This window comes from Hetaerina americana, unplaced genomic scaffold (assembly GCF_022747635.1).
Source record: "Hetaerina americana unplaced genomic scaffold, ioHetAmer1.1.p SCAF_11, whole genome shotgun sequence".
Lineage (NCBI taxonomy): Eukaryota > Metazoa > Arthropoda > Insecta > Odonata > Calopterygidae > Hetaerina > Hetaerina americana.
This window is the reverse complement of record NW_027286181.1, coordinates 10054126-10126214: the sequence shown is the minus strand read 5'-3', so window position 1 is coordinate 10126214 and position 72089 is coordinate 10054126. Positions and strand designations below refer to the sequence as shown.

The 72089-nt window shown below is 40.1% G+C and overlaps 1 protein-coding gene and 1 long non-coding RNA gene across 4 annotated transcripts; one reads left to right on the top strand and one right to left on the bottom strand.

Moving 5' to 3' along the window:
* Positions 1 to 13373: 13373 nt before the first annotated feature.
* On the bottom strand, positions 13374 to 40117 carry Sms (spermine synthase). Of its 3 annotated transcripts, none has more exons than XM_071599393.1 (9): positions 39873 to 40117; positions 39588 to 39654; positions 39277 to 39497; positions 31946 to 32057; positions 23104 to 23226; positions 20591 to 20745; positions 18989 to 19078; positions 16873 to 17064; positions 13374 to 14439 (listed from the first exon to the last, which is right to left on the bottom strand). In XM_071599393.1, exons 2-9 carry the CDS (start codon positions 39646 to 39648, stop codon positions 14269 to 14271), a joined length of 1125 nt encoding a protein of 374 aa, XP_071455494.1. In that variant the 5' UTR covers positions 39649 to 39654; positions 39873 to 40117; the 3' UTR covers positions 13374 to 14268. The 3 variants fall into 3 exon arrangements, with proteins under 3 accessions (XP_071455494.1, XP_071455496.1, XP_071455495.1); XM_071599395.1 differs by lacking the exon at positions 31946 to 32057 and adding an exon at positions 30630 to 30741; XM_071599394.1 differs by lacking the exon at positions 39873 to 40117 and having other exon boundaries at positions 39588 to 39854.
* A 1172-nt stretch (positions 40118 to 41289) lies between these two features.
* LOC139700796 (uncharacterized) lies at positions 41290 to 52853 on the top strand. Its single transcript, XR_011703890.1, has 4 exons — positions 41290 to 41482; positions 42379 to 42449; positions 49943 to 50075; positions 51863 to 52853. It is a non-coding gene; the product is annotated as an uncharacterized lncRNA (long non-coding RNA).
* Positions 52854 to 72089: the final 19236 nt, after the last annotated feature.

Below are 72089 nucleotides of genomic sequence, written 5' to 3'. Positions count from 1 at the left end.
CTAAGCCACGAGGCATTAGGGTTAATGGTCAATACGGCGTAGGCTATAATTTTCTTCTTAGGAAATTCAAATTATTGTCGATGTGGTCACGAATTGTACGAGGGGAAAAAGGAATCATTTTATCGATCTCTTCAGTAGCAAATTTTCATTGATTTCTTGGGCTTAATACGGATAGGTAATTTGTTTGGCATATTAACGAACATAGTAATCCATAGGCAACGAAATGTTTGCAACGGGAGCTGACAGAGCAATCGCGAGAGACGTTCCATCGGACGCCAACGTAAAAACGGCGAATTAACATCACACAAGGACTATTAAATAAAGATTCTCGTGATATTTTAACAATATATTCATCCTCCGGATTTAGATGGTCATTCTCACTTAAGTTCCCATTGGATTAAATGCATGTCCCACCTTTTTTTCAGTCTTCGAATACATGGTTAAAGCCATATTTTGAAGAATCCTTCAAAATCGTCTGCGTATTCTTCTCCTCCGCTGCCTCGGGTAAGCGGGTTTCGTTGGCTTGTTTCGAGGGAGGGGAGTCTCAGGAAAGACAGGAGTCTCAGTGCGGATCGTTCGTTTGCCAACCTCTTTAACGTGACTTCTTTACGCTCCGTCATGAACTGGTTATTTGAACAGAGCCACGCCATCAAGTTTTGCGTGAAAATGGACTACCCCGCGAAAGAGACTCATGACATGTTCAAGGCAGCTTATGGTGATAACGTCACGAGTAGATTGGATAATTTTTAGTAGTACAAGTTGTTTCGGGAGGGTAGAGAAGATGTTGAAGACGCCGAATATTTAGGACGCACTTCGGCCTAAAAGAGTGACGGAAATCTTGTAAGAGGAAAGGCTTTGTTGGACAGGGATCGCAGATCAAGTGGTCGCATGGTTTCTGATGAACTTGGCATCCTTAAAAGTGATGCGCATCAACTTGAGACCGAAAACTGACGAGAAGATGTGTGCGAAGTCGGTAACGCGAGTGCTCTCGGACGAACAAAAGTAAACTCACACGCGGATTCGCCGAGAGTTTCTCGACCATGTGAGTGAGGATCCAAATGTTTTAGACAATACCCCACCAGACTTCTTCCTCTTCCCCCGATGAGGGAGCTTAAGCAGCATTCCGGGCGCCACCTTCCAGACGGCGTACGTGGCGTGAAAAACCCACTGGCAGTGGTGTGTGGACGCACAAGGGTGCTACTTCGAAGACTTTTGAGTGAATGTACCAATTATGGCAATAGTTGCTTTTTAATCGACTCATTCCTACTACTTTTGGGACAGATTTTGTTCTCATAAATTTTTGGAGGATTTAAATCAACAAGATGTTATGACGAAATACCGTACATACTTGCTCAATGGCACAGGTAATCGTAGTCGGGCGCGTTGCGCTACAGTCCACGAGGTAGAGTCAAATCCAGGTTCGAATTCCGGGCAAAACGAATGATCTTTACACTTTGAAATAATTGCATTGTAATGAGAATTAGTAGAATACTTCGTTAAAAGTGACTGTCCCACAGTTTTATTGAAATTCTCTTTACACTGATAACGGTATCTAAAGTTATGCATCCCATGAATTCTAGCAAGCATTATCGATTATAAAATAAAAAAATACTTGATCAATTAATTTAAAACCCACTCCGGAAATTAAGCTTGCAATAATCAGGGCTAGATAAAGGGCCTACGATTAAATGTATAGATCACTGTGTGTCGAATTCAATTGTCGCCAAAAATGTACTTTTTCAAAGGCTCTAGGATAACTTAGGATCTTGGTGTCCTGAAGGAGTTGGGGAGGAACACGAATTTATCAACCAACCATGGTATGATAGGTGATGGTTGAGGTAACCTTGTACTAAGCCTACGAGCGTGTAAAATCCACACAGGGAGTGGTGAGGAAGAGCGTAATTTTCTTATGGCGCATGCGGTTTCCTTCTGCGTCCCCGCCTGGAACCATACCGAGTGGGTTTAGCTCAACCCACTAGGATTATGCCGCCGCGCCATCCATTCCGAATGGTAATCCCTGAGAAGATTAGTGCCCGTCGGCCCGGTAATCCCGTCTGGCACCCCCCTGAGGATATTGACCTGCGCAAGGCAGTAGGAAAGGGAGGATGGGGGAGCAATGCCGCCTTTTTATTTGCAGAAGCACCTCGGCTGTCTGTGAATAGGATTTCTACGAAAATTGGGATAAATTAAGAGATTAACTCACCGGTAAAGCTCTTATTTCTAGATAAAAATCTATTCAAGGTCAATTGCCATATATGCTAGATTTTTAAGTCAACATTTTTTTTCAAGTCCTCGAGGATGACATATGCAAATATCATCGATTTTTTGAAATCTTAATTTGGACTCGGGGCCCTGCAAACACTCACTTCAAGAACGAGAACAATTTTATTTACCCTTATCGCTTTGTCGGTACAACAAACTAGTCCGGGTAATGTATACTTGGTAGTCTGAAATGTATACTTGATAGTCTGAAATCGTATGGGAACTGTGTACAAAACAAAATCTAAAAGTAAAAATGCAAATTGGAATAGTAGGCTTCTCTTACATTTCACTGCCACTTCCAATCCCGGAAATGAAAATAAATCTATCAAAGCGCCTAAAGCACATTACATATCTTCAAATAAATGAAACTTGTCGGTACTTGTTCAATTATATCAAACTAACAAATATCCTACAAAAAAGATTATCCAAGGGAGCACTGTATTGACGGAAACTTTCGAGTTTGAACGTACTTTTGGCGGAGTAATTCAGTAAGTGTAACTTAAGATAGATATTACAATTTTACAAGACGAGGGTGGTCCCAGAAGTATCCGGCCTGACCTAGAGATGGCGATAGTTGTTTTAAAAAATCACTGTTATAGAAAGCATGCAATCTATAAAGCATACGTTTCAATTTTCAAGAAGCCACGTTGTTTAATATTTGTTTGGCAGCCATTAATAGTGCACGTTTTTAGTGAATTTGTAAAAATGGAGAAAATTGGTCATCGGTACGTGATACAATTTTTTATTTGAAAGGCCTCAGCCCAACCAATGTAAGAGCTGAACTGGATTCTACTCTGGGTGAATCTGCTCTTTCGTTTACAACAGTAAAATATTGGGTAGCAGAGTTTAAAATAGGCAATACTAGCTGTCAACACGAGTATCGCATTGGCCGACCAAAGGAGGTGACGACTCCAGAAACGGTGAACAAAATCCACAAAGTGATACCGGATGATCGTCCACTGAAAGTGCGCGAGCTATTAGACATAGTAGGCATTTCAAAAAGTGCGGTGCATCGCATATTAACTGAAAATTTGGGCATGAGAACGCTGTATGCAAAATGGGCACCGCGTTTGCTCACACTCGAGCAAAACAAGTGCCGTGAGGATGTTTCAATTGAGTGTTTAGTTTAACAGCAACAAAGCAGAATTGTTGGGCCATTTCATAACCATGGATGAAATATGGGTTAATTACTTCACACTCGAGAGAAAAGAACAATCAAAACAATCGATTCAAAGGGGAGAACCGCCTCCAAATAAGGCGAAGACCGTTCCACATGCAGGCAAGGTCATGGCGTCGGTTTTTGGGGATACGCGTGAGATGATTTTCATTGATTATCTTGAAAAAGGAAAAACTATCAACGGAGAGTATTATGCGAACTTATTGCAACGTTTGAGCGAAGAAATCAAGCAAAAGCGGGCGCATTTGGCTAAGATGAAAGTTTTGTTTCATGAAGACAAGGCACCAGCTCACAAATCCGTTATTGCAATGGCCTAAATTCATGAATTAAAGTTTGAATTGCTACCTCATGTACCCTTTTCGCCAGATTTAGCCCCCTCGAATTATTTTCCGTTCGCAAACTAGAAAAAAAGTCCCGGTGGAAAAGATTTTCCAACCGTGAAGAAGTGATGTCGGCAGTCGATGGCTATTTTGTGTAGCAAGACAATTCTTATTATAAAAAGGGTATCGAACTTATTGAACATCGCTGGGAAAAGTGTATAGAGCTGAAAGGAGATAATGTTGAAAAATAAATACATTTTTTTTAATTTTGTTGTCTTTGCTGGGTCGGGTACTTCTGGGATTACCCTATACGTACTTTTATGTTCAAACTATAACAAAAATAATTAAATTACTGCTCATCTAAGTACTCGGAAATATATATAATGGGTTAATGTTCCTAATCACATCGAATTCGCTCAGGATATTTAGCATACAGATCAACTGATATTGAAATTCTGCCTTGTGAAATTGTCAATTTCAATTCAATATTATTTTATTAACACTACTTAATTACGTGAGAATAAATTTCTCCTTCTGAATAAACCAAAGTATTTTCAACGCAATTTTTCAGTTTAAATCATTCGCTAATTGCCATTTACATTCACACTTCTCCCAAGGGTAATATAGTAGGTGGGGGTTTCATTATTACGCGAATTACATCTAGGAAGATACTTTGTAGACATCCATGAAACTCTGATTCGCACCACTCATTCAGGAGTCCTAAAAACCTAAAAAATAATATTACAATGGAAACTCAATTTTGACGCATATTTTGGACATTTACTCCTATGAGTTTAAATCAAATTCAAACATGAATTAATAAGCATCATGAATGGAACGCATTAGTAAGTACGAGGGGAGGGCAAATTAATGATTGGCTATCATTTTAATACAATTAATTTCTAAAAAGTTTGAGTCTTTACCCACCATGTTGCATGGTCTACAAACTGACTACCACCCATTTGCTATTTCCAGTTGAATTTTGTTAGCATCCAGATAAAGGCAATTTCATGAAATTAAATTTTCAAATAGGTGAAAACGTTTTTTCCAGTGGGGATAGCACTCACATGCATTCATGTGTGTGAATGATAATCATTCAAAAATTGCAAATTAAAAAAGATGTGTGAAAAAGTCATTTTAGTCCCACATCACATCGTTGCTTGTATCCTGTTTGAAGTGGCTAAGGATTTTTTTTCACTTTTTATTGATTGAGAGAATTGACATATTATCAAACAGACTAACGCCTCGCTGGTGAAACTCACCGCCGATACGACGAGAAATCCAAAATAAGACAATTCCGGTTGATTAAGGCTTGTAAGGAGGAATGGCCTTTGTCAGAAGTTTACTTGATTCTAAGAATGAGCTAGAGAAAGATAGAACGAGGACAACTTTCGCCAAAAGGCGACAGTACGCTTTGAAAGACGCGATGGGTGCAACGTAGGAGGCTGCAGGCCCGATGGGATTTCTATGGGGAAGGTCCATTTATATTCGCCGCTGGGGACCAAGCAGGCTGCCTCGTTAACACAGTCGCGGCGATACTAACGAGCCATATTGCTTGGGGTAACCTACCTTCCTGGTCACCTCTTTTCCATGAACTGGTGAGACTGGGAGATTTCTATAGTGAAAGATCAGGTTTCGCCAGGAAGCCCACAAGCATTGTCTGGCCAGCGGGATGTTCAAAACCACTAGCTTGGTAGCAAACGGAGTACACGACGCTGAGCCGTCTAATGTGTCTGGAAATACCCTGACGCAATCGCATGCTGGAGAGGTATATTTTCAAAAGAAATCTATTTTCGAGGATACGAAAATCTTGGTTTGAGTACGTGGGTGTTTAAATAATTTTTTAAATGTGCAATATTGCCAAAAAGCTCCTGAGAATTAATTTAATTAATATATTAACCACATACCTCGTTTACATTTCATGAAACATTTCACATTGCTTTCCTGAATATATCTTCTGTAACGATTTCTTCCAAGTGGTAGATAATTCAGTATTTCAAAGTAAATCCCAGGATAGATATCAGAGATAGCGAATATTGTCTTCCTTTTTAAATATTAGCGCATTTGGTAGCAGAAATCTTGATAGTCGTCCTTTCATGGGCCTTTCCAGTTTCGGGAACAAGAAAAAGTCAATGGGGGCCAGATCTGGGGAATACGGTGGTGCCTTGCCCGGGAATCAGACCCGGGATGACCAAGCTTTTAGTTTGTCAGTCAGCCAAGGGGTTGCAAGCATTGCTAAGTGAATTGGAAATTCAGTGCGACAGGTATGGGATGAGAATCAATATTAATAAAGCAAAGGTTATGCGATTTTCTTGAAAGAAAAAGGCCAAGCTAAACATTAAAATAGGAGGGCAAAAACTAGATCAGGTAGATCAGTTTATGTATCTCGGTAGTGTTTTGGACCAACACGGTCAAAGTAGTAGGTATGTAAGGAGAAGAATTGCGCTAGGCAAAGAGGCTTTCACAAGGAGGAGGGAGTTGATGACAGGGACGTTGAGTAAGGAAGTTAAGAAAAGACTCGTAAAAACTTTGATATGGAGCGTAGCTATGTACGGCGCGGAAACGTGGTCATTGAAGCAGGAGGATAGACGTAGACTGGAGGCTTTTGAAATGTGGGTGTGGGGAAGAAAGGAGAAGGTGAAATGGACAGAGAAGAGAACAAATGAGGAAGTACTTGGTATGGTGGGCGAAGAGAGGGGTTTGTTGGGAGCAATCATATGGAGGCAGGAAAAGTGTCTGAAGGGGGTAATGACCGACAGCGGGATGTTGAAGACTGTAATTGAGGGGAGGATGTTAGGCAAACGAGGCAAGGGAAGGAACAGGATAGGGATGTAGGACGGGATGAAGGGAGGAAGAAAGTACTCAGAGCTGAAGAGGGACCTGATATAGAGTAGGATGTTGTGTTTTGCTAGGGGCCACAAATTATTTAATTAGTAATTACGTCCATCCAAAAACCTACCGTAACCGGTAGATTACCTAATTATAATAATAATATATATATAATTATAAATATATATTTAATATATATAAATTATATATATATATATATATATATTTATATATAATTTTGCACTAGTGGACACAGACAGAAACACAAAAAAGAGACTCACTAAGTTTTGAATTTTTGGTGGCTGCAGCCACCTTCCTCAAGGCAGAGAGGGATAGAACTGCAGGGAATACCAGGGCTGGAACAATGGATGGAAGGGGAAGGAGAGGAGAGGTTTCCGAAGGGAAGGGTTTGGAGGGGAAGCGTTGGAAGGTGGATTTTTAGTATGGTGGGGAAAATGTGGAAGGTGATAGGGGTGGAGGGGGGATGAAAATATCTTTAGATCAGGGTAATTGATGCTTATTATTAATACCTGGGCAATTCCAGGACTCAAAGAGCCAGATGAAGGATTGCTCTAATGTTTTGAGTTTCAGTGGACCATCAGAGGGTGGGAGGGATGCTTAGATGGATACACTATAGCATTTATCAAAGGGAGTGTTGTGCTCAGAGGTGTGTTTGGGGATAGGGAGCATTTCAATCGGGGAAGAATTCTTGCATGAGGCCTAGTGGTTATTCATTCTAATATTAAGGGGTGTGGTACAACGTCCAATATAAAAGGCAGGGCAAAGTTGGCACTTCAGCAGTTAAACTACATTGCTAGATGTGCGAGTAGAGAATTGGTGGGAGAGAGTTAAAAAGCAGATGGGAGAGGGATGGGGTTTTGGTTTTGAAAATAGGACATGTTTTGCATCTAGGTTTTTTGCATAACGTGGGAGTGGTTTTGGGATGGGGTGGGGATATATGGAGTGGATTGGTTGATTTGAGAAGATCTGATAAGTTGGCGAGGCATTTGAAAGTAACAGAGGGACATCTGGGAAAGAGGTTGGCGGTGGCATTATGATTTTTAAGGATAGGGTAGAGATCTTTTAGTATTAATCGCAGAGATTCTAAGCCCGGGAAGTATGTGGTGCAAATTGAAAGGGGGGGGGGGGGGGTTCCGCGGCAGAGGAAGGTTTTGGAGTGCAAGCATGTTTTCAGATCCTTTGATTCAGGAGGGATTCGGGATAACCTCATTTGAGGAGGGAACAGTGTAGATTTGAAAGTCAATTATAAAGGGAGTCAGGGTCATCGCAAAGTCTGTGTCCTCTTATGGACAGGGAATAAGGAGTGGGGCATTAGGTGTGATATGGGTGACCATTGAGGTCAGAAATTAAAGTTTTCAGAGAATCGGGAAAAATATATATATATACGTGGGTCGCGGTAGTTCATGGGGTAGAGCGTTGGACTGCTGAACGGAGGGGCTTGGGTTCAATTCCCGGGCAAGGCACTCTGGGCACCTGCAGCTCCACCCAAGCTATGTGATTTTTCGGGTACCAGGTCTTACTGGGAAACCATAACCGGCATAGGGAAAGAAACTGGCCCCCTACTCTGATGTGTGAATTTCACATGCAGTCGGGCTTTGTACTGGGTGAACTCTACCATCACCTACCAAACCGACCTTCGGGTTAATTACTGTGTTCATGGTCTTTATATATATATAAATATATATATATATAAATATATATATATAAATATATATATATATATATATAAATATATATATATATAAATATATATATAAATATATATATAAATATATATATAAATATATATATATATATATATAAATGATCAGTTCACAGAATCTGATAATTTTAAAAAGCTACTTCACAGTAGTTTCTAGTATCCAAGTGGTTATGCTCCTCGATACTACCTCTTCAGAATGCACGTTCCGTGACTAGTCGCTGAAATGTGCGCACCTATTAAATGTTAACTTATGCTCGATTGTTGACATTAGTTTGTACATATCTACTATCATTTTGTAGACACAACTAGCCATTCTATACTTTAAAATATTCTCTTTCACATTAAATGTAAAAAAAATGCTTTGACCTCTTCGATTACAAAATAATTTAACTATCTTTAGCACCTCTTCAGTTATGTAGGCACCAATTACATTAATGAGTTCTCTTCTAAAACTTAATCAAACATTATTCCATGTCCATTTACAGGTACACTGCCTCAATTACTTTTGATAAGATCATATTTCATAAAATGCCTATTTTTCTCTTAAATGACATTGTTAAGTATATTTTATACTTGAATACAGACTGATACAAGTATGGCATTCCATGGCATCGAATTAAATATTAAATCGGCTAACTGAGTTTAGGCAGACTTTGTTGGCCAGTGGATAGTGCTGGGTTGACTAAATGGCCTGGGTTTGATTCCCGGTCATGCTGTTGTGCACCCTCAGCTCCCAAGCTGATTTTTCAGGTTTCAGACCTTACTTGGTAACCACAGAGAGCACAGGGAAAGGAACTGGCCACCATACTCCGATGCCTGAATTTAAGTGTGGTCTTACTCGAGTTTAAAGCTGAAGCCAATGCACCAAAAGTAGCATATAGCTACTTAAAATAATGACAAAAACAAAATCTCCAACTACATGAAAGGTTTTTTAACAACTTAGGCTTATTATCGAAATCATATCTTTTCAACCAAATTTTACTAATTGAGGAAAGAATTTTTCTAAAAATTAATTCCCATATCAATCACCAACCAATTAAAAAACAGAAACCTAGAATTTAAAACAAATCTACACAATAACATCATTCTAGTGTTTTGTTAAAACATCAATTAATGAATCCTGATTACAAAAAGGACTGCATCTCTCAAAGTAAATACACCTTACCACTTTGTTATGCGTGGTGTTTACCTCCGCATGAAACTTTGTATAAAGCTACCTACAATTCATGATTGTAGAAAAATAGTTAAATGAAAACAAGAGAAGATCACAAGAGGTGCATATTACAGCAAAAATTTGAAATAATATTGAAATGAATACGGGAATGGCCTTCCAGAACATTAGCATGCGATACAAACACTAACCCATCCAATTCACTCCCAGTTTTTCAACAATATCATAATTAATTCTTAATTTAAATGGCCTCAGAAAATTTGGAGAAATAAGACTTACATAATAGAGTCCATTGCCAACTACAGCAGCTCTTCTAATAGATCAAACTTGAATTTAAGTACAATCAGGCAGTTTCTTGGGTATAGAAGAAAGCATTTTTCAGAAGCACACCACACAGAGGACAGCAGAGGTAACAACATTGGTTAAGGTTGACGGAAAGGGATGAGGAATCCAAGGAAGCATCTTTTCGGAGAACAAAGTAGAAGGGCAAGGAGTCCTGTCAATGGAGGGAAGGATCAGGTGAATGTAAAGAGGAATAAGGAACATATGGCATTCAATTCAATTCAAGAGGGAATATTCAATTCACTCATGAATCAGAAATGAATCATTTGATAACAATGACAATATTGATCAAGTGTTAATGAATTAATTTCAGTCTTTTTCATAATTTTATACCTATCATTACTTAAGTAGGCACTGATTATGCACCAATTTTTTGCCCTAACAAAAATGTTAGTAATTTGATGCAATCCTCTTAACGTATATATCAATGATAAGTTAACATAAAATTTGAATGAAATGGCATATCCTCCATAGATTCATGCCCTTGGTGATTCACTTCTCTACACGCATCTTAAATGCACCATAAATCATTATTTACACAAAAAGAAAAATTCAAATAAGCAAAAAAGCAAATTCAATTTTTCTTGGCTTTTTTGATGGTGTAAAAAATAAAATGGACCTTAGGTGTCCGCGTTTTTGATGTTATACATCCTCAACTTTAAATATCTTTGTGAAGTTTTGTGTGCTTTCATCACGGTCCAAGCTTCTTTGCTTTTCGGAGACAATGGGTACTCATGGTGGAGGGGCTTCACAAGTAAGAGGTTGTCAAATTTACTGCTTAGAGAGAGAGGGAGTGGAAGGAATAAACTCCCTTGCATAGCTAAGGTGAGAAAGGCAGTGTCTCGGAAGAAGCATGGCAGCAAATAGCAGTGAAAAATGTAGGCAAAACAGAAAACAGGAGCATAAATTGCGAACAACCAAGACTTGAAGGCAACTGATATTTTCCAAGACTGCACCCTCCTCCCACTGACACCTCATTGACAAATTTCTATAGCCACATAGCATAAGAGATTCCTCTACCCTTTTCCTGAAAGTCCCAAAGATATTTGAATTCTAGTACATATATAGCACTGTTCCCAAATCGTAGGCAGCTAAACATCAAGGTGCTTCAAACATTGACTTAAAAAAGCAAACAGATGCTTACAACATCACTTTATTTCACCATCACCATAACGCAGCCTCCATCTTACCACAAGTCAAGCATAGTCCAAACACAACGAAATTCTCACTTATCTTTCCTCCCTCCATGTTGAAGCCTATGCTCGAGCATTCAAGCAGTGCCATGTCATTTATTAACAATCACAACTTAAGCTCTCACAACCAGTATTAGATGCTTAAGAAAAAAATTCACATGAAGAGGTGGGCATCATACATAGATGATACTATAAATTGGGAGAAAGCACACAAAAGGCAGGCAGCCTTACACTTTTTGGAAGCAACTTGTTTCAAATAAAACAGTTTGAGGCGTAACATTGAGGAAATCCTTCATGATGAAAGAACACACTTGGCTTTTTCACATGGAATATTTATTAGGACCTAGTTTTGTTACCATGCACCATTCTTCAACAACCTAGGTCATAATTAAAATAATCTACAATGAAAAGCCAAGTGTTTTCTTTCATCAGCATCTTGTCTTCTCCTATGGATAAACCCACACACCCAAGTGAGCAGAAAGAGTGCGCAATACATGGAAAAAAGCTTAATCCAGGACCTTCCCTACAGCCACAAATAAAGGATGATACTAATGACTTGTATTCCAACAATTGAAAGCCATTTATGGCCACCTACTGGGAACCTATATTAATGCTTTCACTGCTCTTAATATGCATACATGATATCAATTCAAAAACTTATTCCACAGACAGTAATGTCCCAAGAAAAATAGCCTACACAGATTGAAAAGTATTTATACAGCATTCACCAATCACTAGCGTTCTGTACAGAGGCAAGAATTAAATAGGTGAAAGAGATCATACAACTCTTTAAAAGTGCAATGCGTGTGTTATCACCTTGAAGCACCTAGCATTGTAAAATGGATGGATGTACAATGTAGCAATCAAAATGTTAATAATAAATACTCTCTCTCGATAACTACACCCCATAACAAACGTTGCCTGACTTCACGTCACAGGTAATGGGTCACTCAAAATTTCAGTAACTTTTCTGCATTTACTTTTTTAAGTTCAAATGATTTGCGTAGAGAAGAAAAATAATTTTTCCTAACTATCTACGGTGTCGATGAATTAAATTGAAATTGTTAGGGTGAGCAAATTCATGATATCATCCACTAATGCTGTCAATATTTTCAATTTAAAAGTCAATCTCTTATTTTAAAGGATGATGAGACCAAAGCACTGATGCCCCAATTCATAAATCAATAAATCTTTTAAGCTTTTTATATTGCAAAAGTTCTGGCACTTTCATGCATTTCTTCCTCAACAAATAAATACAAATCTTTTCTTGGTGAACTCCCTCAGAGAAGCAAATTTTTCATTGAACTGGCACACAGTATAACAAAGAAGACAATAAAATGGGATAGAAGGAATGTCAAAATAAATTCTATCACATTAAGCACAGGAAAAATATGAAAACCAGTGATTAAAGAATGCTTAAGCTTTTTCCATCTAGAGCACAGTATTTGAGGATATTTTCCACAAAAGATAATCCATATGCCTTCAGTTCACATTTATAAAAAGGCAATTCAAACAATGCTGCAGTTAACTGTTTTATTGAATCCAAAGTGGCTGAACAAGCAAATTAAAGCAAAATCAAAATAAGTAGGCAATGCCATTAAAAGTAGCTCATCCTACATTGTATGACAGGCTTAAGTAAAAATATACTTTTAATTTCTTTCTCACATATCAGTTTTTGGGAATAGAAGAAATTAAACTTATATTTAGGCATATAAATTCAACAAAAATACCAGCAGCTTAATTATCAGCTTCCACAAATAAGATGGCAAAAATAACCATAAACTTTGGCATCACAAAAATGGCACATAAACAAACCTCAAAACAGAGCAGAGGACACACGCTTCAAAATTATACAAAAGGGATTGAACAAGCAAAGACATTGCACCAGAGTCTACGTAAAACCAGGGAGACAAAAAAGACCAAGACAATTCTTTTTCTAATTGTGACTTATAAATGTAGTTCATCTCGCAGAAAATTATTTATAACAGAGACACCTTTAGAATTAACTCAGACTGAATAGGCAATTAACTTTCCAAAGCTATCAAAAAAAAAGCAGACATATTTTGCGCAAACAGAAGAATTCTCACCGTATCAGCACACTGTTATTCAGGTCAACTTTCTGAATCCATTTTTGACACATTTAAGAAGAAACAACAAACCTATGGATGCTTCACATGGAATTATGTACATCACTCCACATGATTAATAATACAGAGGTAAATAGCCCAAAAAAATAGGTGTGGTATGATCAAATTATATGGTTGATCCCAGAAACTTTTTAAATGAAAAGAAAATGTATGTATTCTTATCTTCAAAGACTGGAATATTGTGGACATTAATGATCCTTGCTTAAAAATTACACGGAAAGAAACATTTATTCAAAAGACTGATTTCCAAATAATTCTGATGAAGTTCCATGACAGAATGAAAATATTTAGTGCTTCCCAAAGATGCCAGAGGTATGTAAAGAACATTGACTTAGAATTACATAGAATTCCCTTCTGAGAACATGCAAATACAACTTAAACTGATGAATATATAATGCTATGAAAATGCTCCTGGGCAAAATTAAAAACACTAATTTTGCTTCAGATAAGGAATTATATCAAAAAATAAAGAAATTAGCTAATGACTTGAAGAAATCTAGGATCACTCTCAAATTAGCTTCATTTCAGGAATTGAAAATGGGAAATTCCACATCAGAATGCTCAAGTTGGTGCCACTCAAAGTACGAGATGGTCACACAACACTCATAACAGCGAGATGATGCAAGAGGATTTAAAGCATTGGAACTGCTCAGTGATGTTTGTTAGTATAACATTCTTTTCATAAAAAATTCACAACATACAGGACATGAACCAAAAAATCAAAAATATTACAGAAAATCCTGAGGAATAAACTGGTAACTACAACAACAACCAAAAAAAATATTTCTAGATTACAGTGAAAAAAACCCTATCTCAAATATGTTAAAAAGTTTAAAAGCAGCTTGTGATTGCAAACTACAACAGCCTTCAACTCAAGGCAATCAAATAAAGCACCATAAAAAGTCTACTTCTGCTTCTTCAAAATTGATCCTTTAACAATACGAGCTTTGCTGCCAATTGACTCTTTATTAACTGGAAGCAGCAGGCCAGCTGAGCATCGTTTCTATGTACAGCTGCCATGACCGCTTAGGGCCTTTCCCATTTCAGCAAACTCAGGTAATTTGCAGTATGGTGAGAAGACGCCATTAAACAGATGGCAAGATGCTAATTTGGCACCTTCTGCTGAGCCTGCTTCTTCCACACCTGGAGAAACACCCAATCCTCAAGGAATGATGGCACAAATGCATGATCACTCGAATACTCTACCTCAACTGAGAGTTTCTTCAGCTGATCCTCGTACATCTGAATAGATGATGGGCTGCAACTCCCATTCACCTATCATGAAAGCAAACCAAGAAGAATAGTAAATATTCTATCAGCTTATTGCTCCAGGCGATTACACAAAACAAACGTAATGTGTAAGTTAATTGCTAAGATAAACAAAATGGCACAATATTTTCAAGGTGAACCAATATTGCACATAATACTTACACTCATATATTTCATTGAATGGCATTGATAATGGTAATATGTATCTCTTTAAAGAACAAATGCATTTCTTCACATGAAAAACAGACCCTTATTGAAAATCTGTGTAAACGACATTGAATTTTCACAATTTTAACCATTATTTATTTTTTAAGAAAAATGTATGGCTCCATTTTCATTTTATGATTTCAACTAACTCTAAAATATATTTCTAAACAGATGCCAATTACTGAGCTTCCAGGTGCTAGCAAACTCCCTTCTGAATTGACATATTCAACTTTTTTATTTAGAAGTAGTAATTTTTAGTTGCCTCTATGACTGAGTTGATTTTTAATATTGAAGAAATATGAAATCTTCAAAATAATTCATCTCATTTTCATCTTCAACGTTGAACTTCCACAGTCTTTGTACCAATTTTGATCTCTTTACTTCCATCCCTTTGCAAATATGTAAACAGTACAACCTCGGACAGCAAGGTGCTAATCTAGTGATTTGCATTAAGTGGAAAAATATTGGTGCCGAAAACGAATCCACAAGCTACTTTTCACATAATGAGTGCCGCGGAGAGGGGTATTCCCAGAATGATTGCGTGCCTGCTGCTGAAGTTTGCCTCTACCACTCATTCCCCTAGCAACCCTTAGCATCGCCAGTGACCACACATTTTTCCATATTTGTGTTCAAACATATTATTTGTGATTTCTTTGGTCAAATATTTGGTGCAGTTTTTAAATTGATCCTGAAGAAAAATTTGCAACAAGAAAGCCATAAGAAAATTAAAATAAAAAATAGCAATAGAAATGAAAAGTGAAGTAATTGAAAATCAGGAACAAGGTGTCACCGTGGCTGATATAGTAAGCACATCGACAATTGGTCGACATCAACAATTTGCCTTTACTTCAAGAACACAGACAAGACTAAGGAGATAGATGCTTCATAGAATGACAAGAGTATCTTTGCAACAGCTAAGTATTCTTAACCGTGCAGAAAGGTTGCTTCTAATATGCACAAACAAAAAGCAATCGCAATACAGCATTATTAACCAGAATATAATTTGCGAGAAGGGGAAAGTTATTTACGCCGACCTTGTTAATGAGACTTTAGGATTATCAATGGTTAAAGCACGAGCAAATTCTGGATGACAAAGTAAAATTCTCATGCAAACAAATCAATTCAACATATTATCACTAACGACCATATGTTAAAACTTGAGAGTAAAAAGAAAGTAGACTCATTATATCCATGTGTGGATTTACTGCTCAGCGGATTATTTGAAGATCTCTTCCCAGCACCTCAAAATTTTAATAAAATTACAATTATAGAGATAATTAAAACATTTGAAACTTTCATATTTGTGAAACACCAGTTTTCTTTAATTTTTTTAATTGTGGTCACAAAATCTAAAGTTGTCAACAGTTTTATTAGTTACTGCTTTATTTTAAATATTTTTACACCATCTGCATATTCCCATTGTTCTTTCCCTACCATTCATTAGAATTCCATATTCTCCTTTAAGGCAAGAAAATATGTAGTTTTATTATGTAACAAATAACTTATTAACTATCTCACTGTTTTATTTTAATTGGTATCATAAGACCAATATGAATCTTTATCTGTAATCATTTGTTAATAATCATCCTTTGCCACTCATTTATTTTTTCCTGGCTATGATGATGATTCAGCTTTCTTATGAAAATACATTCTAATACTCAACTGATGATAGTTGTTCTCATAGAATTATGATTCATGAATTAGATTGAAGAAGGGACTATTTAGTCTCGATCTTGCCCCAATGAAGATGTTTTATTATTATTATTCCATCATTATAAAAATGGCAGAAAAACAGGAAAAATTCTACTTTCAATTGCTTAAAAAGTGCGGGCAAAATAAATCACAAGGGATAAATAGTGAGTCTCTGTGCATATATCTATTTATATCTCAAACATTTTTCTTCATATTTTGATCATCTGTTTTTCTATTATCCATGCTTCACCATGCACCCATTGGTATGGATGATTGAGAGTTTACTATACTTATATGCATTTGCCATTTCTTAAATCTATGGTTTAAATACCCAAGACAATTTCTGAACTCTAAAAAAAATCTAGTAGTGTGAGAATGCAAACAAACTTAATAGAAAAATTTCAAATTTTACGCAGGCAATGACATTGATTTCAATTAACCATTTTAGTGCACGGAGACATGTGACAGGTTATTCCTCCCACCTTCATAATACAACCATACCTGATAAAACCCAAATGGAATGATTATGCAACAACTTACATGGGTCATATACTTCCCAGTCGATCGCAGAACTTTGAATGACTTTTCTAAAATAAGTCTAATGAAGTCCCAATGCACTCCTTGTGGAGTTAGAGAAATAGGTACATCAGTGAGATCACCAAAAATATAATCAAAGTCGCGACCCTCTTCGATGTATTGGTCCATTATCTTCACACAATCATCAACAATAATCTGAAACAAAACAGGAACAAAACTATTAAAAAAACTTCAAATGATAAGTGTGTCACATCACCACAATTTCATAAGGTCAATTTTACACCTATTAAAGATTTAACTAGCCTTGGCTTATTTTTAATAAATGTCGATAATAATTGCTGTGTAACCACTCATCAATCAATAAAAGGAATGAATATAAACCTTGCAGAAAAGCATCACAGGGATATTATGGCATGCAACATAACGAATTTTCTAGAATTTAATTTCATTGCAAGGCTATTAAGTTAGTCTTAAACTAGTTTAAATGATGGCTTTGCTTTGTTCTTCTGGCTTCATACCTTTCATTTTAATTTTAAATTTTAGTTCTCATAATAAAAAGTACTGAAATTTTACTAGTCTTTAATTTCAATGCTATTCTTCTATCCTTCTCAACACAACACATACCATTAAAACATTAAATTATTAAATATTATATGAAAAAATATTCAACTCCAATTGACCCTAATCAAATTCTTTGAATTTGGGAATTTCACACTAACCACAAAAATGACATTCCCAAGAATTATTTATTATCCACAACAATGCTACAGTCAAAGAAACACTAAATCTCAATTATATATAATTATCTGAAAATTAATTTTTTGTTATAGAACACATTATGCCAAGACGGCATAGAGTATGGCTCCTAATTTTTTTTTGCAATAAATACGATAAAAATACAAAAAGTAACATAGCATAGGTCCAATCTGGGTAAACTTCTCATGAAATTTTCAAGATAAAAAAATCTTGTTTTTTTTCTAAATTACACTTAGAGAAGTCAACACATGTCACTCAAATTAGGATTTCACTTAAGTGAGCATTATCAATTAAAGTGTCTCATTCTTCCTTCAGCTAATACATCATTTATAAACCTACATTATGATTTATGCCAACAGCTGAGAAGATGCTTCATACTTTGTAAACACTACTCTAAAATTCGAAAGTCCCTAATTATTTCTGTAAGAGCCACCTTTTAAATGGAATCAGTTCAATTCTTCAAATTCAGAGTTCATTATGGCTGGCAAAATCAAATTACATGTATTGCACAAATCATCCAATATCATAATTAATGTTTTTTATCAAAGCAGTATTTCACAAATACATTTATTATTAATAAAAACAATTTTATTAAGACCATATAATATTTACACAATACTACCAAATACAAAGAATGGCCAATAATATAAATCCAGTTGATGCATGGATAAATTGCTCTGGCGAAGCTAGGCATAGCCGTTATCAACTTTAATATATTAGAGACAGCAAAAATGATAAAAGTATACTTTTTTTGATTTGTAAAACAAGAGGGCATGGTGTCATCATTATTACAAGAAGTTAAATTAATTGAAGAAAAATAGCATGAGAGCAAGAAAAGTACAACAATGTAATCATTGTAAATATAATATGATCATAAATGTAACAGAAAGCATATAATTAACGCAGATCAAATAAATGACAAGCAAACCATCAACAGATACCAAAGCAATGATGATAAACTGTATAATAAATGCATCCGTACACGTAAGAGGGATAAGCATATGCAGGAACCCTCAAAATGTATGCAATTGTATTGTATTATATAATTGCAATAGAAACAGCAAGAATGAATTCCTTGAATGAGCCATGAAATTGAATTCAAATTGCTATGATGTTAAATTTAGAATAATATATATTTTATCAACATTATGGAGTTGAAAGATTGAAACTTTTGTAGTGCAGGTAATAATATAGGGAAAGGTGATTGGATCAAGCAAATATAAAATATCAAACTGTAATAATACAATTGTCTATAATTTTTCAGTTTAATCTTCCAAATTCTCTAGGATGAACAAATTTTGAAATGAAGACAACACAAGTTAATTCCAACCAGGAGGAATCTACTACTAATGAAATAAAATACCTTATAATTTGGTCCATCATAATTATCGAGACAATTCCCACAAGACTTCCTCATGTGGATTCTGCAAGCTTGAATGACCATTTCATCAATCTAAAATAAAAAATGGTATATATAAATTAATTTATCTAAAATGACCAGCTAAATGTAAGTTCATCATTAAGTACAAGATTTCCAATGATCGAATTAATTAATTGAGACTCGAGAGAGGGGTAAAATTAAAGGAAGAACTCATACCTGGAATTAGTGTTCAAAATTTTGTGAGATTGACTTAGAAAAAGTTGACTCAGTTAAAACCCTTAGAACTATTTACAAAAATTTCTTTTGCAAATCCCAAAGTTGTAAGGTCAAAGGAAAAGGCAAAAGAAATCAATGATTTTGATTTAGAGTTTTTTAGTATTTATTTTAAGAAGACATTTCCTCAAGGTTAAAAACCACTACCTCATATCTCTTGCAAATTTAGTTTGTCCAATGCCCAGCAGATTAATCAAATCCATGGTATGGACGTTTACTTAGGCAGCTTCACTTTTAAAATAATTTTTAATTCAATGAAAAGGGGCATTCCATGCTTCCAGGCACAGGCACGGCTTAATAATCTTAAGACTTATTTAATTAAAAAAGGTTACAGCACACTTAGTATGGTGGAACATCTTCATAGTGTGTGTGGGTGTGGAAATTTTATTTATTAGGCATTTGCTGCCACTATCTGATTTAGACAATAACAACCTCCTCTTTCCTTAACCCAGTAACCCAATTTTTCCTGCATTCTCCCTCTGACAGTGGAGCACTGACAGGCCCATAAAATAAAATATAGAGCACTAACAGCAATCTCTTTCAATTACCTTTCTAATCGATTAATAAATCAACTAATACTTGTCCACTAATAGTATAAACCTGGGTACCAACATGGCTTTTTCCTCTGAAATCAATATCTAGAAAGAGGGTAAACATGCCTCACATAAATTCAGGTTCATCAGTAACCCAGTAACCTAAGACTTTCTCAGAAGCTCGGAGCACAAAGATAGAGTGATTCATTAAGAAGGGCCACAGGGCCCTTGGAGAGAGAATCAAACTTATAAGAAAGTTTCTGGCGCAGTTGCCCATGCACACATACAAGTATGTTTCCCACAGCCTAAGGGTTAAGCCATAAACCATGAGAGTAATCAATAAATCCATTTACCAAAAACCATATCAATGCAATGATTTTTCAGAGAATGCATCAAAGATTTCATTGATTACTCACAATTCAACTAAAAAACCAATTTTCAGGAATTAATTTGAGGAAAATGATATGCCTGTAATGTAAATAAACATGTAACTGAACTTCCTTGAGAAAGAAACGAGTATGCCATGCTATAACATCCTCAACCATTCAAACATCATTTACCTACTACTTCATTCCAGGCTATAGGATGAATGAACATAAATACAAACAGTGAAGTATATGTATACTAATAATACTAAAGTGACACCATTTATAATATACAATTTGAAAATAGTCAATAATGAATACTCATTAAGTAGAAAACTACTTAATGAGTATTAATTAGCAGATATTCCATCTAAAATATTAAGTAAAGCATTTGGGTGACTATCATTACTTACATCAATCATTGTAACGAACTTTGGTTTCTCCTTCAGAAGTTCCCACAAAAGAGCCCCATCTCCACCACCAAGAATCAGAATTTCTTTGCCTTCATAGTTCTCTTTCCCCCTCTGCATGAGGGTCTCGGTGTACACCAGGTCAGCATCAGAAAGATCTGTAGAGCACATAAACAGTGTCAATGTGAATATGTAGCACCCAATGCATAAAAAAATATTTTTAATTACCATTACTGAATACCTTCCTAGGGCTTAAATAACGGTCATTGAAAAATTAAAAAGAAATAGATTAATAATTCTCCTTCATGTTCTATTAGACTTGAAAAAAGAAACACTGCTCTAAATTTCTACATATTAAATAAAGGTTTCATATATCATTAGAATAATTTAAGAAAAATCAATAATATTTTAAATGAATTTTTAACATTTTGTTATTGATTTAACAATTCATTTTTATTCAAATATTCAAATGTGTACTACACCAGGTTGTTAAATTAAACGATGCATGATAATGGAGTTACATGAGATCATTTGAGACCATGCATTATTTAATTAAAGATTTTTTCTCAATCACTTTCATTGAGCATTAGCAGTATTTTTTATCACAACCCTGCAAGATATTTCATTTATAACATATGATAATAACCCCTTAAAATATTTTCCCCGCAAATCAGTTTTCAGTCTACATTTGTACATGATGAGATTTTTTTGAGGCACACAATGCCGCAATTATTTTATAAATATGAAGTGGGAGGTTTTCATTGAAACAATCATTTTGAATGACCAGGGAACCCAAAAATTCAAAAGATTATTTCATGGTGATATCTACTGCTTTTTATATGAACTAGCCCTTTATTTATAACTATATAAAAGGCTCTACAGAGGCATTAAACCCGCAATATTACTGCTATTCAATAAAATTTGCTTAACAAATGCCTTTAATAATCACTGTTCCATTTCACATGTACTCATGATTCAACTCTATGACTTTCTTCAATTATGACGTTTTTCTGAACATTTCACACTAAAATGTTTGTTCACAGATACAGGGTTCGTCCGGAAAATAAGTGTACTGAGCTCAGGAAAAAAAAATTATTACACTTTTACATATCTTAAGCTAATATTCCTCAAAATAGGACCCTTGTGAGTCGATACACTTGTTCCAGCGGCGTTCCCATTCCTGGAACGCTCCCGCGAAGGCATCATCGGGAACCTCTCGAAGACACGTCGTCACGGCCTCTTTGACGGCGTCCAAAGTCCCGTATCGCGTTCCTTTCAAACTCCTCTTTATCTTCGGGAACAGAAAGAAGTACGGTGGTGCCAAGTCCGGGCTGTAGGGCGGGTGCGGCAGCGTTGCCACGCCGTGCTTGGCCAAGAAGTCCGACACGACAAGCGCGGTGTGAGACGGCGCATTGTCGTGATGCAGCCGCCAGATGTTTTTGATCGCTGGCCGGACGCGGGCGACTCGTTTTCGAAGCCTGTCGAGCACTTGGACGTAAAATGCAGCATTTACAGTTTGTCGTTCAGGTACAAATTCGTAGTGGACGACTCCCCTTTTGTCAAAAAAGACAATGAGCATCGCCTTGATCCGAGATTTGCTCATGCGAGCTTTCTTTTGACGGGGTGATGATGGGGTGTGCCACTCCGCACTTTGTCTCTTCGACTCCGGGTCGTACTCAAAGATCCACGTCTCGTCAACCGAAACAACGTTCTCTAAAAAATGTGGATCATTTTTGCAGTGATCCGCAAGTTGTGTCGCGATTTCCAAACGATTGAGTCTTTGATCATCACTGAGCACTTTCGGCACCAACTTTGCACAAATTTTTCGCATCTGTAATTGCTCCCTAATAATCTCGTGCACTATTGTTTTTGGCACATTACACTGCTCTGCTATCATCCGAACACTAAGACGACGATCAGAGTTCAGTACATCGCGAACTTTTCGCACATTTTCGTAGGTGAGTGTCGTTGATGGGCGTCCAGGCCGTGGTTCGTCGTCGACCTCTTCTCTGCCCTCCACGAACATCTTGTGCCACCGAAAGATCATGTTTCTGGACATGGCTGACTCCCCGTAAGCCTGGCTAATCATACCGACAGTTTCGGTAGACGATTTCCCAAGCTTTACCGCAAATTTGATGGAATAACGCTGCTCCAAAAACTTCGGCATCGCGTTCCGTGACGTGGGTCGAGCGTGGAGGTTCGCGTTAACAGAGCTCCTCACTACACCACAGCTCAGAGCCGACTGCCTTTTTCAGCGTCGCTTGCCAACATACCCCCCTCCAATCGCAGCCCGTCAGGGCGGTGCTGGGCACGCCTGGAGCGGCGCGCCCAGCCCAGGAGTCAGTACACTTATTTTCCGGACGAACCCTGTATCAACTTGGTTGAAGTTACAATTGCACCAGTCAGGTAATCCCAACAGAAAAACCACAATTCACTTAATCCTGTCAACTCTCTAAGTACTAGTGCCTCCCTTTAATGAATAGCAATTACAAATTAATCCATAAAAATATTCTTACTTTGCAAATCATCCAAGACTAGAAAATTTCCACAGCTTCTGGAGTGAAATATTTGGATTTTTTGGTAAGCAGATCGTTCCTCATAAAGCAATGCATCAGTGTCATACTCGAGAAGGCGTTCATCTAAAACAAAAAACAAAAAGAGCATTAATAGAAGAAAAAACACTCCCAAATAGGGATTAAATAAAATATAATTCACATATGAAACACATAAGAGCACTTTCATAATTTAAGTAAGTTCAAAAGGAGAAAATGAAGGCCACATTATTGTAAAATAAGGAAAGCATTACAAATAAACATTTCACCAAGCATTTGTTACACCATTTTTAGATTCATATCACTGCACAATTATTTTCAATTAAATGAGCAAGGTTTGAAAATATATATTATTCACGAGTTACCGAATGACTTTTGCATTCACCTAGTTAAAATTTATTAAGCAGTAATCTGAAAGCATTGGACAATGAAAAAAATTCCAAGAAAAGATTTCATTAAAAATTATTTTCTGTTGTACCATCTTCAACTTACTATAAATGCAAGGATCCCTGCATTGAGTTCCAATCAAAGTACCTTCCATAGTGAAAATATTTTAACAATCTAATAGTATCCAGGGGCAGGTTTTTTATATTGAAATAGTAATAGTGAATTGGATTCCCAAAATAATAAATAGTTCTTCATACAATCCCGTTAACTCTCTTAATTACACCCCTCAAAAGTGACAAATTTTTTCTGTTGTTTGCCTGTAAACTACTACTGGGGTAATAAACTTTTGGGTATATGCCTGTTTATGCAATGAAAATTCTTTGGCCATGAAAATATATATTAAATAGAAATTATTAGAAATAAAAATGCAAGTGAGGTAAAACAGTAGCAAGCTACAGTTTTATCACCGCCTGAAAAACAATGCAGAATTGACGGAAATAAAATCTTAAATTAAACAAGAAAATACCTCTGGTCTTCCTTCTAACTTAAATTTAAAGATAATATTACATTATCTTTCATTAAAAATTTCCCAAAAGTTTCTAAATTTAATTTATCAAAAATATTCCAACAAGAATTCATGACACTGAATCAGCAAATAAGTTTACTCTGAAAATTAACATTAATTATCAATATCAATTAGCAAATGCCCAAATAGCCTTGGCTAGAAATAGCCCACAAAATGAACTATGTGAAAATTGAGAGTAAATAAAAGAGAGGTGAACACCTGTAACTTATATTTTCATACTGCCAGGAAATGAAATGCTTTAAGGTTGGTCATTCAGTCCCAAACTACATTAAATTGATTAATGCATGGATTACATGAACTTTTTTGCAATATTGCAAAATACTGAATTACAAAGTAATGCCATTTCCATTAATTGGAATTTATTTCCTTTAAATGTTTTTTCAAGGAAAAAACAAAAATGAAGCAAATTTTCAAAATATCTATTTATCACCCATGTTTGCTTGTGGGAGTTATAGTATTCTGTGGTCCAAATGCAACACAAGCTTACGAACTATTGGCTCAACATTCACAGCCATCTAGAGCAAAATAATAATTTGAAGTTTTAATTCTTATATGCAAAATAAATTTCCTCTTTTGATTTTTCTCGCCAGATTTTCAGACAAAATCCTATGTCCCAAGAATACATTTCATCAATCATAGACCGAAGACAGCTACTATGCTTATTGTATTAAAATGCAAGGCACAACAAACTATATAAATTGTAAAACAACACTTTTAAATTAATCTGAAAAGCAACATTTTGTGTGCTCTGTCCTGAGGTACCACAAGAGTATCAAGTGAGATTTGAGCATTAGTTTAAGTACAAGCTTATTATAAGTTTTAACACACAAAATGCTTTAAAAGACAAGGAAATAGGAATTTAAATTGTTACCTTTCACTGATTTTGCTGAGCCTGGGGACATTCCAAAACATATACCAGTTTAACTTAAGAGAAACACATATCACATTCAAACAATTGAACTGCTGAGCATGCATGTTCAACATATATAATCTTAATAAGGGCATAAGGAAAGTTGATAATCCATCAAGACTGGCCAAACCTAATGAACCTATTACTTGTATAACCTCCATGGATTAAGCCGCAGACATTTCTGAACTAATGCACAATAGAGGCATTATTACACAGCCACAAGAATTCATAAGTCACCAGCTTCCCTCTTGAGGGAAGCAAGTGATTTATACCCACAAATAAAATTAACCAATTATATTTGAAGAGGAATACATAAGAATTTAAACACAGTGACGGCATTACAGGAATGACATATTCCCCTAAAATTACTTGAAAGCAAATTGTGATTTCACAGAAAGCTGTTTTATTCACTGTCCCTGAATAATTGATGATATCATAATAACATTTCCAAATATTATTTAGGTCTTCATTTAAAAAAATGTCAATTAATTAAATGAATGTTGAATATATTTTTGGAAAAAAAACACAAGAATAAGGAACCTAAATTATAAATTCAACTTCTAATATGAAAACGATATTTTATGTAGACAGTAATGATTAATTAGAAAAATCAGAAATGTTGTACCAGTTAGTAAGGTCCCAATTTGATAAGCCGAAAAATCAGGTGCTTGTGAAGCCAGACATTTTAGAGAGAGAATGACAAGTGTCCAAATTCCATCCTCTTTTTCCCTCTCAAGCAAGTGACTTTGCCAGGAGGAGAAGATTTAAGGAAGAAGAAGAACAAATAAGGGAGAAGAGACTTCAATGTTGCTCTCCTCAAATCTCTTGGCTGATAAGGAAGACGACACTGGTTTTGCTAGGCTAAAAAAGCCATCCAAATATGACTGATCTTAAACACCAGTGATCATTATTTTGAAGCAAGGGAGATATGAATGGCCTTAAAAATCTCCCAAGTTAAAAAAAAGATTATTCCAAGGTAGCCACATCTGATATAGGTGCAAAAGCAATTTCAACTACTATTACATGAAAATAAAAAAATATATACTTGAAATTGACCATAATTTGAAATAATGTATATTTGAGACTACACAACTAAACAAATAATGAATTCATTCAGAAAGGTAAATAAACATGTCTCTTACCTGATCAGAATTGTTTTTCTTGTAATGGGAAAGTGAGTAATATTCAGACACTAATTGAAATATACTATGCATATACATAGATAAAAAATAATAAATAGAGCAAAAGGTCCATATCCATAGATTCAGTTTTCATTGTTTCAGTTACCCAGCTTTTTATAACTAATTTAAAGAACAAGAACTAGACTGCCAGTACAATAATATCACATACATGTATATTAATGCACTATGCATGTATTTTTAACTCAATATTGATACATATTTGGAATTATTGCCAACTTTGTTTCACCATCATGGCATTAAAATTTAACCCCAACATTAAACATGAAATTGAACTCCTGACAATTAATCTGAAACCTGTAAATATTGTAACAATCATGGACTTCAGCTCCAAACCTCATCTATGTCCTGATAGGACATCTTTGCACCCTTTACCCTCACTCAGTTGAGGACTTGTCCTCTCATGCTGTGCACATCCCTCCTCATTCCTTCTACCAACTCCCCCACCTCAACACCTGTAAGTACCTGAAGAACCCAAAGCAAGTATTCTTCCATTGAAGGGTGAAAAGAGAGAGAGTGATGGAGGAGAACACGGAGAGAGGCCTTAGACCAGAGTCAAGAGTAGAAAGGGATAGTGAGAAGTGGTGTGTGTGTTGAGAGGAAGGAATAAAGAAAGGCATGCTCTTCATTGATTTCCTTTGTTTCACTTCCCAAATACCTGCCAAATTCCCAGGCAAACTTAACGGCTTAATTAACCACCATATCATCCAATATGTGCACTTGGTTCAAGTAAAATACAGTTGGTACAGCAGCCTACATAATTAACGGAATGCATCATGATTCGATTTCATGTACAAGCAAAAGTCATCAAGTACTCCAGCCAATGATTATATTTAAGTTTTATTCTACATATTAGCCTCCTTAAGTATATATTTCTAAGCAAACGGAAACAAGAACATAACTTATCAACAATATCAATGAAATTAATATTGTTGATAAGTTATGTTATATATATATATATATATATATATATATATATATATATATATATATATATATATATATATATATATATTCGATTGCCATGAAAATTTTCAAAAATATTTACTTCAAAATGTATTTCAAATACTCCCACAAGTGTATTGCCCTTTGATTAAGAAATATGTAGCATTATTTGATAGTCAATTTTGAGCCTCATATGCTAGATAGCACAGAATTAAAATACAAATATGTAATCTTGAATTAAATGGGGCCAAATTTATATAATGCTTGAATTAATGTAACACTTTGATAGCCCAGACAACTCTTTGTAAAAATCAACAAAATCCGGAATTTACCCAAAATCTCACTGCAAATTGGACATAACGAGCAATTTGGAATTGCACATTGCCTCAGGTTTTTTTAACAAACTAAGTTTTATGTTTGCTTTATGCAAATTGGTTGATTATAATTATTTTTAGCTAATCTATAGGTTTCTCAGCATACGTAATCAAATTTTAAACTCATCATTGGCCTTGTTATCTATGAACACTGTAATCTGAACTTCATGAAATTTTATACCTTTTCATTTTCAGTGAGAGGAGTTTTTCTATAACACACAAGACTGCTGTGAACTGAAATTCCTTTGAAGTTATTTCATTTGAAAATTGCATTAAAAGGTTGGAAGAAATAAAAATGAAAAAATCAAGTAGATGCAATTACAGCATTAAATGCAAATCTCGGAAAGCTTACGCTATTCAAGAAAATTTCTTGCATGAGAAGTTATGCTCTAAAATTTTCTGCATTTGGCCCGCTCTAGAATAATTCTGCTACCATTCCTCTTTGACCATTCTGGGTCCAAAATTTACAACAAACTTCCAAAATTAATTAAATTTCCTATCACCCCTAATACTTCTAAAAAAATGGTGAGTATATAATCACAAAGCTAGTTGTATAATGGTGCAAATGAGTTCTTTGATGAAAAACTCAAAATGTGAATCTTCAGCGATTAGTATCTGTAATACTGTTAATTATCTCTTTGTATCTGTTTACTTTCCTATGTGTCTATGACATTAGTCCAATACTGATGAGTTCCATGTCTTTCAACAATTTTGAACAATAAATAAATAATGCATGAAAAAAGGAAGAAAAACTGCATGTTTCCACAGGAAAGAATTTATTGTGTTGATTGGTTTTGCCACACTGTAGCATCAACTGGGCTGCGTAGAGAAACTAGTCGACATAATAAATTCTTTCCTATGGAAACGCTAAGTCTTTCATTCTTTCTCCCTGCGTAACAAATTGATTTCCACAAAGTATTGGCTTCAACCATCTCTCAAACAAATAAACGTATCTAGATTCATCACACCTAATTGTATCAAAAAAACTTCCTTTATATTCATTTTTCTTTAATCCTATGAAATATTTAAACAATAAAACACTTTTAAAATATGTCCCCCAGTGAAAATTTTACAAACCTCAATTTTTTCTGGATGAAAACAATTACAATTTCCAGACAGATTTTCAACTTTCTTTGCTTTTATTAACCTTTTGTACATTTTGTACAACTTTAACCGTGTGGTGCTTTAAATGTTATCATGCCAATTACTATGATTACCTCTCTCTTCCAACAATTTGTCCCTCTGAAAAATTTCTCCCAGACTAAGCGCAGAAAGGTAAAACTGGACAAATCTTCCACAAACAAATTTTTAATCAACAATTTCACTTGAAATTAGAGTACACAGACAGAAAAACTATAGGGAGGTATGCAAACACCAATGCCTACAATGCCAGTGAAACATATACTTACAACATATATTGGACATAGGAGGCACACGAAAATTCATAAAATGAGCACTTAAAATCAGGGGATGTTTTAATCAAAATGTAAGGGACATCAAAATACATTTAAAATTTCAAAAACCATTCCACTACTCCTTTACTTACTACACTTTCACCAAACTTATTTAGGAAAACCTGTGTTTTTTAATATATAGTCATACCTATTACAGCAAAAATAATTATTACTGCCAAAATAATTAATGTTACAAAGGTTATGATTTCAATTTAAAGCAATCCATAAATGCACTGAAACATTTGATTTCACTATGGTGTGTTAAATTCCCTATACAAATAATATGCAAAGGAGAACATGATAACTTTTAATCATATTATACATACACACAAATATATATATATATATATATATATATATATATATATATATATATATATATATATATATATATACACACACACATACATATATTTATGCATATACATAAATAAATGTGTGTGTGTGTGTGTGTGTATATATATATATATATATTCATAAATACATGTACATAAATAAATATAAAAATACATGCAGGGGTCATGGTAGTCTAGGGGTAGAGTGCTGGACTACTGACCAGTGGAACCGGGTTCAATTCCCGGGCAAACTCTGGGCACCCTCAGCTTCATCCAAGCTTTGTGACTGAGTGAACTCTACCATCAACTACCAAACCAACATTAGGGTTGATTACTGTGTTTATGGTTTATATATACATACATACACAAACAAACTTATTAACATTCAGGCACCAAAAATGGCCATATGGCAAACAAATATTCATTCATATGGAGATAGATATAAAGAAAAGGGATAGGAACACACATAAAAAACAAACAAATTAGAGGTAGGGAAGGCAGAATCGAGCAAATCACAAGTGCAAAAATATTTCCTTCACCAGGACGTGAACCATGGATCATTTGACTTGCCGGGCCGATCCTCTCACCACTTGAGCAATCGAGGAAATATAAATTACACTGAAATATGTGGGGGGTTTATGCAACCAAGTGCACCAATTCTTTGGCCTGGAGATGGCATTAGGGGGCTGTTTCATCCTCCTAAGGAGAAATGAACCAGAACAAGAGGAAAAGGGATAGTAGGGAAAGCAATCATACAGCATCATAAAGTGTGTTTCATGGTACGCATATTCAGAAGGAGATGAGCCACATTGGCCAAAAACATATTCATACATGAAAAACTGCCACATCGCAAACACACATTCATTCACATGGATAAAGATATAAGGAAAAGGAAGAGGAACACACATAAAAGATGAGCCCAGGAAGGGTGGGGAAAGTGGAATCCAGCAGATCAAGGGCATAAAAATGTTTCCTTAACCGAGTTTGTCTTTTGTGTGTGCTCCTCTCCCTTTTCCATATTTCTGTATCCATGAGAATGAATACATCAGCAATCAACTTTCTCGGCAGCAGATAAACTAGCTCACATTTTTAGAGTAATTGTTGATCACTGACCATTTATGATAATTCAGAAAACTTTTAATCTCTCGAACTGTCACTATCCATGCAAGCCAACCAAATTTTCCAAATGAACTAAGCCTCTATTCTTCCTCTACCTAGTTTTCTCATCCTCTCAGATAGGCATATGTAAAACCAGGCATTTCAAAGCAAGAATAAATTTTCATCTAAAAACCTTCTTTACCTGATGTCAGGAAGTACTTGTTGACCTTGTCTGCTCTCTTGAACGGTGGATACTTGTGGCTCCACTGGCTGCGCAGAGACTCTCTGATGACCCCCTCTATTTTTCGAACTACCTATATGGTTGCCATGCAAGGGACAGAAAAATTTCGGTGCAGAATATGGAATTTCTAATAATCAAGGGAAGCATAATAGAGCATGCCTGCAAAAACATGCAAAAAAAACCACGAGCTTGCAAGGGAATGACAAACATATGTCACTCACCGCAATAAGGGTTCTCTCTATAAGTGAGGAAAGGAGTGCAGAAGATGCTACAAGAGGAAATGCCAAAAAAAGCCATAAAACTTTGCTCATAAAACTAAACCAAAAATACCACATATTTACCAATTATCACCACACATCTCAGAGGTTTCTATTTCACATCACTGTCTACCAAAAGTCAGCTGATTGGAGAATGATAAATATACCATTTACACAACATGTTCAAGTCCCACCATTGTCCTACTTATGCAGTAGATTGTAAAGGAGCCTCTAAGAATATTTTAATACGGCAAACACACTTTCCTTTCCATTAGTACAAACCCTCAAACGCACTACAAATAAATTAAGACACTACAGGAAAGCAACTATACATACCAGTTAAAATTAATGAGTTAGTAAAATAAACAATAATTATATTACTTTCTAATATTAGAACTACATGAATTATAGAGAAACCTCCAACAATGAAGTTATGACTCCAAACCACATTTTTAACGAATGAGTGAATATTATGGCTGGTCTCAATACTCTAACTTCTCAACCGAGCATTTCCAAACCAGAGAATATACAGTAGTGGTGTGTTTGGGTGGTGTAAACCTCAGAAAAAATGTTTGTTACTTGCCAAGTCTCATCAAACTAATGACCGATGAATTTTCTCACCTTTGAAAACGAATTCACGCAGTATCATCTCATTACAAATACAATACATATGAACAGCAGATGGGTTCCCTATAAGAGTTTTAAAGATAGCCTTACTCTTGTAACGACCTTTATTTTTAGCGATGAAGCATATGCTAAAAATTTTAAGCAGCTCATTTATCAACACTTCTAATAGATGAGTAGCAGGAGTTTTATGGCGTGATAGACAGAAATATGAAAACCACGACTCACTGCTACCCTACCGGCTACAGCAAAGCCCAACCAAGAACTACCTAAAATTAGACAATCTCACTTATGATCATCATTTGGTTTCAAGGTTTTATTGCTTTCAAAACCCAGCCACTTTCTTCCACACAATGTCAGGGCCACCAGGGGCATCCTTTAAAAAACCACACTCACCAGATGTGGTGAGGTACATGTCAAGAGGGGAGCCACGACGAATGGCGGGAAGCAGCTTACTCCTCTCGGCCCCTAACTTCTCCTTAAGGGACATCTCCACACTTCGGGCTTGCTGCAAAATTACAGGCCACCACCGCTACAGACACCCTTATACAATCTCAAAGGTTAAGTGTGCACAGAAAAATCCTCCTTCAAAGCCAAATTATCAAGAGAATGGATCTGAAGCTTCAAAATACACTTTCACAATGTGTGGGATAGTTTATCCTTAAACATATGTGCAACACTAATCATCACAGCCCAAGCTGTGATAGTGAAAATTCCTGAAATAAGATATGCAGATGAACAGTTAATGAACTGTGCAAGATGAAATTGAATTGAAACTGAACGCGACATTCAAGATCAGCATGGACCTCAAAACCCCAACTGCTCACTCTTCCAGACTTAAAAAAGGTCTCAAGAATATTTTTTTAATCCCATGTATTCCGGCACATATATGATACAGCTGTTCCTATGTTTACTCAATTTTAAAAATAAAATGGCACAACCATTACAATAACATCAGACCATACTGCAAAAAGGCAATGAAAAAAATTTCCAAATTAATAATCTGTACATTACTTCTCCAATTACATGGCAAGATAGGCCAGTTTCCTGTTTTATGATAAACTTGAACTTTATCTGAAATGATTTCATTCATTAGGATTATACATGTATGCAGGTACAATAGGACCAACTATTTAGTTAGGGACTTAACTGCCAAATTGAGACCAACATGCAATCCTATTACAATTAATTTTAATTGAATAGTTGGCCACTTGTTGGAGCATTTATCCCAAAGTAATCAACACAAACTTCAACTTTGTATTTCGTCTCTTATGGCAAATATGAGCAAGGAATTTTTAAGTCCCTAAACAAATGATTTTCCATAAAAAAAACAACAGCAATTATGACATTCTGACACTTTTTTGATACAGCACAGTTTCTAACCATTAACTAATACCCAGGCACATTTTTTCCGCAATAAAACCCTATCCTAAATAATGCACACCAAGCAATTAGCACCACATGGGATCACTTAAGTGAGTTGCACACAACCAAGATGAGATTATTTTCCATATTTTTTTATATTTCTGCTACCCCCTCCTACGATAATTGACACCAAATGAATGACCTATTTCATTTGAATTGCAAAAATTAATTAGGTGGCCCCATAGTGAGAGTGCACTAATGAGAAATATGGCCTTAACACCACCAGAAAAATAATGACAGGATAGGAGAAATGTAACTTTTGCACGGAACTAAAAGCAGTTAACAGATAAAGCTCACTTGTTGATACAGCAAATGGTATGATAGGAGTTGCACGACAACAAGTGTAATAGATGTATATGCAATTCATATTCTTTGCATCACCCATACATTCTTAATTTTGATAATCAACCCGAAGACATTCCAACATTTTCTCATTACCAGAGATATTTAATCACAGCTATATGTGCATTTTTATGGTTTATATGCGCATCTAGGAACAGCTCACTGAAGCACACAAAATGGATCACTATCTTTAAAGCAAGCGACAACAAAATTTTTCCTCAGTTCTTATCAATTGTCTCGTTCACATTACGAGGGAAGGGACAGAAGTTTTTTCATGAGTGTGGATGATTATTTGAATCTGTGCAATTAAATAAATCTAATTAGAGCTAGAAAAAGCTAAGCACAACCAGTGAAATGTGCTCATTCACTCTGTTTCCTTTACGTCCACCTCATCATCCATTTTTCTAGCAATTAACTTCCACTTTCTACAAGCAACAACCATGGAATGACTGAGTCTCATGACAGACAGCCAAGTGGGACGAGCACACATTTCAGTTGCTCTCCATCCATCAAACACCATTCATAAATGCAGCTAAAGAGTCAACTACATGTTGACTGAGCAAGAATGAACGTTTCACTAAAGCTGTATGCCTCTTTACCTATTAAAGGAACAATTATTTTAAACTTCCTTGAAATAGTTTGCATTTTCATCATCAGTTTACCCAAATTCCACATTTTGAAATTAATAATGTTCAAATGTATAGTACCAGGTAATTCATTATATATGCATGGCAATGGTATCACTACAGTAGTTTTATTAAGCATTAAATATTAAAAATATGCATTGACCAATGGCTAATGATTGCCACCATATTGATTACACTAACAAATTCCCATAAAAAATGATAAAAACTGCAAATATATAAAGGCAAGCTCAAAGAAGAATGATATCCATCCCTCAATAAAAGAACCCCACTATCAATAAAGAACCATAGGCAAGAAGGTTAATAGTTAAGTACACAATATGAAGTTTAATGAACAACTTTATTTTGCTCTCCTAATTGTTAGTATTGGTTAGCTGATTCTAGACAGCAAAAGAAGCTTACACATGCAACCACATCTATCAGCATAACAGTTTAAGAATAAATCCACATGAGTTTTGAAGAGAAAAAAATTAAAAAAAATAATAATAATTTTTGTTAAGATCACTTCAGTTATTTTATGATTTTAATTCTTGTTTCAGAGTTCATACAGTAGAATCCCCTCTGCAGGATCTCCTGGTTTAAGTTAAATTAATTTCATTCAAGAAGATACTCTTTAAAACCCTATAAGAACACCTCATCCGAATTACCTTACTATATAGAACAACATGACATCATTGCTTGATGGTCAAAGCCAAACAATATCACTCATTTTAAATTAAGTTGTCAAATACAAATTTACAAAACTGAACACAGGTGTTCCTCATCTTATGTGACTTACATGTTCTGAGAATTCCATGGAAAGTGACAGAAGAAATGAATTGGTCAATGAAAAAATATGATTTGAGTAGTTACCACCAAATTGAGGATTTGCATGGAGTTTTGATGCATGCATCAAATTATCTGAACCAAACCCCTCACACTCTAGATATCTACAAGGTCATAGGTAATTGATCCTAGAACTTAAGGATTAACGATTTTTTAGAGAGAAATTATCCCCTTTAAGAGAAATTATTCTAATGAGCTATATTCATGGGTCTTGGGTTCAATGTTCTTGCGAAATCCCATTGACCTTGGCTTTCATCAGCAGCATTAAAATGTATTTTTATAAAATATAAGGCCAAGGAAATGAGGCAAAAATATCAGCGCAAGGATATCAAGAAATATCAGATACAGATCTAAGAAGGTAAGAGAATGGATAGGATGCAGAAAGGGAAAAACTGTACTGACCAAAAAGATATTGCAGGGTAAGCTATTGAGAGAGCCAGAATATATTCAGAGAAGGTGGAGAGAATACGTAGAACCCTTGATGGTAAAGATATAAGGCCAGTAAGTTTAGAATTAGGAGGGGAATGTGATGTAGATGAGGGTAGTTTGGGTTCTGGAATACTAGATAGCTATGTTAAAAGATCACTACGGGGGATTAAGCCACAATTGGCAGTAGAAGTATGCAATATCCCAGCAGATTTGCAAAATAGTTCAGGGAAAAATGGACAGAAAAGACTCTTTGAACTTATCTGCAGTATTTATTAAAAGGGTATTTGGTCAGATGATTTCAAAAGACCAATATTGGATGGATAGGTGTCTTTATTTGGGCGAAATTAAGACCAAATGATCCCTTCTTCCATTTAACCAATGATCAGTTAGGGTTTAGGAAGGCAAGAGGAATGTGTGAAGCCATTAAGTGCTGAGAACATTATTAGAAAGAAAAATCAAATATTATCAGGATTTCTTGGTGAGTTCATGGATTTTGAGAAGGTATTCAACCAAGTAGAGTCGTAAAAGTAGATGAAAATATCATTGAATATTGAAATATACTGTAAATATTACATTTCAATACATATTTGCATATTTCATGGCATAGGTAATGGTAGCACAGGGAGAATCGGGATAGGCGATGATAAGTAAGGGATTGAGATACGCTTTCCATTACTGCCAGTACTTTCCAACATACCTGCAGAGGAAATGTTCAAGGTAGCATGAAAAGGGCTTGAGCTGGGGATAAGAGAGAGTAACAAAACAATTGAGCTAGGGATTGAAGTGCTTTACAGGAACAATACAACCAGTATGGGATGAAGATTAACTACAAGTAAACACAAGTAAGTAATGATATTCTTAAGAAGTAGGAAAGCTAAGTCAAGCATTAAAGTAGAAGGGAAAATATGCTCAAGCTGGTGGAGAAGTTAATGTATTTCAGCAGCATTTTAGATGAAAATGGACACAGTACAATGGGCCATCAGAAGATATTTGTCAGAAGAATCCACATTTTTTTCAAGGTGACCACTGTTTACTTTTCAGCTCATCAGCTTTTCCCTCATGGCAACCAAGGGAATTGTTCTGTGTATTTTACATCTTGTAAAATCATGAATGTTCAATTTCCTCCACTTGTAACTTCATAAACTGCAAAGTGTTCGCTTTTTACCTAATATTTTGTTTCAATTCCTTCGTTTTCAGTATGCTGATCATGCCAACAGTTAAGGTGTATACTCATTTATAACTACAGGAAATATTTTAATTTGCTCTTTTACACCCAGTGAATTGAAACAATGTGCACTCACCAAATTATAATGAGCATACCTCTTCTTAATTCCTAGTTTTCAACTTTAAAGCTTCATTAAGAAATGCTTATTTACTCTCAAACCCTATGCTCAAATTGCATGAGTGGCATGTTTCTATTTCTTATGAATTAACAAGAGATATAGTTTTTTTTCGATCATCAAACAACGATCCCTAATACCCTATTAAGTATGTAGCATGAACCCTGAGGTCAGGAGATGAAAAGGGTAAAGGGACCTGAGAGATGGGAGGTGAGGTTTCATTTAAGATCATGCAAGCATACTGATCTCTGATGCCAAGTGACCACGTGATTTTGATGTCATGACCATATGATCTTTTACTCCTCACTGCTGGCACAACTTTTTAAAACAAGTTACCACAACTATGCATTACAAGACCCCACATAAGATTAACAATGTACTTCACGCAATTTATTGCCTGTTAGACTATTGTTTAGGTGGGTATTGGATGGACACAAACTGAACTACATTTAACACAAATGCATCAACATCTCTTGGCCTACTTTATCCACAATAACAACACATTATTAATTTAAGAGGATTGGATTGGTAGTGTGCTTAATACTATATTGCCTTCCTACAAAGGAGCCAAAGTTTAAGTTCAGCAATGCTATATTTATAACTTTATATCTATCTTTACTTCAAAGTCACAAGAACATCACATCAACTACAACTACACATGGATGTGATATTTAACTATAATACCTAATACCACAGATATCTCTTGTTTAGGGTGTACTCTAGAGTCATTGCCAGGTTTCTCCTCACTCAATTTCCACTCCTGGGAAATTTAATGACATAATTCAAGGATGAACTTCGCTGCTGAACTTCTCCAAATTCACAATGAGATACTATCAGCCAATACACTATTGCTTCAAAATGACTAAACTATAAGTAAGTTTCATCATCCTTGCAATCACCCTAGACATAATTCCTAGTTCCTATTCCTAGACATAAAGTGAGAACACATACTGAGGAACACCTGCACACCTTTAATACAAGCCCCCATATTTGTTTGGGGCTGCAGTAACTCAGGATTCCACTGTAGCTCAAACATGAAGCAATTCCACAGTGAATGGTATTTAAATCAAAATGAACTATGTAAATATGTAAAACGTATTTTTTAAATACTTAAAACATCATAGCTGTGAAAATATATTGCAAATAATGAAATAAAAGACAAACTACTTAAAAATAAACATGATTTATCCTTTGAAATGTAATGAAATAATTGACTTTGTAATTCCACACACTTTATTAAAATACACGACCAGGTTTCGACGTTGAACGTCATCATCAGGTCATCGACGTTCAACGTCGAAACCTGGTCGTGTTTTTTAATAAAGTGTGTGGAATTACAAAGTCAATTATTTCATTACATTTCAATATGTTATGCAAATTCCACAAAGTTACGCCTGAGACAACAAATTTCAAATGATTTATCCTATTAATCACTTCTAAAGTACCTGATATTATTATATTTGACTTAAATGTGACAACCATCATATTTTAATGAATACATGATAATTATCGTTTTTGATGAGTTACTTCTCTCCCAATTAATTCGTATTTTGAGGTGCCTTATATCTAGGGTAACATGCCAGTAAGAAATTGATCACTGGACAAAGAAATGTGCTTCACGTTTAGTATTAAATTCAATTGTAATTACAAAACGGTAAACATTATGTTAAGTAAAATACGGTGCATGAGAGAGGAACGTCAGCAATCAGGTGTGATGTTTTGTATAAACCCTATACCCTCTTCATTGAACTGACATAAAACCTTTGCACATTCAATTGCCGATTGACTTGATTATTTGTACTTTTCAAGACCCTATTTATTTCAATCTCGTTCATTTAAAATTTTAATTGAAGCCCAAAAAGAAAAGTATATCTTTTGATTCTGATGCAGTTATGGAATAAAATACTAAATACATAGACAACATTATGTAATGCCAAAATGGGAAACTTTTTTGCCATATCAGATAAATCATATGGAGAGAAAATATAAGGCCTCAACGAATTAGAGCGGACCCGAAATGTTGAATGATGAAACTCGCCCAAATCAGTGCTGTGGGCTTTTAGAGAATAAATCTGCCTCAACAAGAATGAGCACATTTTTTTGGCAATTCAAAGGTTCTGAAATTGAATCGTCTTCGAACGTGCGTAACCGAAGCCTTCTGTTATACACCCAAATATGAACTTTGTCACAGCGGTAACCATCAATTTTATTTACGACAGTAAAATATAGATAGAAACGAATTACCTTGACCTCCTAAATACAAATTAACCAATAATTTCAATGAATTTTCCCTAATATATAGTCCTAATAGGATTTCTAAGCTTCCCTTCCTTGCAACCATCCAACTCAACTCAATCCTGTAAATTCGAAACGGTATTTAAATGATTCTATAATTCACTTACATTGGTGATTCCAATGGAAAACGTGGAGTTATTGAATTCTACACTTGAACTGTTCCACCATATGATAAACCGCTAAACCATTCTGTATTTACCAAAATTTAATATGTGGTTATTTGCATTCGAATTATAAAAAGGGGGCCTAGCTTTATAGTTATCCTGATTCTAAAAATAGTAAATGACAGCAGGAGTTTGCAATGGCATATACGGATAACACTATGGATTAGTATGCATTCTTAGGATGCTGAAAAGGACTTATTGGGAATTGCAAACTCGGTACTTCGGTTGAATTTGCCCCGTTGAGTGAACTAAAGTAATGTTACCTCAAAGTTCATCAGCGGATCCTCATCTTTTCCTTTGTAAAATTCAACGTTGACAGTGAGGACCCCCTTTTCAAAAGCTCTGGCGGTAACTAATGTTCCTTTATACCCAAGAAAAAATACTATAAAGCCATCCACAACCTCCGTCGTTTGAAGAATTTTGAGATCCTTCACGTGCGTTGATAAAGCCGACTCCAAGGTGTTTATAAGATTCTGTCGCTCCTCTAAATATACACATTGAGAAAGATAAAATAAAGTAAATTACATGGACATATCTGAGATAGAATGGAAAAGCCCATCATAGTTTTACTTACCAGAATCACCCGGAGAGTTAGACTTAATGGTAAAATCCATCATAATTGTGTGCACTGCCATTGCGACCTGCCAAGTTGTCACAGTCCCAAATACACATGAAAGAAAAAAATTTAAATCCAGGAGCACGTTTAGCCAAACATGATTACACCACGCTGCCGACCAAAATACTGAATATTTAGCATTTAAATTGCAAACGACGATTATTATTTGTTATTGGGATCTACGCAGCACAAAATGCGACATGTCTTGCATATTACCACAGAGCAACAAAAAATCGTCCTTACCGGCAAATATTTCTCAAGGTCTCCCACAAGTCTTCGGATTTCAGAATTCACTTATCTCGTACGTAGAAATATATGTTCATGCGAATTTGAAACTGCTATTCGCAAAAACGTGTTGTTCTATCAGCTAAACAAAATTTCTCCAGCAATCTTTAACTGTATTTTTATAGTTAAGTGACAAACCATTCCTGGCACAACAGCAGAATAAAATATGCTTGCCCAGGTGAATTCCTCGTACGTCGCGATCTACTCGCGATTAAACGCTCCCTCTACGTTGCCATTTTAAATTTTGAACTAATTGAAATCCAAGCGCCAACTTAAAAGGTTAACGAACGGTATTACAACAGTGTCTTCAACATTTAGGAGCTTAAAATTGCTAAAATACAAAAATTGCTTAATCTTTACCGAATAATGCAAGAGTATGTTAACTTCTCTGGCAAAAGAGTTCCCAAAAGTCCACACATGGGACAATATCACATTACGACGGGAGTAAAATTTCAAGAGAAAGTGAAAAATTGGCTCTTGAAATTTGCTTTAAAAGAGTATAATTTTCAAATAATTTCGCACAATGCGGACACAATTGAAAACATTGGATAATTTTCAGATTAGAATCGTATTCATTTAATCAGATCTTTAAATTATATTCAACCAGTCTATGCTCACTCAAAGTCAAAAGTAATGTGACAGGATAAATTTTCTGCACTTTCAAAATTTTATTAGAACTCTATCATTTGTTTTCTTATCCTCGAGTCTTGTTTCCAGCCCTAATCAAGACTGAAGACCCACAAATTATTTGCGGAGCAAAAAATCTCGTAATTATGAACTATGAAATTTCTTGAGCTGACAGAAAAATTCAATATTATATTTGGAAAAGGTCTGTGATGCCTAACAGGGTTCTTCCCTCTCTTATGATATGTAAGGAAACATTTAGAACTCCAGGCGTGTAAGAATGTTCAGTTCTGATTTAATCTTTCTTCATAATTCATCAGAGATAATGATCCGATAGCTTCCTAGTTGAGTTGAATATATTAGATAATAATTTAAAGAAATTCCCGTGAAGAAGAGGACATTGATCCAAAAATCATGCATCTCCTCTCTTGGGACTTGTTATATATTTATTTCGATGATGACATTTTCGTATCGTGAGAATGCTAAATAATTCTTGAACATGTTATAAGAAAATATGGCTAATATCATAATTTTTATTACAAACTGTAAACATTTTCTCTGGCACATTTGGGGTTAGCGCCCAATAATTGATGTCGTTAGTTGACGATTCGTTCCTCCCAGTCTCAAGGTCGTTACAATTTATGATACATATAGGTGTCCTGTGTCCCGGTCGCCCCCTCCATGGACCTGCCATGTGCTACCATCTTTCGACGAGTTTCCCAACTAGCATAAGCCATCATACTACCATCCCCTCGATGGAGAGGCAGGGGAAAGGTTTTCGCAGAAAAGCCTAATTACGGATTGGGCTTGGTGGCGATTGCTTCGCGGCGTATAAAAATTTTTGTGTTCAATTCAAGGTGAATATTCCTGAATTCAGCTATGACACTCAGGTGTTCTGCGTTCAGCTGTGGAAAGAGACTAACTTTCCCGGGGATAGTCGAGAGGTAAATAAGTTGCATGGTACGATTCACACCTGACGAACTCATCACGCACGTAAAGCCATTGAATCAACTATGAAATCATAATCAAAAGGAATTCCACGCGTAGACGAACCGTATGATACATGTGTGGAAGTCTATTTCGTATAAGTTGGTTCTATTTTCCTCATAAACGAATTACTAGTTATACTTACGGTTTGTTCAAAAATGTTTGTGATACCTATACGATTCTTTTGTAGTTTACTTTGGGTCACATGTTGGCTCGTTAAGTGATATTAAATAATATGTTAAGGGAACTTTTGTTGTTTATTATCAAGTTTAATTCGTTTTGCTTATTACGGTGGTGAAGAAGATGGATTGCCGTTAGGGCGCTGTTAATTTCTTGGTTTGAGTCTGACATTCAAACTTGGAAATTGATGTTATTATAAAGCCTTGGTAATGATTCGTTGCATAACTTTATTTACAAATATATATATATATATATATATATATATATATATATATATATATATATATATATATATATATATATGCCGGAACAATGGGTTGTTGCGGCCGTGACGGATAATTTCAGTGGTTGCTCTGACAAAATGGAAGTTTTTAGTTTTCCATACGTGGTTTAGAAATGCCCGCGACGTCGGTGGTCAATTCCTTGTCCCCACGTTAAGGTCTTTTTGGGAATTATTTGTATTCACTCTGCTTCTTCTGTGAATTGCAATTTACACCTTCCCGTTAAATATAGATTTTGGATTATATTTCTTTTGCCGTCTCCCCTTCTCAGATTTTATAGGCATATATTATCCTCCGGCATTAAGGAATTCTAGAATTTTAGAGTATCATTAAATGTTCCCTCAGAATTAGGTTTGATCGCCATTTAATAATTTGATTGTTCTTTCTTTCAGGGCCTGGGCTAGGAATGTTACTGCCGGAATCCAAAGTTGAAGAGAACTTCAGTGGAGACATTTCCCTGCAGGTACCAAATTTTTTTGAACCATTTTGATATCACTTCCTTTACCTATCCTTCCTTAGGGAACCCAGTTTTTCCACCCATTGATTACCTTGGGCGATTGTACCATGGCAACCTGAGTCGCCATCCCTGAAGACACTAGCACTTCCCCATGATGTTTTTTATTCTCCCTCACATTTTGATCTGATTATATCAACCTCCTTAGACAATGCACCAACATCCTCCTTCAGATAACAATGCCCTTTGACCTCTTCCACAGACCCCAAACACTGCAACCCCCCCGCTGGTAGGGGGATAGAGAATACTCCCGCAGTATCCCTGCTTGTCGTAAGAGGCGACTAAAAGGGCGGGGAGAAAACCCCGAAAACAAACCCCAAGCCAGCAAGGGATGCGTCCGGACAGTGCTGTGGATCCACTGTCTGTGAGCGGCCATACCATCTGGCCTGCGATCCGCCCAGGTGTTTGCCGTGCCTGGAGACCCGTAAGGGAGAGAAGGGGATCCTGGAGGGTGAGCTTTCTGGTTCCCAGCAGGGTGTCGGATGCCCTGTATGGACCGGGGAGTGATACCCCTCTTCGGCCCCGGATTTCGTGTAAACGGGAGGCCGGGAGCTAGCCACTCCAGGTCAATCGGCTTCCGTCGCGTTTTCGCTCCGGTGGCGAGTGCCAAGGTTGTGGGGGTCTGCGTAGGGAGGTCGGAGATGTAAGGGTTTTGGTGGGCCCTTGCACCGAAGATCCACCCCGAAACAGACAACCACTCCAGAAGCGCTATATCCCTCGAGTTAGCCCTAGGGACCGCTCCGGTTTGGCGGAGTGGCGTCCCAAATGTGTGGCTCCGTGGTGGGTGGGGAGGCCGAGGGACGAATCATTTACTATTATGGAGGAAAAACCCTTTCCACCACTAAAAAGATCCCGTCCGGACACCGGCGGGGGAGAAAAGTGTATTGGCGCATGTAAGGGCTATTTAATTATGTCGTGCATAAAGGAAGGTGAAACCTTGAAAAAGGTTTCTCCTTTCTTAATTCGCAGAGTGTTGTCACAGATTGTGCCTGGGGACCCAAAGAGCGTGAAGAAGTTCCGGGATGGTACACTTCTTATAGAGACCCTGAACGATACACAAAGTGAAAAACTGCTTGCTATGGGAATGCTCCATGACATTCCGATTAAGGTGGAGGTGCACCGCACTCTTAACACCTGTCGGGGAGTCATCAGTCACTACGACCTCCTATACGTGGACATCGAAGAAATCAAGAGAGAAATGTTCTCTCAGGGAGTGACGGATTGTCGTCGACTAACGACAAGGCGCAACGGCGAGAACATTAACACCACGTCCGTGATTTTGACGTTCGCACGTGGTAGGCTGCCCGACAAGGTATTCATTGGATATGAATCGGTCCCAGTGAGGCCGTTCATTCCTAATCCCGTGCGTTGTTTTCAGTGCCAACGTTTCGGCCACGTCGCGTCGCGCTGCGAGGGCAAGGCAACCTGCCCGCGCTGTGGCAAGGACGCGCACGAGGATAGAGAGTGCTCCTCGGAAGCTCTTTGCGTCAATTGCGAGGGTACACATCCAGTGTACTCCCGTGATTGTCCAAAGATGAAAGAGGAAAGAAAGATCATGGAGATAAAGACGCTGGAAAAGATACCGTATTTGGAAGCGAGGAGAAAGTACAGGGCACTCGTCGCCCCGACGTTCTCCCAGTCCTTTGCTTCCGTCGCGTCTATCCCATTGCCAAAGTGCACCATCGCCATGCAAACTGACGCCCCTCAAGTCACCGCTTTGGACACGCGAAGCAAAAAACAGAAGAGCACCAAAGAGACAAAGAGTAAGGTGGACAATGCGCCACCTACTCCGGTGGGCCCTTCGAAGAAGAGCCCACCACCAAAAACCACCAAGGGGAACACGACGTTACGGCGTGAGAAGACACCTTCCCCTACACCTCCCGCAAAACCAGGGAGGCCGGAGGTTCTGGAGGACCAGAGTATCTCGGATACGGAGGTCCTGGCAACCGAGTGGAGGAGGAAACATCGCTTTAAGCGATGATTTCTTAACAACCGGTCATCTCCCAAAGTTTAAAACACATTTAATCCTTTATTTATTTATTTTAATTATAATTAATTTTAATGGCCTTTTTACTGCAGTGGAACTGCAACGGTTTTTATCGGCACAAGGAGGAGCTGGCCGTTTTAATGGACGCTTTTGATCCCTCTTGCATCTGTCTGCAAGAGACACATTTTAAGGCGACAGACAAGGGTGTTTTAAAGGGGTGCACTGTTTTTAGACTAGACGACACGAGTGGTCAACGCGCCCAAGGAGGAGTGGCAGTTGCGATTCGTGAGGCCCTTTACACCTCCCGAGTCCAACTGAACACCCCATTCCAGGCAGTGGCTGTCACAGTGCATACCCCAGAGACGATGACGTTATGCAACGTCTATCTGCCGGAGGGTGCACCGGTAACTCGTTTTAACTTGGAAGCCCTTGTCCGTCAGCTACCTCGTCCATTTATTTTGATGGGCGATTTTAATGCCCATGACCCACTATGGGGAGGCCCATCCACCCCAAGCAATAGGAGAGGGCGAATTTTATCGAATTTTATTGAGGATTTTAATTTGTTTTTATTAAATAGCGGGGAAAAAACTCGCTTCAACAGCTTCAATGGGGAATTTTCAGCAATAGATCTTGCCATATGCTCGAGAAGCCTAGCCCCGAAGCTGAAGATGAACGTCCACAACGATCTCTGTGGGAGTGACCACTTTCCTCTTCTACTCGAGAAAGTAGATCGTTCGCCAAACACCTTCAGACCTCCAGAAAACTGGCGTATCAGCCGTGCCGACTGGTCGCTTTTTAAGAATATTTTTCATTTTAAACACGACGCAAGTCTCGACGCGTTGCAAAATGTCGAGACACTGACTTCAACGCTCGTAGCCGCAGCTACCGAAAGTGTTCCTCGCACGTCCGGCACCCTTCATCGGGCACCCGTCCCTTGGTGGAACGAGGACTGCGACAGGGCGATCCGGACGAGGAAAAAAGCGTTGAATATTTTTAAGAAATACCCCACGGCAACAAACCTGGCAGCCTACCGCCACCTACGAGCGCGAGCCCGGAAGGCGGTGAAGCAGGCCAAGAGGGCATCCTGGATAGAGTATGTCGCTACCATTAACCAGAGAACCCCCCTTGCGCAGGTATGGGAGAAAGTCAAAAAAATCTCTGGGTCCAAGGGCTCCTTCGTCATCTCGCCACTGCTTGTTGCTGGACGGGTGGTGACTTCACCCCCAGAAATAAGCGACACTTTCGCCCAGCAGTTCGCGGCCAGCAGCAGTGATGAACTATATGACGCCAACTTCGCAAACTTCAAGAGGCAATGTGAGAGAGTCCCTCTCAATTTTGGCGAAGCTGGAAATCCTGCAGCATACAACGAGCCATTCTCGCCATGGGAACTAGAGTCCTCTATCATGGACTCCCATAACACCTCACCGGGAATGGATCAGATCCACAACGCCTTTCTTCGGAATATTCCGAAGTCAGCGTTGGGGGAGGTCCTCAATACCCTCAACCAATTGTGGATTGAGGGTAGTTTTCCGAATTCCTGGCGGGAGTCCCTGGTGATACCCGTTCCGAAACAGGGTAAGAACAAGAGCGACCCGAACAGCTATCGGCCCATCTCTCTCACCAGTTGCCTGTGCAAGGTGATGGAAAGAATGGTTAACCGACGTCTCGTCTGGTGCCTGGAGAGACAACACCTCCTCTCCGACGCTCAGTGCGGCTTCCGGCGTGAGAGGTCCACGACAGATCATCTGGTGCGCACTGACAATTTCATCCAGGAAGCCTTTCTGTTACGCCAACACGTCGTAGCAGTCTTCTTCGACCTCGAGAAGGCCTACGACAGTGTGTGGCGACGAAAGATTTTAAACACGTTGCACAAGTGGGGTTTTAAGGGCAATATGGCCATATTTATAAAAAATTTTTTAACAAACCGCCTTTTTAGAGTAAGGACGGGCAATCATTTATCCCGATCCTACACTCAGGAGAACGGCGTACCTCAGGGATCAGTCCTGAGCGTGACGTTGTTCGCCATCGCAATCAATGACGTAACGGAATGCATCAATGCCCCGGTGATGGCATCGCTATTTGTTGACGACCTGGCTATTTTCTGCCGCTCTACAAGACTGGCATACGCCTCCAGGCAAGCCCAGGTCACCTTGAACAAACTGGGAGAGTGGTCGCGAAGGAACGGGTTTCGCTTCTCCACGGAGAAAACGAAATGTGTTCATTTCCACCGTCTTCGCGGACAGCACACACCACCGACCTTATGCCTTCTGGGCAGAAATCTCCCATTTGTCGAGTCCATTCGCTTTCTCGGCATGATCCTGGACGAAAAACTAAATTGGCGGGAGCATATACGGGTATTACGGGAGAGGTGTCGCCAGACCCTAAATATCCTAAGGTTTTTGACCCACTCCAAAAGGGGGGCAGATTGCTCTACCATGCTTTTATTATATCGAGGCTTGGTCCGTTCGAAGCTGGACTACGGGTCCATAATATACTCGTCAGGACGAGAGTCCTATTTGAAACCCCTGACGTGTGTCCACAATGCCGGGATACGTTTGGCCACTGGGGCATTTAGAACCAGCCCAGTCCCCAGCCTACTTGCTGACGCAGGTGAACCCTCGTTAGCAACCCGAAGGTTGATTTTGATGGGAAATTATGCCTGTAAAGTTTTATCCGTGACCAAGCACCCATGTTTTAACATTCTTTTTAAACCAAGATTTTTAGATATATTTAACAGGCGAAGAAGGGCAACTAGGCCCTTGGCCGTTCGTTTTACTGATTTTATCCAGGCACTCAATATTACCTTACCTCAAGTTCTCCCTGTCGCCTATGCTAAACATCCTCCTTGGCTAACACCAAAGCCGGATATGAAGTCGTTGCCTCATGCGCACTGCAAAGCGTTCACGACCGAGTCAGAATACCAAGGACTCTTTAACGCCTTCCTCGGATCGCACCCGGACTTCGTCCCGGTCTACACCGATGGGTCGAAGTCGGCGTCCGCATGTGCCTATGCAGTCGTCTCCCGCTACCATGGAGTCGTGAGGGAAAAATTGAACACGCTTTGCGGTATATTCACAGCCGAACTGTCAGCCATAAGAACCGCCCTAAAACAACTAAATGAAAATAACGGCTCTTTTCTCATCTGTTCGGACTCTTCTAGCGCCTTAAAATCCATTTCGGTGTTCTCATCAATGCACCCGATAGTCCAAGAGATCCATCATAGTCTCTTATCCCTTCAGAGAAAGGGGACCAGGGTATCCTTTATGTGGATTCCTGGTCATGTGGGAATACCTGGCAACGAAAAAGCCGACAAAGCAGCGAAGGAAGCCGTGGACCAAAATGAGTCCGATCATTGTTTGGTACCGGTGGAGGACATAAAGGCCGCCTTGCGGCATAATGTCCTAAACCAGTGGAAAGAAGCTTGGCGGTCCCTAATAAATAATAAACTTAGGGAGATAAAACCGGTTGTTTCAGCATGGCCCTCTTCCATCCGAAAGAATCGGAGGGAAGAGGTCACGATTACGCGTTTGAGGATAGGGCACTCTGCCCTCACACACTCGTACCTCTTCACAGAGGGAAAAGTGCAACCGCGCTGCAATGAGTGCGACCTGCCCCTTACAATGAAACATATTCTTACGCAGTGCCAAAAATATAAAAGGGCCAGAGAAAAGTTTCATGTAAGGGGAGATCTGGATCAAATATTAGGAGACGACCCCAACTCTTTAAGCGAGGTTTTATTATTTTTAAAGGAAACTGGCCTAATGAGGAAACTTTAGCTGTGGTATTTTTATTCTTGCCGATGTCATTTGTTTTTACTATATATTTATTTATCTATTTATTTATTTATTTATTTATTAAACCCTAACTGTGGTTTTTAAAAGTTTCGACGTGGTGCAAAATGACCTCAGCCGTCGATGCACCCCATAAACAAAAATACTACTACTACTACTACCCAAACACTGCAAATGCTGACAGACACTATGTCCTGTATGTGCTTGAAATAACAAGGATGGTGCAAATGACACCAAGGGAAAAGTTACTATTTGATAGATTAAAAACACCAGACTGGAAGTGGTGAAGAAGCTGAAGAGAGCTGGGTCAAAAAATGGAATGATTACCTTTAGAGTATTTGATTTTTCCGAAAACTTCAAAACATTTCTCGGTGATTCTTGTTCCATTGTTTTTTACTTCCATTTTCTAGTTGAGTATATTAAATCCTAAGGTAAATGTGTGAACTCTATCCTAAAAGTGCTCTTTGCTCTGTCTGTTTTTGAGTCCAAAGACTAATTTTTCCTTTGCACAAATTCCTCTTCCATCAATTAGTACTGTCTTACAGTTACTAAGGTTCATTCCTTCTTCTGTAAGGCTAAATGAAGCAGTTATCAGCCACATCACAGCTGCCGCTGGCTGAACTCTAATTGATCATTACTGTACCCTAATTCTTGTTGAGGTGCCAGGAAAACCTGGACTTAACTACAATAAGGGTGCAGATGTAATAGATGTACTTGTATTTGTTGATTTTGGCAATAATTGTTGTACTCTTTTGTATTGCCAAGCAGGCGGTGGTGATTATGGTCTGGGAATTGGAGGATAGTGAGGATAGCTTGTGGCATACTATTTCAGTCATGTTAGTGCATTATCAGACATTCCAGCTGAATTAATCAAGGGAGTGCTGAGTGCACTAAAAGGAACTGTCCCCCTCACTGTTGCAATTTATGTAATGGTTGTCGTGCAAATATTGCCATTTATGAAATGGGTCGCAGCGATGGTAAAGCTTTGCAACTCATAGGAGCCACTTTCTCTAATCCATTTATTTGTTTGAACAGGAAAAAATGTTCAGTTTTTGATCCTCCTCATTTTTTCAAATGTCTCAGGAATCTTTTCCTGGAGCATTATTTTCCTTAAGCATGATGGGAGCATTTGTTGGTGAGCCAGTTCTGCTGGTTGGCCAAATGGGTTCACATAACATCTGTAGCCAATGGTGATCATTCATCCAACCACTTACCTTTGAGGTCAATTATAAGGTAGCATGTAATGTAAATAAGCTTTAAATACTTAAATGAATTTACATTGCAATCGTTTTGCTCCATCATGGTTTGAAATTGATTGTCAGATTGCCTTTATCCTTTTCACTTATAATAGGCATTAATAATCTGTATGTGCTGTAATTGATCCTTTATCAAATTTTATTTTAATGGACTCTGACCTCACAGAGCCTCACTTTATCGGCAGCATGATTCAAGAAAATGTGTGTAAGCTTAACTGCACAGTTGTATAGTAAGCATGTTGCTGCAGGAGTACCTGCATAAGTTGAAAGAGGTGTGATATGAAGATTTTTATAAATTATATCTATTATTTATCAGGAAGTATGCATCTTTCTTTGGTTCTCGCAATTAGGCATGGATGGAATGGTCCCTGAACAATTTCTGATGGATGTTAATTCTACTTTTGATAGCTTGAATGGGTGAATGGACAACCAGAGTAAAAAACTGCTGAAATCGGCCATCAGGAATGGGAGTTCTCATGTGGATCGCTGGAAATCAGCCCCTACCCAAATCCAGTCTTGGGAGATCCTGGGAAAGAAATAGGTAATCCACCCTATTTCGCAGGATGTATGGTTGACTTTCATATAAATGTTAATGTTTGTAGGCGGAACTGAAAGCAGTTCTGGCACTTTGGCTCAAGAAATTAATCCAGAACCGTCAGAGAAGTTTTTCAATGATATTAAGCAAAACTGCAGTGCTAAGCACAACCCTAATCCACAGCAGTTCTGGACTGCATTTAAAATGGCCTTATTATAATTACAATATTATATTTTTATAGTTCACTATAAATATCATGTATGTGTATGAGTCATCATAGGAGTGAATAATAGCACATCATTAGGTGGAGGTGCTTGAGTTTCAATTTGTAATTAAATAAATTATCAATCATATGTAATAAGAGTGGTAATGTGTTATTAATTCTGACTGCATCTGACGGCTTTTATGTGAAATTGCTAAGTTATGGTAACTAGTGTGGATTTGGTAATCATTTCTTGTTGAATATGAGTGAGGATCATCAATATGAGGATGGAGAGTAAGGCAAATGATTACATTGGAGATGATCAGTTTGGGTTAAAGAAGGGGAGAGGCACACATCAGTAATGAGATCACTAACAGAGAGGAATATGGAATACTCTCAAGATCTATTTGACGGTCTCGTAGATTTCAAAATGGCATTTGATGGAGTAAATTGGGAAGAACTAAAAAATATATTGCAGAAAATAGGAATAGAATGGAGGGAAAGAAGGCTAATCCGCAGCATGTTGCACATTAATATCATTTCATGATTCTTTAGGTTTGTTATTAGCTCTAAGTAGCTTATGGTCACTGTATGATTTCTTTTTTATTGCCTGGTATGGAGATAACTCTCATCATTTTCAGATAATCCAACCTCTTATCATGAGTATTTGATGATTTGTACAATGTAGCTTTTTCTTTGATTATTCCTTGGAATGCAATGATGTCATCAGACAGTCAAGGCTTTCTTCCTCTATTTTTCAAGTAATTTTCCTTCCCACTGATGTGTTTGGAATAGCACATTCAAATAAGTATTATAATTACAGGTGAAAGTATGTGAAGCTAGATTTAAGAGTTGGCTGAGTAAACTCTTGCCCAAGTCTCCTTTTTTGATGCGCCAATAAAACTCTCAATGTTGCTCCTAAGCATGGGACAAAACCTGTCTGGTTGATCCAGGCTATTTAAGTTCAATGAGTTCCAAGAATAATAAATGCGTTTTGAATATACTGCCTACTCTGGTAGGCTCTAGAAGGAGCATTTTCAGGCCATAAGAGGCAAATGCATCAAACAACTGATTTTTTGATGAAGTCTAAGATGAAATCACAATTAAAGTCACCAGCTAGATCATAGATCTGTCTAGAAGACACAATGATTTCAATTCTTGATCCAGCTTTTCTGTTAAAAATTTGATGTCACTATCTATTACACTGGAATTGGTTCACTTTTTGTTTCTTATACTTCAGTTATTTACTTTAGTAATTAGTTTATGCATAAGTTGTTCTTAGATCACACGAACACAAATGTGAATTTATATTTATTTATCATTGCTTTTTATTGGCATGTTCTATTTCATAAAGTTGACTATTAGGATGACTATTAACTGACTGCATTCTTAAGACTGGTCATGAGTGATATTAAAGAGATGCATGTCAGGTGTGATATAGTAGAATATCATGCTTAATGAAAAATATCAATTTGCCACAAAATAAAATGTAATATGATTGGTTTCAATGTAACCAACTCATCATCATCAAGAGTAATATTGGCTACTTGCAATGCCACAATCCTAATATAATGTTACTCCTTATTTGCAGAACCAGTACCTAGAAAATGAGCCAGCGTCATTGGAAGATATGAGTACCACCTATCAAAAAAAGGCGTGCCTTTCATAAAAAATATACTTTTGCAATGTGAGGTACACTGTGAAATATATTCATTTATGCTGTGGCTTTTTAAATTTAAAGTGTATTTGTAATCACAGTCAAATAACAAGGCACAGCCTATTCAAAGAATTAATTTTAGGCACATTGGTTGGGTCTAAATAGTATTATTTCCAATGTCGGTAATAAAACTCTGTTATCTTCGGGAAACTCTGTGTATCATCGGGAGATGTATGTCAATGGGTGTGTTATATGTCAACTAATTTTATTGGAAGAATCAACTCCAGCTGTACTCTTAGAAGTGGGCAAAGGATATGGTGAGGGAAATCTGAGAGAGAAGTATGAAATTAAAATTGAACAAAAATAAAATGATATAGGGGATTTAGAACAGAACAAATGATTAAACCAAAATATGATAACAAAAATGCTCTGGCTAAGGTGTATTAGATAGCATTGACCCTTGGCCTAATCAAGCAATCACCCAGACAGGGCTTGGGAGGGATTTCTCCCTGCACCAGTGGCCCACCAATCTTGCATAATAAAATAAATGTACTTTCTAGCTTGGATTTACTAAATGGCCTTTATCCTTGCTAGCCACCGGAACTAATGCAACCAGGGCTTGGGAGGGATTTCTCCCTGCACCAGTGGCACGCTTGCTTGGGTACAAGTAAATGCCTTAACCCTTTCTAATCTCATTCACTCACCATGGAATCTTTTCTGATGTTAGTCCTGTAACTCCCACTTCGAGGAAGGTAAGGGAGGTGCCCAGGATCTGACCCACAGTGTTTCCACTGTCAAGCAGTTCTCTTCAGAGAAGAAACTATGTTCTCTTGTGTGTGGTTTCCTATGCATAATGTGTGTATTTGAAGTTGAAAGTAGGGGGAGGAGGTGTGGGGTGGAAGGGTAAGGTGTGGGAAATGGTCATGTTTGGGATTTTTGCTATTTGGGGGGGAAGGCAGGGGCGGGAAGCCTTTAATGCAGATTATGGTGAAATAATTACAATGTATGCTTAGTCATTAATGTTGGTTTTTGTTGAATGGGGTATTTCTGGTTTTTTGCTAAAGAGAATAATGATGATGAGATGGGGCCCAAGTCATGGTTCATGTGTTTATTTTTGGATTAGTGGATATGGATGCTTTCATGGTAGTCTAATACATGGTGTGGTACGGTCCTAATGAGTTTTAAATTTTTTTAATTAATGTTCTGTGAGTGTTGATGCATATGTACTGCAACTGCTGATTTTTCTGTATGACCTAGTTTGTAGTAAGCCAAATGTTTTTAAAATTGTATGAGAATATTTCTGTGTTTGTCCAATGTACGATTGGAGACAACTTATCTCGTCTATGCCTGATTTTTGGCATGAAACAATGGTACTGTTTGGGTTTCTTAAAAGTGTTCTGAGTTTGTTGTTGGTGATGAATATATGTTTTCTACCATGATTTTTGAAAATGGAGTGAGTATGTAAGTGTGGGGTGGAAAGCTAATATTACTGATTTCTTTCCTTCAGTGAGTAATTATGTGGTGCCATCGTAAATTAGTTTTTTGTGTTTTGTTTCTTGAGGATCTTATTAATAATGTTAAAGTTGTAACCATTTATGACAGTGGTTCATTTTATGTACTCTAATGTTGATAGAAATTTTGCTTTGCTCAATGGGATGTTAAAAGTCTATAGACTAGGAAATGAATCCCCATGGGTTTTCTGTAAATTTCAAGGGAAATTTAATTTGTATTAGCCCAGTTTGCTTTGATATCTCAACAGAAAAATATCATTGTCATACCTTAGCCAAGTTGCAGGGAAAGGGCAAAGTGAATTGCCCTTTGTAGTACCCAAATTTGGCTTGCATACCTTTTTGTTTAGAGTGAAGTAGTTCTGATCCTAAACCAGATTTGTCAAGGGCTTATACTATCGGGTAATTTCTTAGGGGATATGTTTGAAATGCAGCCAATCTACCACGAAGATTGTCTCTGGGATGGGAATCCTAAGGAATATGGACTTGACATCAAAGGAAACTAAAATATCAGTCTTTTAGTGCGATGCCTTTGATAATGTGAATTAAATCAGCTGTTTTTAACATTTGACATGCTATGGAATCTGATGTTGGTAAACTGTATGCTGAATTGTATGTGGGAGAGTTGATCCTGGAAACCATGGGGCCAACTTTTTTGTGTACCTTGGAAAGGCCATAAAGGCATGGGAGGATTGGATTAGATATGGCAAGTTGAAACTTGTGCTTTGTCAATAAGGGCTTGCAATTGGAAATCAGGGATTTTGTATCTTGGAACATTTTGTCAACTATGGCCCAGCGGGGTTCGGCACAGTCAAAAATTATCTGGTAAGACAATTGACCCCTCCACGGAAATCTTACGAGCATTTATAAATCATAAAATTTTCAGCATGGCCCTGCTTGATAAGTCAGAAAGGCATCGCTCTCCATATGGAGGACATCAGGGTAAAGGAGAAATAGACAATACATATGCAAGCAAAAAATATGTCCAAGAAATGAATTTTATATGCTCAGTCCTTCAGTACTGTCTTTACCCGGACACGTGCTTGCAATTAATATCCCTTGACCATTTCACTGCTGCGGACACCCTCCTTCGTGGCGTAGTGACATAACCCTAATGGATTTGTCGCCAGGAGAGGAATCACTTGTTCCAGCTGGCGAGGGTGCCCAGGTAAACCTACTTAACTGGAGGTAGCAAGGGGGTTTGTGGCCAGGTTGTCATACTTTGCCATTTTGGCCGCCCTGGCTGAGTGCAGTCTTCTATCAGTTCGCGAATGGGACAGTGATGTCACTTAGGTGCACTGTCCTGCTGGGCAACTCAGCCTTGACTAAATCCAGTTGCAGCTGGAGTGGTCACCTTTCACCTGGTCCAACCTGGAAGGCAATGTGTCCCGCTGGAGTCATAAGATCTTGTCTCCACGTGGAAGTGGTTGAGGGTTTGTGGCAGGGTTTCATCCTCACTGCAGCACTTCCGGCTAGTGTTGAGCACACCTCTCTGTGAGCCATTCAGAAGTACGTTGAGACGGGCCCAGTGGATGACCTGCCAGTTGCCAAAACGGGTGAATTGGCGAGTTAATAAGAAATGGCTGCTGTCCCAGGTATTGGTTACATTTTCCATCGCCTTCCCCTGGTTATATGTCACCAGCCACCACCGGTAGGCTTCCATGATCGTTTGGCAGATCAGACTGCATGCTCTAATGCAATGTCAAGAGGATTATGAGGGTTTCTGGGTATGGCATCAGGATGCTCAGCCAAAGGGAGAGGTGTTGGTCCATGCTCCACTCTTAATGCAGTCCGCACAGACTTTGAAGGTGCTACAAGGCTCACCTTGCCTGGGACCATAGGGATTCTGTGACCTTGGCATCCCCAGACAGGTACCATCTGTGCAACACCTGCTTCACAGACCGCTCCAATTCTCCCATTTCTCAGGTAGACTGCCACCTTAAGGGAGTTAAAGTGCCTTGCGGACACTGCTGTGTCAGTGTGGGCGAGTGTCCTCTTTGTGATGGCAGTAAGAATTTGTGGGAAATGGAGTCTTGTTTTGAAGGAAAGTATCTGAAGTGTCGATGTTCTACTGAGGTGCCAGCTCAGTACTGCTCACCGAGCCAAGGACCTTCTGTAGTTTGGCCAGTAGGTTGCCCAGTTGGTCTTGCGTCCTATCCTTTGGTGGACCGCTTTCTGTAGGGGTACCCGTATCTTGCAGGCGCATGGAACTTTGCATGTGAGAGTGCGGAACGCCTGCGTGACCACAGGAGTCCGTCCATAAGTACTGGGAATGATGTGTACGCTGCGCCGCCAGGGTATGAGGGAAGGGTGATTTTTTCCTGCTGTTCCTCTGTGGCAGGTATTGTCATTCATCCTCTGATCTATTTACTGCTACTTTGGTGCGGGCGAGTGACCCCTTTGTGGTGGCGGTAATTCTTTGTTGAAGTGGAGCCTTGGTGAAAGGATAGTATGCGGAGCATCGATAAGCTGCCAAGGCCCCAGCACGCTGCTATTCAACGTGCCGAGGCCCCTCCGCGAAATTGCGAGCAGTTCACCGAGTCGGTCCAGCCCATCGATCAATTGGGGATTCTAGATGTTTGTAGCATTCCCCTTACTTCAGCCATCTCTCTTCTCTCCCTGAATGGAGACGTCCACCTCTGCAGCCCAGGCTCATTTCTTGGCGTTAACGCGGAGGACACTAGTCCGCTGACCGCTTGACAATATTTATTAATGCCCTCGGGGATCTCGATGCTCTGGCCACGAGCAGCAGGTCATCGGCATATTACTTAAGAAGTACTGATGTATACATTAGAGAAATACGGCGCGGGGTCGCTTAGCTAGGACCGACCTATTGTAATTGTATAGTAATATTTCTTGCACTGGTTGCTGTGTGCCCGGGGGGGGGGAAATAATTAACCAGTCGTCCAAGTAGGCGATCATCGGCACCTAAAATTTGGAATAGATTTCCTGTGCCACCGCCCTTGCCTATCTTTGCGTAATTGCCGGTGCGAGGGCATGTCCCATGGGCAGACGTATCCATTGTAAATATTCGTGATTAACGAATATGCCGTAGAAGTGGCGAAGTACGGGATGGATTGGGATCTGCCAGAATGCATCGGTGAGATCTAATTTCATTAGGAAGAAAGGAGCATGCTGGGATCGTTTCAAGTGCCTTGGCGGCGTCCTCGAGTGTGAATTTAGGTTTGCTATAAAACTTGGTCCAATCGGACAGGTCATGAATGATTCTAGTGCCCCCTGATGCCTTGGGAAAAGCGCAGGAAGGCATGGCCATCGCCAGCACACCTCGTACTAAAATGTTTAACCATTGCAATATCTCAGGAGTAACCGGAGTTGGTTTAAAAAAGTATGGCGCCGTTGTGGGCTTTGCAAGGTCGGCTCCTTCCTCGAAGAGCTTTCTGACGGATACATTCTGGTATGGGTATTGAGAGGCTGTGGGGAAGAAAGGGATATCTACGTAGTCGTCTGCCTCATGGTTTTGGACGTCTGGGGACCGCGGGGGGGTTTCGGGCGCTGGGGACGAGGCCCTAGGTAACAGGTGCTCTGGGTTTTGTACCTCGTCTTTTGGGTGAACATATTTGAAGGAATGTCTTGTCCTTCGAAGCGGGAGTTGTCGTCACTTTCCACTTCACTTGTCACTGCACTCCTCTCTTGGTCTCCTTGATCGGACCCTATGCTTTCACTATTACTTGCCTGCAAGACTTCTGCCTGATCCGGTTCTGCCGATCCTTCTAGCAGCAGCAGCTCCGCAAAGAGATCTGTCAGGGGGTCCTCGTCCTCTTGCGCGTCCAGCGTCGCATGGTTATCCTCTGCAGCTATGCCCGCAACAAAGCGTAGTGCCGGAGCTCCCCCGATGGGTGGCCAGGTGTTGGCTTCAGCGGGGCGGCTAAATCTTTGTGGAGGCGGGCGGCCGCGAAAGAGCCGTGATTGGATACTGGGTCTCCCGTACTCCTCCGGTTGCCCGTTGTGATGTGGCCGGTGCTTGGACGATGACCGTTGGTGGTGTCGGTATCGTGTTGGGCGGCAGCCGGAGGAGTTCGTTTCCCGAAGTTTCTGTCATGCGGATGGCTGTTTCCCACCTGTGGTGTGGTACAATTGCTAACGCGCAAGCAATTTTAGATGGTTACTTTGGCTGGGTCCGGTAGATGGGGCCACTCCGCCGCTAATGTTAAAAGAGAATTGCATTCGTGCAAGTCCCTCTTAGACAATCGGCCGTTATCCTTTGAGCCCTCTATTGTCCAAAACAGGGCAAGGCACTCCGGGTCTCCTGGGGCGTCGATGAAATGGCCTGGTCGCGCGATCGCTAGATTCTTGAAGCCCCAGGCGGCCATGGGGGCTACGCGCCACCTCCCATTCACCGGCCACCTCATTCTCGCGTTCCCCTTCCATCAGCACTTTCGGTTGGTATCGTTCAGTTCGGCGGCGGCCATTACTGGTGGTGGTGCCTTTTTCGATGTTTTGCTCGCTAGCCCAGCCTCATCTCCGTTTGGCATGCCGCGCTCCTTATGTGTGTCATCTCTCCCATCATTTCCGGTAGACTACGATCACGATCGAAATCCATACTCCATCCAATCGGGTTTCGTTCCTCGCTGGACAAAGGGAACATGTCCGCCCAGGTTTCAGCTATACCTCGCAGCTCGTTCTGCAGATCAATCTCCATGCCTCTTTTCGATGAGAATCCCACCTCCGTGTAATACTTTCGGGGTTCCCTATAGGCTCCATCAGGTGCGGTCATAGGTCTGCTTCATGTTTTGCAGGTTTTCAGGACGATCATTCGTTGGGATCAAGTGCACCTCTGCGGCATTACACGCTAGTTTACGCAAAGAAAATCCGGCATAATACGAAATGGCATCACACTATAAGCCCTTAAGCTCCCAGCAAAAGATAAGGCGAAATATGTATTCGTTTGAAGTCAAAACTGCGAAACAGTTTTTCGACAAGATATCCCCGTCTTTGTAGTCCCCAACAAAATCAAGTCTGTTTTTAAGCTTCGACGTACTCTGGAATTTGAGGTTTTTGAACTGTTGAGAGGGCATTTTATTTTTGAGAGTTGATCAGGAATGGTGCAATCTTTTTTCTGGACCATGGAATGCCAATAAAACGTTGGAGGATTGAATTATATGCTGAGTTAAAACTTTTCTGCTTCGTGAATTAATAGCCGGAAAGTGGCGATTGCGGATTATGCATCTTGAACCAAATGGTCAAGTTAATATGTGGCCCAACTGGGTTGAGCACAGTCAAATGACCTTTTAAGTCGGCAAGGATTTCCTCGACGGAAATCTAATAATATATTTTAATCTCTAAATTTTTTATCGTGGCCCAGCTTGTTAAGCCAGAAAGACATCAAATCGCCCTTCATACGGAGGGCATGACGGTAGAGGAGGAACCGTAAGTAGTAAATGCATGAAAAATATTTATATAAATGAATTATATACGGTCAGTCGTCACAATAGTCGTTTCCAGGACAAGCTCGCAATAGGACTCCAGCGACCATTTCAGCGTGGCAGACGACATCCTCAGTGTAGCGGCACGAACCTAGTGGATCTGGATTGGTTCAGTAGATACTGTACTTGCTTTCCACCCAGAGGGCTCGGGTTGAAATCCCGGCGGTGTTGAATATATTTCAGAGGTACCTCGATCCCTACTTGAGGTGTTTTGAGTGCGTACGACGGCCGTCGGATAGGACGTTAACCTGCGAACCTCTTGGCGCCTTTCGTTAAGATTAGGCTAATGCCGACGCCAGGTTTCTCTCCACCCCTCATCCTTTCCTGTCCATCCCCTATGGCGCAAATGACCTCGGCAGTCGGTCGCCTCCATTAAATATTACTACTAACTATTGGATTTTCAATTGCGAATGCAGACACTCGTTCTCTTTGTCCCAACCGTCATTGAAGCCAAAAAGAATGTCAAGGTGAACGTTCTGCTTAAACTGAACTTCGCGGCGCGGAATATCCTGCTGGCGTTCAGCACCCCTCTTCGTGCGCCGTGCAGCGGAAGTACGTTTAGGCGGGCCCGGTAGATGAGTTGCCATTCGCAGAAACGGTTAAAGCGGTTTGTGGCTGCGAAATGGCTGCTGTTCATGGAAATTGTGACAGTTTCTATCTCCTTCCGCTGGTCTTTCTTTGCTACCTGCTTCCGCTAGTAGGATTCCCCAATTTTTTCGCGGATCATGCCGCACGCCCATTAGCGGGATGTCCAAATGATCATGAGGATCTAAGAGTGGTGCATCGAATTCCTCAGCCGCAGAAAACGCGACGAAACACGCACCACTCCAATAGCAGTCCGTTCAGCCTTTTAAGGTCCCAGGTGGCTCCCTTGCCGTGGGACAACAGGGATGCCGTGACCTCGGCGTCCCCGGACAGGTATCTGCTCAACACTTACTTCCTAGATGGCGCTCTTATTCTCCCCATCTAATGGACTGCATGAGGGCATGCGGAACGTCTGCGTCACCACAAGACAGTCCTTAAGTACTTGGAGTCGTTTGGTACCCCCGCTGCCAGGGTGCACTTTACTTTACTTAATTTGTACATAGGGGAAACCCTGTGTTTTTTCCCCTTTTTCATAACCGAGTTTTATTCAATTGTCTCTTTGTGTCTAAAGTTTTCCCGTTGTCTCATCCCTCCATGAATAAATAATACACTCCCTCCGATCGCCCTTCGCTGTCTCCCTCCGCCGCCGCCCGCCAGGTTTTTTGGCTGGCCTGACGATCTCGGCTAGCTCCTTGTGCTTGCAGTGTCTCAGACAAAACAAAATGAGTTCGTTCGCTTGCCTCTGTCATCTCCAGCTGTAACCTTACTCTCCATGCTTCGTATATTACACACTCGCTCACTCGGTGTTTAATTGTGTCCTCTTTTAGGCACTCAGCACACAAGCCTGATTCAGCGACCCCTATTTTACTTTTATAACCGTCACACTCCCCGTGACCACTTAGGATTTGTCCGGTATTTTTCGTATACTGCAGTTTAACTGCTTTCCTCGCATTTAGATTTGGAAAGAGTTCGTAGGTGTGGCGGCCTTTATCCGAGCTCACCCATTCCTCATTCCATCTCTCTTCAGAAATGTTTCTGAGAAGTTTCTTTAGTTTCGCAAGCGAGGTGCAATCTTCTGAGGTAATTCTTTGTCCATAATACACAGTCTCACCAGTTGTTTTATAGTCTTCTCTTGCCTGTTTCTCCCCAACAATGTACTTCAGGGGCGGTTCCCCAGCAATAACCGACAGGGCTTCAGTGCTAGCGGTGGAGTAGCAGTTAGTAAGGGCTAGCAAGCACGCCCTCTGCGCCTCCTGCAGTTTTCTTTGAACTCTGCTGTTTTCGGCCCTGTGGCCCCACACCCTGCTACCATACATGATTACTGGTTTAACCACACCATTATACACGATGGAGCGACTGGCTACCGAACATAGTCCTGACATTTCGCCGTATCGCATGGAAGATCTTTTTTACCTTTATTGCCGTGTGGTTGGAGTGGGCCTGGAACGTTAACTTCTCGTCCAGGTACACTCCTAAGTATTTAAAGTAAGGACTTCTTTTAATTTGTTTACTGTCCAGCCTGATCGTTGGATTCCTGGCCAGGGCACTACGGAAGACCCCGTATTCTGTTTTCTCCTTGGAAAGAGTCAATTTGTTGGCTCTCGCCCACTCTTCCACGAGAGTCATCGAGGCCAAAGCCTTGCACTCTAACTCCCTCCTGGTGTCTCCACCCACAAGTACTGCCGCATCATCAGCGTACGCTACAATGTCGCATCCGTCTGGAAATGTCTTTCTCAACAGAGAGTTCATAATTATGTTCGAGACCAGTGGGCCCAGGACAGAGCCCTGGGGATATCCTTTGGTTGACACTTTTCGAACAGCCGTGGTGTTCGTCCGGTAATGCACCGTTCTGTCTCTAAAATAGCTTTTTATAACACGAATTAAATATTTCGGTACCTGTAAGTGTTTCAGTTCTTCTATTGCTGCCGGCCACCAAACTGAATCAAAGGCACCTTTTATATCAATGAAGATACCCACCACATATTTTGAATCATTGTTTACTATAAAATTTTAACTTCTAGGATCGAATCCTCTGCCCCTCTCCTAAACCCAAACTGCCGATCGTGGTAGAGGTTATCTACTGCACTTTCTAGTCTATTTTTGAGCATGCGCTCCAGGACCTTGCCAAACTCAGGTAATAAGGTTATGGGACGAAAAGACCTATGGTCAGATATATCTCTGTCCTTTTAAGTATGGCCTTAAGTAAGCCGATTTTCCATAGCTTAGGAAAGTATCCTGAGAATAGACAGTCGTTACAGATGCTTAAAATGTCACTGTTTACGATGTCCGACATTTTTTGGATCACAATTCCCGGAATACCATCGTCACCTGGCTCTTTGTTCCTACCAATTTGGTCGATTGCTACATCCACTTCGCTTAGGGAGAATGGTTCGATGTCCTCGGCAGCACATTCTTCCTCCGACCGCTTCCTTACTACGTGTTGTGCTTCATTGTCCTCGTCGTCATCCGGTAGAAGTGTTTATTTTAGCATATTTTGCGTATGCGTTTGAAGGACTGTTGTGGTTCCACAATCGGTGATGTTTGTTCCAAGGATCACGGGTGTTTTAAGTTTTTCTGAAAATAAGCGGTAAACAAAGCCCCAGCAGTTTCCCCCAAAGTTTTCTTGGGAAAATCTGTCCCAGCTGGCTCGTTTAGCTGCAAATATCTCGTATTTATACGTGTTTAGTTTTGCCCTAAATCCCCCTCGGTGAATCTCCCTCGTCCTGTCTACTGCGGTCCACCCGCTTTTTAAGGACCCTTAGTTCCTTTTTCATTTTATTTAGGGTCTCATTCCACCACGGAGTCTTGCGTACGTTCCTCTTCATGACTGGAATGCTGCTCTCGATTGCCTTCCTCACACACTTGGTAAGTTCATTCACTCGTTCTTCCAGAGCCTCCTCCCCGGGGATCCAGGGCGATCCGTTCTCAGCTTCTGTTTTGTTTTTGGCATACTCGGAGCAGCATTTCTCCCAGTTTGCTCGTTTAAGAGCAAACCTCGGGGCTAATTCTTTTGTTTAAATTGGTGCGAATATGTCGAACGTTATAAGCTGGTGGTCACTGTTAATTAACCCCTCGTTAACCCGCCAGTTTCTTGCATCTCGGAGGGCGTAGTTGCTGACAATGGACAAGTCGATGTTAGAACGCCCCCTGGGACCCATGAAGGTCGATGGCTGTCCCGGTTCATTTAGAATATAGAGATCTTGATTTAGGACTAAGTTTTCTATTTCTTTCCCACGGTCGCATGTAGCTTTACTAAACCATAGGTAATTCTTAGCATTTGCGTCAACTCCTATTACTATTTTCTATTCTTAAACGTATCTACTATGGCCGAGATCTGATCGATATACACCGAGATTTCTTCGTTGGGAGGAAAGTACGCACTAATTACGATCAGGGATTTTCCCCGAGTACATATTTCGGTTACCACGACATGTTCTCTAGATAATGACGATATTTCGATAATGTCTAGATCTTGGTTATATACAAATATGGCCGCATATGGTCTGCTCCGTTTTGGAGCTGGTAAAATTCTAGTCTGCAGTCCTTGGCCTGGAATTTTCCATAGATCGTTTCTGCCTGGACGGAAACAGTATGGTTCTTGAACCAGTACTAGAGAAGGCCTTTTCCTCGGAAATGACTCGAACCTCATCCGTAGATATCTTGGCATACTGTAAATTGATTTGTCCAGTTTTGATTTCCTTCCTTGATTGTTTATCCATAATCAATTCGTCTTTCGTAGGTTGATAGTTTCCGTTTGTAGGTTGGGCAGTTCGGGTCATCAGCCTGGTGGTTGCAGTTTTCTTCTTTGCTCTGCACGCATTTCGGTTCCCCCTCATGCTTACAATCCCGATGGCTGTTCGCCTGCGCAGATGCTACAGGTTTCTTCTTTTCTGCAATCCTTGGACCGATGTCCATGGCCCTGGCACTTGAAACACCGAGTGATACGTACATAATCACTAACCCGGTAACTGTCGAATTCGACGTATACCCTGCCGCTGTTATAGAGTACCCTTCTAGTGTCTGCGTCCACCTCCACAACCCAGTTCCGCCTTGGGGAGTCTTTCTTACCAAATGGGAAAACTGCCCTGACCTCGCATCCCTCTGAAAGCCCATTCCGCGATTTTATTGCGTCAATTAACTCCGCATCGCGAATCGAACTACGCACACCAGATATGCACATTCTTGGCTTCCGTTTTTCCGGGACTTTGAGGACGAGTTTGGTTTTCTTAAAGTCGTTCGATTGCTCTATTTTCTTGGCCAGGTCGGGCGAATTAGACTCAATACAAACGCCTTTGTTTGCAATTCGCACGACTCTGTCAACCTTTATTCCCAGCTTTCTGGGATGCAGGATTTGGTCAGTGTGTCCTTGGTATCGTCACTGGTTTCCTTTGTAGAGTCCTCTCCGGGATAGATGAGTACAGAGAAAGTTTTAGCGGGATGAACCGGGGCCGGAGCACAAAAATTCCGATTGAACCACTTTAGCGTAGGACTTCTGTGTGGGTGCTGCTTCGGGGAAGGCGGACCTTAAGCTTTCATTTACTGTTCTACATCTACATAATACCCCGCAAGCCGCCGCAAGGGCGTGTGGCGGGCTACTGTTGCCGATAATTCCCCCTTAATTTCATTAATAACCTCATCCCGGATGCGTAATTCCGTGTACGCACGTTCTACACGTGAAAAGATATTTTTTAGATAATTCAGCTCACCTAGTATCTTTTCCGCTTTTTTCGAGTTGAGGTTTTATATTATACTCATAAATGTCGCGTCGAACGCGTCACTGTGTTCCGTTTTTCCCCCTCCTTTGCCATTGCTATCTAAGTCAGTGACATGGGGACGACGTAAAGTAAGCACAACACGCAGCGACCAGAAGGCCTGGGACGCCGGGCAGAAGGCCAACGTTTACCTGGATAACGTTCCGAATATCCTTACGGTATGGTCCACGCGCGCAGCACACTATAGCCCCCAGCGAACGGGGACAGCCCCGGCTAGAGCGACGGCCAAAGCCGGTCGTTGCCACGTGGCGATCGGTGAATGTTCACTTAATTTTTCAATCACTTCTTATGCCAATATTTTCACACGAACAGTACCGTGAACATATAAAAGGATAACGCACTCACAGTAATCGCCAAACCTGGAGAAAACCCTGCAGTTCCGGAGATTCCGGCACTTCCGGCCCTCGACCACGTGTCGTAACTCGGTCGACTTTCTCCGATTCTCATCAAATTTTCATAAAATAACTGTATTCACCACACAATGTTGCATTTTCAATCCTGGAGCACTCACACAAAAACTCCGAGTTATCGCCGAAAAACGGTTTTATGGGGGGATTCTTTTCTCCGCCATTCCGTCACACAGGGGGCTCAAACCTGGGCGGGATGGGCTCCAGGGGTACACCAGCACTTGCACTTTTTTCAGGAATTTTTCCTCAAACCACTTCACCAAAAGCGCAGTTTGCAAATTTCACAAAACACGCCACTCGCCGTTCGCCGGCGATTCAACACTCTACGAAGTGTACGAAGTATGTCCCCTAGAGAGAGATCTGACAGCGCACTTGCTGATTTCCAGTCGACTGCCGCCTCAGGCCTCGTCCCTCCTATATATCCATCCAGCCGCCGAATAGACGGCCGATCTGGCATAGGGAGGAAGGACGGTCCGAGACGGACGATCGGCTGGATTATCGGTGGTGAAGATGTACTGCCAGGTCACAACTTGTGACGATTCCTTTATTATATTTATATACAAGGTTTTTAATTCGGGGTTCGCAAGTAGCGCCCCTTTTCCTTTTAACATAGAATACGCAACAGCCATATTATCGCAAAACATATTAATGGTACAATTACTTTGACAAATCTGGACTGCCTGGGACAACCCCATGAGCGCGGCATAACTTTCCGCTTCAAGGATGGGTTGGTCTGAGTCGAAGCACCAAATGTCAGTAGCGTCAAGGGCTGGGATTACCCATGCCACCTGAAAAGGTGTTGCGTCCGTATACACATCAATTTGTGTGTTACATAAACTAACTTTCCGTTTCTTGTGCCATATTCCCGCCTCCCATAGTTCCGTTGCCAGTTTCACTTGACGTCGACCGAGGTCGGACATTAGGAAGTATGGGAGAAGGAGAATATAAGCACACCAAGAGATAAAACCTAATGCTTTTGGGAAGTCGCTTCTGCGCAACCGTGGGATGACGTCTATGATGTATTTTGCCCTTTGCAGGCTTCCCTTGGTTAGGGATAACAATACCCATGTTGATAGCAATACCCAGATCATTTTGCAAGAACCGAATGATTTCTCCCCCCGCGGGTAGGGGGATAGAGAATACTCCCGCAGTATCCCTGCTTGTCGTAAGAGGCGACTAAAAGGGCGGGGAGAAAACCCCGAAATCAAACCCCAAGCCAGCAAGGGATGCGTCCGGACAGTGCTGTGGATCCACTGTCTGTGAGCGGCCATACCATCTGGCCTGCGATCCGCCCAGGTGTTTGCCGTGCCTGGAGACCCGTAAGGGAGAGAAGGGGATCCTGGAGGGTGAGCTTTCTGGTTCCCAGCAGGGTGTCGGATGCCCTGTATGGACCGGGGAGTGATACCCCTCTTCGGCCCCGGATTTCGTGTAAACGGGAGGCCGGGAGCTAGCCACTCCCGGTCAATCGGCTTCCGTCGCGTTTTCGCTCCGGTGGCGAGTGCCAAGGTTGTGGGGGTCTGCGTAGGGAGGTCGGAGATGTAAGGGTTTTGGTGGGCCCTTGCACCGAAGATCCACCCCGAAACAGACAACCACTCCAGAAGCGCTATATCCCTCGAGTTAGCCCTGGCGACCGCTCCGGTTTGGCGGAGTGGCGTCCCAAATGTGTGGCTCCGTGGTGGGTGGGGAGGCCGAGGGACGAATCATTTACTATTATGGAGGAAAAACCCTTTCCACCACTAAAAAGATCCCGTCCGGACACCGGCGGGGGAGAAAAGTGTATTGGCGCATGTAAGCGCTATTTAATTATGTCTTGTGCAAAGGAAGGTGAGACCTTGAAAAAGGTTTCTCCCTTCTTAATTCGCAGAGTGTTATCACAGATTGTGCCTGGGGACCCAAAGAGCGTGAAGAAGCTCAGGGATGGTACACTACTTATAGAGACCCTGAACGACACACAGAGCGAAAAACTACTTGCTATGGGAACGCTCCATGACATTCCGATTAAGGTGGAGGTGCACCGCACTCTTAACACCTGTCGGGGAGTCATCAGTCACTACGACCTTCTATACGTGGACATCGAAGAAATCAAGAGAGAAATGTTCTCTCAGGGAGTGACTGATTGTCGTCGACTCACCACAAGGCGCAACGGAGAAAACGTAAACAGCACCTCCGTGATCTTGACGTTTGCGCGTGATAGACTACCCGACAAGGTGTTTGTGGGCTATGAATCGGTACCAGTGAGGCCATTCATCCCGAATCCCGTGCGTTGTTTCAAATGCCAACGGTTCGGCCATGTCGCGTCGCGCTGCGAGGGCAAGGCCACCTGCCCGCGCTGTGGCAAAGACGCGCACGAGGATAAAGAGTGCTCTTCGGAAACTCTTTGTGTGAATTGCGAGGGTACACACCCAGTGTACTCTCGTGATTGCCCGAAGATGAAAGAAGAGAGGAAAGTCATGGAGATAAAAACACTGGAAAAAATCCCATATGCGGAAGCGAGGAGAAAATACAGGGCGCTAATCGCTCCAACTTTCTCCCGGTCCTTTGCTTCCGTTGCAACCACGCAATGTGTAAAGTGTACCATCGCCACGCAGACGGAGATCCCGAAAGAATCCCCAATAGAAACCACGCAAGTGCCTAAACCAAAAAGGGTGAAGGATGGAAAGAGTAAGGTGGACAAGGAGCCACCTACTCCTGTGGGCCCTTCAAAGAAGAGCCCACAAAAAACCACCAAGGGGAACACGCCAAAAGGGCGTGAGAATACACCTTCCCCGCCGCCTCCAGTGAAGCCAAAGAAGCCGGAGGTAATTGAAGAGGACCAGAGTATCTCTGATACAGAGGTCTTCGCAAACGAGTGGAAGAGGAAACATCGCTTCAAGCGATAACCTCAATAGAGTTGGTCATCTCCCTTTTTAGTCATCTTATTTATTTATATATTTATTTATTTATTCATTCTAATTTAACACTTTAAATGTGTTCCATTCTGCAGTGGAACTGCAATGGCTTTTATCGGCACAAGGAGGAGCTGGCCATTTTAATTCAAGATTTTAAACCCTCTTGTATTTGTCTCCAAGAGACCCATTTTAATGCTGAAGATAAGGGTATTTTGAAGGGGTTCACTGTTTTTAGAACGGATGACCTAAGTGGCCAACGAGCCCAAGGGGGAGTAGCAGTTGCGGCCCGTGAGGCCCTTTACACCTCGCGAGTCCAACTGAACTCTCCATTCCAGGCCGTCGCTGTCACGGTGCACACCCCTGAGAGGATGACGTTATGCAACGTGTATCTGCCAGAGGGTGCACCGGTGACCCGCCTGAACCTTGAAGCCCTTGTCCACCAGCTTCCTCAGCCGTTCATTTTGATGGGAGATTTTAATGCCCATGATCCTCTCTGGGGAGGGCCAGAAACCCAAAGCAATAGGAGAGGTAGAATTTTATCCAACTTTATTGAGGATTTTAACCTGTTTTTATTAAATAGCGGCGAAAAAACCCGCTTTAACAGCTTCAATGGGGAATTCTCAGCAATAGATCTTTGTCTATGCTCGAGAAGTCTAGCCCCAAAGCTGAAAATGTCCACCCACAACGATCTCTGTGGGAGTGACCATTTTCCTCTTCTACTCGTTAAAGAAGACTCTTCGCCCACCATTTCAAAACCTCCGGAAAAGTGGCGTATTAACCGTGCGGACTGGCCACTTTTCAAGCGTACGTTTACATATAAACACGACGCAAGTTTCGACGCGTTGCACAACGTCGATAAACTAAGTTCAACGCTGTTGGCGGCAGCTACCAAAAGTATCCCTCGTACGTCCGGGAACATTAATCGAGCTCCTGTCCCTTGGTGGAACGGGGAATGCGACCGGGCGATTCGGGCGAGGAAAAAAGCATTGAATATTTTTAGAAAATATCCCACGGCAACTAATCTGGCATCGTACCGCCGCCTGAGAGCGCGAGCTCGAAGGGCCGTGAAGGAGGCCAAGAGGGCTTCCTGGATAGAATACGTCTCTACCATCAACCATCGCACGCCGCTTGGTCAGGTATGGGACAAAGTGAAGAAAATCTCCGGGTCCAAGGGCTCATTTGTCATCTCGCCATTGCTTGTTGCTGGCCGGGTGGTTAATTCACCTGCCGAAATAAGCAACATATTTGCCAGTCAGTTCGCGGCCAATAGCAGTGACGAGGGCTATGCCGCGGACTTTGCGAACCTGAAGAGGCGATGCGAGAGTGTCCCTCTCAATTTTGGTGCAGGTCCTACAAGTGAATATTACAATGAGCCTTTCACGTCCTGGGAGCTTAAATCCGCCATCGAAGACTCCCATTACACCTCGCCAGGGGCGGACGAAATCCACAACGCATTTCTCCGGAACATTCCGGAAACTGCGATTGGGGAGGTCCTAAATACCCTCAACCAACTTTGGAACGAGGGCAGTTTTCCAAATGCCTGGCGAGAGTCCATCGTGATACCAATCCCAAAACAGGGCAAGGACAAAAATGACCCGAACAACTACCGTCCCATATCTCTCACCAGCTGCCTGTGCAAGGTGATGGAACGGATGGTAAACCGACGTCTCATGTGGTGCTTGGAGAGTCGACACCTGCTCTCCGACGCTCAGTGCGGCTTTCGGCGTGGCAGGTCCACGACAGACCAACTGGTGCGCACTGAGAACTTCATCCAGGAAGCCTTTCTCCACCGTCAACACGTCATAGCAGTCTTTTTCGACCTGGAGAAGGCCTATGATAGTGTGTGGCGATGGAGAATCCTCAACACGCTCCACAAGTGGGGATTTAGAGGCAACATGGCCCTATTTATCAGAAATTTTTTAACTAACCGCCTTTTTAAAGTAAGGACTGGGAAGCACTTATCCCGATCTTTTACACAGGAGAACGGGGTACCCCAGGGTTCAGTACTGAGCGTGACGTTATTTGCCATCGCCATCAACGACGTGGTGGAATGCATCAATGCCCCGGTGATGGCATCGCTCTATGTGGACGACTTAGCCATATTTTGCCGGTCGACACGACTGCCAAACGCTTCCAGGCAAGCCCAGGTGACTCTAAACAAACTGGGAGAGTGGTCGCGAAAGAACGGATTTCGTTTCTCCATGGAGAAAACGAAATGCGTGCACTTTCACCGTGTTCGCGGTTACCACGTTACCCCGACCCTAACCCTGTTGGGTAGGATTCTTCCATTTGTGGAGTCCGTCCGCTTTCTCGGCATGATCCTGGACCAAAAGCTGAACTGGCGGGAGCATATCCGCGTGTTACGCGAGAGGTGTCGCCAAACCCTCAACGTTTTAAAGTTTTTAACTCACTCCACTTGGGGAGCAGACCGCTCCACCATGCTTTTATTGTACAGAGGCTTGGTGCGATCTAAACTGGACTATGGTTCCATAGTGTATTCCTCAGGACGAGAGTCTTACTTGAGACCACTCACATGTGTCCACAATGCTGGGATACGGTTGGCCACCGGGGCATTTAGAACAAGCCCAGTCCCAAGCTTACTTGCAGACGCAGGGGAGCCTCCGTTGGAAACCCGCAGGATGATTTTAATGGGCAACTATGCCTGTAAAATTTTATCAGAGACAATCCACCCTTGTTTTAACATAGTTTTTAACCAACGGTTTTTAGACTTATTTAACAGGCGGAGAAGGGCAACTAGGCCCTTTGCCGTTCGTTTTAATGATTTTATTAATGAGGTAAATTTTACATTTCCTCAAATATGCCCCGTCTCCTATGCTAAGTATCCGCCTTGGTTAACACCAATGCCGGATATTAAACTCATTGCCAGTGCACGCCGCAAAGCCAAAACGACCGATTCCGAATACCAGCAGCTCTTCAGTGCCGTCCTCAGCTCACTTTCTGACTTTGTCCCAGTCTACACCGACGGGTCAAAGTCAGAATCTGCATGTGCCTATGCGGTCGTGTCCCACTACCATGGAGTCGTGAGGAAAAAACTGCACACTTCTTGCAGCATTTTCACAGCCGAGCTGTCAGCCATAAGGACGGCCCTAGGAGAAATAAAAGAAAGCAATGGCTCTTTCCTCATCTGCACCGACTCGTTGAGCGCCCTAAAATCTTTGTCGGCCTTTGCACCTGTGCACCCGATAGTCCAGGAGATCCATTATACCCTGTTGTCCCTTCAGAGAAAGGGGAACAGGGTCTCCTTTATATGGACTCCTGGTCACGTCGGCATAAGAGGCAACGAAAAAGCTGACCAGGCAGCGAAGGATGCCCTTCGACAACCCGAGACCGACTCCACCTTGGTTCCAATGGAGGACGTGAAGGCCGCCTTGCGGAACTCGGTCCTGCATCAGTGGAAGGAGACTTGGCAGTCTCTTCAAAATAATAAACTCAGGGCAATAAAACCGGTCGTTTCACCATGGTCCTCTTCCATCCGGAACATTCGGAGGGAAGAGGTCATGATTACGCGCCTGAGAATAGGACACTCTGCCCTCACTCATTCGTACCTCTTTGCGGAGGTAAAAGAACAGCCCCGCTGCAATGAGTGTTTCCAACCCCTGACCATAAAACATATCCTGACGGAATGTACAACATACCAAAGGGCCAGAGACATGTTGAAGATAAGGGGAGACTTAAAAAATATTTTAGGGGATGACTCTGGGTCTATAAATCGAGTCTTAACTTTTTTAAGGGCAACCGGTTTAATGGGGCAGCTTTAGCTTCGGAGCGCATAATTTTAATGCTTTTGATTTTAGCATTTTCCTTTTTTTTTTTTTTTTTTGTTTATTTTATTTATTTATATATTTATTCGTATTTATCTGTTTACTTATTCCTAGTTTAAAAGGAACATAAGTTTTACGTAATGACAGTGGTGCAAAATGACCATAGCTGTCGACGCACCCTACAAACCCCTAAAACAACCAACCGAATGATTTCTTGGACCGGTTGCGGAGTACCTGGGGGAAAGAAGAACAACCAGTCCAGGTAGGCGGTCATCGGCACTTGAAATTTTTGATAAATTTCTTGTGCCACCGCTCTGTCCATCGCTGCATTATTGCCGGTGCCAGGGCGTGTCCCATGGGCAGGCGGGTCCATTGAAAATATTCGTGGTTAACGAATATGCCGTAGAAATGACGATGCATTGGGTGAATGGGGATTTGCCAAAACGCAGATCCGTAAGGTCTAGCTTGATTAGGAAGGAGCCCTCTGGGATTGTTTCAAGTGCCTTGGCGGCGTCCTTGAGTGTAAACTACGGTTTATTGTAATATTTTGTCCAGTCTGACAAGTCTTGAATTATTCGCGTACCCCCTGACGCCTTTGGAATCGCGATCGGGGGAAAAGCACAGGAAGGCCTGGCCATCGCCAGAATTCCTCTTTGAACCAGAATGTTGACCCATTGTAAGATCTCGGGATTGACCCGAGTCTGTTTAAAAACGTATGGCGCCGCAGTGGGCGCTGCGAGGTTGGCTCCTTCCGCAAAAGGTTGTCTAACCGATG

Bases quoted from the DNA above. Each gene is read 5' to 3' on its own strand.
- Sms (XM_071599393.1), bottom strand. From the start codon at position 39,648: ATGGCAGTGCACACAATTATGATGGATTTTACCATTAAGTCTAACTCT. The intron at 39,498-39,587 runs GTAAGTAAAACT...GTGTATATTTAG, and splicing joins TAACTCTCCGGGTGATTCTG to AGGAGCGACAGAATCTTATA. The intron at 17,065-18,988 runs GTATTTTATTTC...GTTTTGTTTCAG, and splicing joins ATGATGGACCAAATTATAAG to ATTATTGTTGATGATTGTGT.